The 72,089-nt window shown below is 41.3% G+C and overlaps 1 protein-coding gene across 1 annotated transcript; it reads left to right on the top strand.

Annotated features, from left to right (window-relative positions):
• Positions 1-27,927: 27,927 nt before the first annotated feature.
• Positions 27,928-54,007, top strand: LOC130041836 (olfactory receptor 9I1-like). The gene is made up of 3 exons (XM_056134109.1): positions 27,928-28,859; positions 37,115-37,148; positions 53,915-54,007. The coding sequence occupies exons 1-3, from the start codon at positions 27,928-27,930 to the stop codon at positions 54,005-54,007; spliced, it is 1,059 nt and encodes a 352-aa protein (XP_055990084.1).
• The last annotated feature ends 18,082 nt before the right edge of the window (positions 54,008-72,089 follow it).

The following is a 72,089-nucleotide window of genomic DNA, read 5'->3' as shown; positions in this document are numbered from 1 at the left end:
TTTTAGACTTTCAAATTAGTTCTGGTTTATATTTGGAAATTTCTGTGGAGAAAAGAGACACAGAATGTGGGTTGGTAAAAATCTAGGGAGCAATTTTTCTAATCTCCATTGGATACTGAATGGTCTACTATGTCTCCTCCACCTGGTTATTCAGGTTCTATGGATCCTCCATCTGTGTGTAGTTCTACCTGATATCCTTCTTTCAGACTTTCATTCTTTTTCTTTTACACATTGACTTTAAGTTTTTGCCTTTTGGACACTCACAGCAATTTGAATCTCTTATTTTCATGAAAATCTTTTGAAGTTGAAAGAATCTGAAAATGATCTAAATGTTTTCTTTCAGTATTCCCTTATTTTTGCACATTGTCTACTTAGATATTCAATCATGTTTTTATAATCATTCAGTATATTATGTATAAAACAACTGTTAGATTTATGCTATTAATATATTTTCCTTAATGCTATGTATTTGCAATTCTAGATATAAGTCCTGAAGATACTATGTATATCACTGTGATAAAACCAATACTTCTGCATTATTAAGGCCATTGTTGCTAAAAGTAGTTATAAATTGTTCTTACTACAAATAAAACATGACAATGATTAAAGTATAAATGTTAGCTAATGCTAATGTGGTAATCATATTGTTGTATATAAATAGATCAAGCCAATACATGGTACATCAGAAAATCATGGGGAGTTGTGTGTTAATTATATTCAAATATATTACTAAAATTATATTTAAAAGCCATTCTTTGGGTTTTAGTCATTACACATAATCTTTGGTTGATGTCTTCTCTGTTCTAATAAAGGGACACTATTAGAAAGAGATATAACCATTTTATGTAAAACAAATCTATTCTTTTATATAACCCATCTCAGAGATTCTGGATAAGTTACTTTGTTTTCAAGACTCTCTTCTGGTTGATATCTCTAGGGCAGACATTAATCAGCTGAACAACATTCAAAAATTCACTTTCTCTCTGTGGGCTTTACCTACTTAGTGAAAGATGGTGGGGGTAATTTAGAAGATCATCAAAGAGACTTTGTATCTTACAATTCACGGTTTAATGTGATGATCTAGGATCAACATGAGGCTCTTGCAAGGATTTGCCTTGTGATGATTTCCCGACATTGAATTTTCTAGGTCAGCATGCTAATGGAAAATCAGGGTAATGAGTGCAAATAGTTTTATGGAAAAATTCTGTGTTTTCTGATATGAACATGATTTGATGCCTCCCCATACTTATGCATCTTTAAGATTTATGAAATCAAAGAAATCTCCCTGCAGCTTGTTAAATCATCAGTTTTTTCCTCTTTTTAAATCATAGAAAATTTCTGAAATTGTTGCAGTCTGTTTTCTGTCCATCTTACTGAGAAGTGAGCTTCTCTGATTTAAGGGAAAATGTTGTTCGTGCATGCATCCACACGTTAGGTGACAGATCATTGAAGTATGGAGGCAGCAGCATCATGTGCCCGAAGCAAAAGCCAGATAGACCTCATACATGAACTCTACTCTCCTTAGCAGCCCCACAATTAGGCCGTAAGATTTCATTGTAGCATAAACTTCTTGAAAACCAGAGAAATAAAGGAAGATGTCCCATGTTGATGCTAACATAAAAGAATAGAATAAAAATTGAATAAGAGACGATAGCACAGCGGGTAGGGCATCTGCCTTGCACGCAGCCAACATGGCCGACCTGAGTTCGATTTCTCCGCCCCTCTCGGAGAGCCCGGCAAGCTACTGAGAGTATTCGATATGCCAGACACAGTAACAACAAAGTCTCCAATGGAGACGTTACTGGGCCCGCTCGAGCAAATCGACGATCAACGGGAGGGCCTTTACTTTTTACTTTTAAGAGACTTTCAAACTCATTTTCTTTGCCTTTTCCCACTGCCTGATGTTGATTAGGGGAAGAGAATTGCCTTTTCTAGACAAACCCAAGTCAGAACTCTAATAATCATGGCACAGCTTAGAATTATTAGGAAAGTACTCCATTCACATAGAAAAAGAGGATTAATTTCATTTTAAAAATAATTATTAAATTTTTAAAAAATTAAAACAATTTATTATGGGCCCGCTCGAGCAAATCGACGATCAACGGGAGGGCCTTTACCTTTACCTTTACCTATTATTGAATCACTGTGAGATACAGTTACAAGCTTTCATTTTTAAGTTTCACGTTTGAGTTTCAATCATTCCATAAATGATCACCCATCCATCCACCAGTGCACATTCTCCACCATTAATTTCATTTTGGAAGTTTTGGTGCTCCAGACCTAGTTTTGCTTTTGTTTGTTTGTTTTACATAAGGACAAACTAAACTTGGTGATATTCCTCTTTTGGTAGATGTTCCTGGGAAAGTTACTTCCTCAATTAGAATCTCAAATTTCTTAACAAAATGGAAATAATAATTATTTTTGAAAACTTTAGAGATTTGCCTGTTATAAAAGTGAGAGTATGCTTATTTTCCAGAAAACAGTTCCCAGAAAGCTTCTCAAATGGAAAAATATTAGGACAAGGTTGGTGGCATCTGTTTTGTGGGATCTTGTTTCAGAAGGGGCTTAAGGGAACCAGTGCCATTACTTGGACCCAAAGAAGGCAACACAGACTTGCTGAATTCAGCAAATTTTCCAAGAAGGAAAGGTCTAGGACCAGTAGACTTTTAGGAGGACTACAGGGCCCTTTAAAAGTTTACAATCAAACATTTTAGAAGGGCTATGGAGTATTTTGGGGTGATAGAAATTTTTCTTTACTTATTATAGGCTCTGATCATAATACATCATATATGAAATCCTGGGGGAGTTGGGGAAAGCGAAATCGTCTTGTCAGGAGAAACTCTGCAGGTAAATACTGTCCTTAAGTAGTTTTAAGAAAACATGTAAAAAATTGTTATATTTGGACCACATCTGGCAATGCTTAGGTGTCACTCTTCACTCTATGCTTGAGGAATTTCTGGAGGTTTGGGCGGGGGGCTACAATTGTGGTGATGCTTGGGGAATCATGGTGATGTAGGCAGACAGGTAGATAGGAAAGGATCTCCAACCATTTTCTCCTTAAACTTATAAGGTGGTGAATCTCTATGGGAAGAATATGATGCAGGCAGACAGGTGGATGGGAATGCCATCCCTGTGGCAATGGAAAGCCTGGGAAATAATAAAACTAATAGCCCCTGAGGTTGCAAAAATGCCCAGTTTGCAGAAGCAGGAATACCTGATAAGGCTTCACCTAGCACCAACAGACCCAGGAAGGCTGGACGCCTGCTCCAAGAAGCTCCAGCAGGCACAAAGGCCAGGAAAGGAATTTCAAAGAGGATTATTGATCACTTCCAACTCTACCCCCTTGGCAACCCACCTTGCAACAGACTCTTACCTAGCTAGGAGCCCCGCAGCGGGTGGCTTGGGAAAAACCCTAAAAAAGCCATCTTGAACAAAGGAAGCAAGCATAGATGCCTCCCAGCCCATGTACTGCTTCTGCCCACTTGAGCAAGATGTGTACCGGGGGTCTCTCCATCTCTGGAGAAGTCCGTATTCTCTCTTGAATGAGTTACTAGTACTCTCACTTTCCCTCTCTCCTTCCCCATCCTGAAAGCCTCCAAAACAAATCTGTTTTTACTTCATTGTTTGTTTCCTCCTGAAATTCCTTTCTGTAAGTAACATAAGGACATGAAAACCTTGGGTAAGCCTAGGACTGACTCTCCTGCAAAGAGCAATTTCTTGCTCCAGCTTGAGTCCATGGCTCTTTGAGAGTTGGGATCAACTCCTGTGTTGAGAAGACCAAGCAGACATCAGTTGTGGACACACAGCTACCTCGTGTGGTTGGCGGACTTGAGGTTCACCGTGCAGGGACTCATTGCAGACTGTATCAGTCCTAGCCTTCCCAGCAGGTCTCGGGGTAACAGAGACACATTGGGAGAAACAAACGCACATCCTCTCTGCCTCACATAAGCCACCCATGGGGACCCACCGACTTCACGATCACGATCATGACCATCCTGTTATTCGTTGATTGCCTCAAACAGGCCCCAGTAACGTCTCCTTCATCCTAGCCTGAGATTTTTAAGAAAGTGCCATATTCAAGGCTCTTTAGGAGAATGAGACCCATCATTGTTACTGGTATTTGGCATATTGGGTATGCCACGGGGAGTTTGCCAGATTCTGCCGTGTGGGCAGGTTACATTCAGTAGCCTGCCAGTTTGTCCAAAGTAGGAATGAGATAATAAGATGTCACATGGCTGCAAATGCGGCCGCGTGCTTCTGGGAGCTGGGTTTTATAGTCTTTTTACCGACTTCATTGGAGTTGAAATCTCCCCAAATTGTCCTTTTATTGTTCCAGTGGTTGAGTCTAGTGGGGTGAAGGAAGGTGCTAAGCAAAGTTAACTCCCCTTAACTTATTGGAATTGGTTTCAAAATATTCTTGTCAATATTTACTGAAACATTGCCTGAATCACCTGGCATGCTAAGCATTACAATGGTTTCTTTCAAACTGCCTTTATGAGAGACGACAATGACTTTACAGTCAAAGGAATCAAGGATTAGGAACACTAAATTTTTCCTGATGTTTTATAGCTTGAAAGAGATATTTAGATATTAACTCATATCTCCATGATATCATAATTGGGAGGTCTGAATCATTATAATTTCTGCTCTTCCTATTACATTCTTGAGCAAATACTCTGTGATAATCAATGTATTACACATTCTACACATACTGTTTCATATAATCCTTACTACTACTCTATGACCTTGAAATGATTTTGTCCAAGAGGAAGTTAAGACTCTGAATAGTTTAGTAACATCCATAAGGTCACAGTCTAGCTAGTAAAAGAACTTAGAACTCACATTTGTCTTATTCTAAAGATAAAGTAATATTACAGGGACTTAGTTCAACTTTTATCAAAATTATTAGAAACACAATAAGTTACAATGATGTCTAGGTTCTATGGTCTACTTTACCATTGCTGCATGAAAATTATTATATTAAGAACAAATCTACCTACTGACACATTAACTAAAAAATATTACAGCTATAAGTTTAATAAAATGACTCAGTCTTACTTGTTTGTCTCATGTAATAGTTGAAATCCAAGTTTCCAGTAGATAAAAGCTTCCCATTACAGCGACCAGATTCTTTGAACAGTTTCTCCTGCCCTTTTCTGGACCATACATCAGCACAGATACACTCTCAAGGTTACAGTGAGGTATAACTTATCTGGTGAAATAATCCAGCAGATTCATCTTAGATTTTTGAATGCAACACAAAGGTCAGTTAAGCATATTGTAGACATCAACAAAGCTAAGAATTAAACTAGATGAATGTAGCTGACACCGTAGTATTTTTTTAAAAAAATTATTTCTGGCCTATCAGTAGGATATTTTAAATGCTTATGGGGATGGTTTTGTGAAGGGATACATTAAGCTCAGAGGTTGTCCCTGGATTGTGGATGAGCACATGGGACAGACCCTAGGGCTCCAGGGAAAAGTCAGCCTTATTGGGAAGAATACATTTCAGTAGGGTCTCATTATCTCATCTCCTCATATCTGAGGAGACAAAAACCAGTCTTGTGGGATTTCAAGGCAACTCCTAAATCTTACTAGTCTCAAAGCTCATTTGCAGTTACTGTAGGGAATGAAGTTGCTTCTCTCTGTCCTGAATGTCCTGCTCTAGTGTTTGTCAGTGAGAGTGCTAGCACTGGAATCCAGAGCTTAGAACTCCTTGGAGAATCCATCTCTACCCTTAGACTGGACATTAAGTCTCATCTTACTCCTAAAATATACCTGCATTGTGTGCTTAAAACTTTTTTAAGGAAGATTGGTTGCTGGTTCTGGAGGGAATGAAGCAGATGTTTTAACCATGCTTCCTTTGAATCTCCCCTGAGTAGCTTGTTTGTTTAATTTGTTTAAGTATCTATTTCTTGGGTTTCTATGGGTAGTTTTCTATGGCATTTCATGACCATTCTCTTCCCTGATATTGGGAACCCATGAAATCCTTTCTTAGAACTACAAAATTTGGCATTTGATTCCACTTGTCACAGATAGTTCAGCACTGATCTGTGGTGTTAGTGTTATCTCCCCAGTTAGATTGTAGAATCCTGGAGAATCCATTTCTTGTTCTTACTAATAGCTGTGTTCTTCTCCAGAAGAAGCATCTGTCTGACCTATTTATTCTCATTTACATTAATGTAATATCAAACTCTTTCAGCCTGAGGGACCCCGGAGTGCGTATCTGCCCCCATTCAATATAATATAATGAAACATCTGTAATTAGCAAACATGCAACTGCAAATATCAGATGACACAAGAATCTTTTTTTTTTTTTACTCAAACACCATAAAGTACAGTTCTAGACTTACAAACTTTCATGCTTGGGTTTCAGTTATACAGCGATCAAGCATGATACCCATCCCTCCACCCACCAGTGCCCATTCTCTACCACCAATGAATAAAGTAGCCTTCCCACCCTCTATCCCCCCCCCCCCACTCCAGATCTGTGGCAAGGCATTCCCTTTTGTTCTCTCTTTCCTTTAGGGTGTTGTGGTTTGCAATAGAGGTATTGAGTGGCCATTGTTTTCCGTCTATAGTCTACTTTTAGCATGCATCTCACATCCCAATCAAGTTCTCCAAACACCCTTTACTTGGCGTTTCCTTCTCTATCTGAGCTGTGTTTTCCCCCAGCATGTGCTGCCAGCTTCCAAGCCATGGAGCAGACCTCCTGTTACTTATCTCAGCTGGGTGTTCGTCTCCCATTATGTTACTTTATATTCCCTAGATGAGTGCAGTCTTTCTATGTCTGTCCCTCTCTTTCTGACTCATTTAACTTAGCATGACACTTTCCATGTAGAACCACTTGTTTGCAAATTTCATGACTTCATCATTTCTAACAGCTGCATAGTATTCCATTGTGTAGATGTGCCAAAGTTTCTTTAACCAGTCACCTGTTCTCGGGCACTCGGATATTTTCCAGATTTTTGTTATTGTGAACAGTGCAGCAATGAACATACAAGTGCAGATGTCATTTTGACTGTACATTTTTGCCTCTCTGGGATATATTCCTAGAAGGGGTATTGCTAGGTCAAATGGGCGCTCAATTTGTAATTTTTTTGAGGATCGTCCATACTGTTTTCCAAAAGGGCTGAACCATTCGGCATTCCCCCCAGCAAGGAAGGAGAGTCCTTTTCTCCCCACATCCGTGCCAACCCCGGTTGCTTTTGTTCTTTTGGATGTGGGCCAGTCTCTGTGGTGTGAAATGATATCTCATTGTTGTTTTGATCTGCATCTCCCTGATGATTAGTGATGTAGAGCTTTTTCTCATGTGCCTTTTAGCCATTCAGATTTCTTCTTTGACAAAGTTTCTGTTCATTTCATCACTCCATTTTTTTGATGGGGTTGGATATTTTCTTCTTGTGGAGTTCAACCAGTGCTTTGTGTATCCTTGATGTACCCTTATCAGATGGGTATTGGGTGAATATCCTTTCCCATTTTGTAGATTGTCTTTGTATTTTGGTCACTGTATCTTTTGACAGAGAATTTTTTTTTTATAAAAAAGGGTGGTAGTTACAGATCAGGACTTTTGTCAGCACAAGGAAGTCTATATTCTAGTCTATTTTTGGACATTCTTTATGATCATTTCATATATTAAATACTTTTTGAAATTGTGTGTGGTAGGCAGTCTTTGAACTGTAAAGTATTTCCTAGGATGGTATAAAGGGTAGAGTGACTTGAGTCAAGGTAAGATGAAAGGTAGAGAAACATGTAAATATTCCACTAAATATCTCTTAGTGAATGTGAATAATTGCACAGCGTTTATTACTTTCCCCCTTTTCATCAGTTTGTGAAGTGTTTGGATCTATTGTATGGTTATTAGTGTTTCTGTTATTATAAATGTTAAGCTTTTTGTCTAAACTTTACTTTTTTTGAAGTTTGACTTTTGAGAGGATCAGGCAGAATGATTACATTTATTTGTGGGATATAAAAAACATAACATGAGGACTTGTTCACAGTTGGAAGCTGATCATAAATGTGTGTGGGGCGGAGGTCAATTAGGATAGGATGGGACCAACTATGACAATATCAACTATGACAATAATAGTTGAAAATGGTCATGCTGGACTAGAACTGAGTGCTGAAAGGAGGTAAAGAGATATATGTGACAACTATTCAGTACCTGTATTATAGCCATAATGCCCCCAAAGAGAAAGAGTGATAGAAAGAAGAGGAAGAAGAGGAAGAGAAAGAAGAAGAGGAAGAGGAAGAAGATGAAGAAGACGAAGATGACGAAGACAACAAAGACGACGACAACGAAGACAAAGATAATGAAGACAATGAAGACAACGACAAAAGAAAGAAAAAGATGAAGAAGACAATGAAGAAGACAAAGAAGAAGATGACGACGAAGAAGACAACGAAGATGATGAAGAAGAAAGAAGACGAAGATGATGAAGAAAGAAGCCGAAGATGATGAAGAAAAGAAGAAAGAAGACAAAGATGAAGAAGAAGAAGAAGAAGAAGAAGAAGAAGAAGAAGAAGAAGAAGAAGAAGAAGAAGAAGAAAGAAGAGGAATAAGAAGAAACAAGAAGAAGATGATGAATAAAGAAGACGAAGATGAAGAAGAAAAGAAGAAGAAAGAAGATGACGAAGAAGAAGACAAAGAAGAAGCAGAAGCAGCAGCCATTTCTGCCAGATGTGGATCCCTGACTGAGAGCAAACTCCAGAGAGATGTAGCTATGAGGTTTTGTCAGGGAACACTTAGAGAAGTTTCTGCTGGTTACATTCACAGGATCACTAGGACACTCTATAGTCTATGCAAACCATATGCTGGACAATGAGTTAATGTCAAGATATGGGAAGAAATTCATACAACTCCATAACAAAATCAATATTTTTTAATTTCACTATTTGCATATAGAATTAAAGGATATTTTACATCAGTGGAGAATGAAATTATTCAACTAACAAAAGTGGAATAATTGGTTAACTTGTGGGAGGAGAAATTCAAAGTTTCCCACAGCTTATATTAATACATCAATTTCAAACACAGCAAATATTTAAAAAAATATGAAAAAATACAGGTAAACCTTTGTCAATTCAGAGTGAAAACTTTTCCTTTAAAAAACCCCAAATACTGAAAGAGCCATTAAAATGTGTTTCGTAGACAAAAAAATTTCACATGCCATGCCATCATGTTACAAATATCGCCTGAGTGATAGTACAGTGGGTAGGGCATTTGTTTTGAATGTGATCCTCCAGGGTTCAATCTTCAGCATCCTATATGGTTCCCTGAGCACTGCCAGGAGTAATTACCAAGTAATAATCTCTGAGCATCCCTGAGAGTGACCTCCAAAAGAAAAAATATATAAAGAAAATAAAATATGGAAAGGCTATCTCCAATATCCATGGAAGGCATGTCCTATTGGATTTACTTTCTTTGGTTTCTCTTTTTTTGGCTACACCCAGCAGTACTCTGGGCTTATTCCTGGCTCTACAATCCAGGGATCACTCCTGGAGGTGCTTGAGGGACCATAGGGGATGTCTGGGATTGAACCCAGGTTGACCACATGCAAGACAAACACCCTACCCACTACACTATCGCTCAGGACCCTGGATTTACTTTTAAGCCACCCAAGTTAAATTTATTAACTTTAACTTTGTTGCATTCCCCACCACCAATTGGTTGGGATCATCTAGGTCAAGCTGAAGAGATAAATAGCATAAAAATAGAGTATGTGCTGATTTGCCATGTGCACTACAATGAATTACATGCTGCAACCCCCTTCATCTTTCTCATTCTCTCTCTCTCTCTCTCTCTCTCTCTCTCTCTCTCTTTCTCTCCCTCCCTTTTGTCTGTCTAGATGGATAGTTGGATTTACTTCTCCTCACTTATCATGTCTGGCCTTTTAGATAGTTAAGAAGTTTAATTTTTTTCTTGCCTGTATTTAATCAATGTTCCATACAGAATCTGGATAAATTGTTTTAAATCAACCTAATATGTATATTTTTTTACTTCCCTTTAAAATCTCTCCATTGTATAGTGGTACTGCAAGTATAAGACAATATTTGCAAAAGAAATAAAACATCCTCCAAATGCCTCTCCATTAGCTGTCAATTGCACTTGAATAAAAAAAAAATCCTGTTAGATTAAAAAAAAAAAGACCAGATTAAAAACTGATCTTTGTGATCCTATGTGACTTGCTCACTGCCTCCCCCCCACCCCTTCTTCATTTCCCGCTGTTCTCTGCTCCATGAAAGTGCAGATTATTCCTGCTTCAGCCCCTTTGCACTTGCCCAGTCTGGAAAGCTCATATAAGATGCTTTCCTGTCTTGTTTTTTCACCAAGTCCCAATGTAAATGAAATCAAAGAGAATTTATCTACTTCGAGAGGTATCCTTCCTTGGCTACTACTCCAAAGTTTTCATCACATACCCATCTCTATTTCTATTTTCTGTTGTTTTCTAAGATATAAGTTCCAAGGTCAGTAATTTCACCTGCCTTATACATTGCTATATCTCCAGTGCCAATAATGGTTCCTGACACATAGGGACCCTAAATAAATACTTGTCAAACAAATTACAGGAAATATTCTTACTGTTTTCTGTAATTCAGTCAGAAAGTCAAAATCTCAATAAAAAACAAGCAAAGGATATAAATGTTAAATTTACCAAATAAGAAATTTATATGGCAGATAAAACATGTACAATTATTATTACAAGAAATAAGCAGAACAATTAATTTAGTTCTGAGATACTTTTTGCTTTCATAATCACCAAATAGCTAAGAGAGACAGCACAGCATCTATACTATCAGAAGCTAATATTGAAACAACTTCTTTCACTGTGGTGTGAAAGAATACATTTTGAATTCAGGGTTGTTAACTTTTTTGAAGGCACTTAAATGTGAAGATGCCCTTTTAAAGATTCCCATAGTTATGCTTTTGAAAACTTACTCCAAGAAAATAATTGCAGTGCCCAACAAGCAATTATGATCAAAGCAATGTTATTTCCTGGTCATTGTACTGAAAATACCCTAATGACCAAAGTAATTTAAGTCTAGTAGAATATTTTGGTGGTTCACATGTAAGACTTACCCCTATATGTACATCTGCTTTTAGTTCTTGGCTTCTGTATGGCTGAAGTTGATGAAGTACATGAAATTCTACAGGAAGCTAGAGAATTCTCCTGAGGAATATTTAAACAGATCTCCAAAAAGGTTCAGGTATATAAAATATCCCCATCAAGAACACATTATGATAAGCCTGCCACCATAAAGAAAGAAGGACTCTTCCTGAAGGATAGGTGGTGGATGATGATATTATGCACACGGTAGCTGATACGAAAGACCATTTCCATCTAGCTGCATTGGTGGGTAATGATGGATGTGGGAGTAGGTTGGAAGATGAGGAATTTGGCACAGAAGCAGATATCCTATGGAGAGCTCTCAGTGGCAACGGAGTACAATTGTACTGGGAGTACAAAATGGTGACTCAACACTAGAGCACCTGTGAGGAATAGCAGGCGTTTCTGGGAAATAATGAGATGGAGTGGAATTTAAATCAAATATGTCCCCATATCTCACTAGGGTGGAAAAGGCTCAGATACTAATTGGAGAGAACTATTTGGGATATAATTTTTATCCATTACATGTGGAGATAAGAAATAGCACTTTTAGTCTATTCACTCTAGCCAAAATCTGGAAATAATGCAAGTGCCCAAGAAAAGATGAATGGATAAAGAAACTACAATTTATATACAGAGTATGTTATTTGGCTACAAGAAAAAATGAAATCAGGCAATTTTATGCTACATAGATAGATTTAGAGAATTTCACACTGAATAAAGTCAGAAAAAAGAAAGAGAATGGCAGATGCAGAATGATCTCTCTCATATATGGGATTTAAAGATACATAGTAAGGTAATAGCAAATGACCAAAGACAACAGAAACTGAGAACTGGTCTACAGAACAGAATTTACTAAATTGGGAATGATGGAAGTTGTTTGGGCTACATTCTGGTGGGGGTATGATCTTGGAACATAATCGTTAGAATGTTCATCATTAGTAGTATTGTACATCAGGGTGCCTAAAATAAGAAAATAAAAAAAAATTAATGACCTAAAAATACTTAACAAAAAAAAATTTTGGGGGGGGGGTTCAGAGAGATCGCACAATGGGCAAGGTGCCTGTCTTGCTTGTGGCCTTCCCCAATATGTTTTCCGGTACCTCGTAGGGTCCTTCAAGCACCATCAGGAGTAATTCCTGAGCTCAGAACCTAGAGTAAGTCCTGAGCAGAGTCAGGTAGAACCTAAAAGGGAAAAAAAACCCCTAAAATTTCTTTTTAATTTTTGGGCACTTCTCAGTTGTGCTCTGTACTAGTTTTGACTGGCTGGAGCTCGGGGTGATACCTGGCAGTTCCTGGTGGACCATGTGGCTCCCCCTTATAAAACAAACCCTTTGATAAATCTCTCTGACCCCAAGCTATATAGCACATATAGTTTTTTTCCCCTTTTTTTTCACCCAGCAATGCTCAGGGGTTATTTCTGGCTCTGCACTCAGGAATTACTCCTGGCAGTGATTGGGGGACCATATGGGATGCTGGGGATCGAACTCGGGTGGGCCACGTGCAAGGCAAATGCCCTACCCACAATTCCTCCACTCCTCTCGGAGAGCCTGGCAAGCTACCGAGAGTATCTCACTTGCACGACAAAACCTGGCAAGCTCCCCGTGACGTATTCGATATGCTAAAAACAGTAACAAGTCTCACAATTTGTTGTGAGATGTTACTGGTGCTCGCTAGAGCAAATTGATGAACAATGGGAGGACAGTGACAGTGACAGTGACAGTGGTGAAAAAGGAACTCTTTTGCATTGCTGGTGATGATGTTGTCTGAATCAACTCCTAAACTACAACACCCTAAAGGAAAGAGAGAGCAAAAGGGAATGCCCTGCCACAGAGGTGGGGTCGGGTGGAGGGATGGGGTGGGGGGGGTGGGAGGGTTACTGGGATCATTGGTGGTGGAGAATGGGTACTCGATCATTGTATAAGTGAAACCCAAGCATGAAAGTTTGTAAGTCTACAACTGTACCTCATGGTGTTTCACTAATAAAAAAAAAAAAGAAAGAAAAAAATTTTCAGCTTCACCCATCAAAAAAAAAAAAGAAGAAGGTTTCTCAGAAAAGTAAGAATAGAGCTGTCATATGATCCAACAATTCCACTTCTTAGTATCATCACCAGGATACAAAAAAAAAAAGAAAACCATTCCCTTAAAAGGACTTATGCACACCATTATTCATTGCCATACTTAGTACTTGCTAGTATGAGGAATAAACCCAGATGTCCCATGACAGATGAGTGGATAATAAAGGGTGTGGTATATATACACAATGGAATACTATGCAGATGTAAAGATGTAAGGAAAGATGAGATCATGAATATTGCAACAACTCGATGCAACTGGAGGATGTCGTGTTAAGTGAAGTGAGTGAGAAGAAAGGCAAATACTGGATGATCTCACTTATATGTGGCATGTAGAAAAACAGGAAATACCTAGATTGCCTATGACGTTAGATTAAAGAAATGAGAAACAGGGAAGGAAAGAAATACAGGGGGAAAGTAAGAAGAAGTGAAATGAAGGTAACAGGGACAAGGTTAGGGACCTTGGCACTTCAGCACTATAGAGGTGTGGTGTATGTATAAATATACATACATACAGAGCCAATAACACAGACAAAAATCAAACTTAACTTAAAAATGTACCTGCCATGAGGACAGGCTGGGAGTGGGAAGTAATCTGGGGATATGATTGGAGGGAAGTGAACACTGGTGATGGGATTGATGTTGGAACACTGTATTTTTGAAACTCTACCATGAATAAATTTATACATTACAGTAGTCATGCACTGTAGCACTGTGCTCCCCTTGTTCATCAATTTGCTTGAGCGGGCACCAATAACGTCTCCATTGTGAGAGTTGGTACTGTTTTTGGCATATCCAATACATCACGGGTAGCTTGCCAGGCTTTGCCGTGTGGGTGCTATACTCTTGGTAGCTTGCCGGGCTCTCCCAGAGGGGTGGAGGAATTGAACCGGGGTCAGCCTGGATCGGCTGTGTGTAAGGCAAGCACCCTACCCACTGTGCTATCGCTCCAGCCCATATATTACAGTACCTTAATAAAAACATCCAGTTTAGAGGCAAAAATCTCAGGTATTTTCTTTTCTTTAATAAAATAAAATATGGAGCCAAAAAAGGAGAGAAGATACATATATAAAACATTTTATCTATATTGAAAACTTGAAATAATGAGTCAATGCTTATTAGATGTTGATTTATCAGGATTTCCAGGCAAAAGGGCATACATAGATATCAACAATTTTCCTCTACATGAGCAGTAATCAGTAAAACAATGAGAGGAAACCAAAGCCCTGATTAAGGGACTGAGTGAACAGAAGGGACTTCCCAGGGAATCATAAAGGCTCAGAGTTATATAACACGGTCCTGGGTATGGCAGTGAGAAATGTCACCTCTTTAGTGATACTTTTTTCTAAATTAATCTGTTTCAATTCCCTTTGTCAAGATGAGAAAGATGTCTCATTCATATATGACTCAGGTACATATATATATATATATATATATATATATATTCAACTGTCAACTGCCCTCCCGTTGTTCATCGATTTGCTCAAGAGGGCCCAGTAACATCTCCATTTTGAGACTTGTTGTTACTGTGTTTGGCATATTGAATATGTCACGGGTAGCTTGCCAGCTTTGCCGCGCAGGCAAGATACTCTCGGTAGTTTGCCAGGCTCTCCGAGAGGGGCAGATATATATATATATATATATATATATATATATATATATATATATAGCACTGTAGCACTGTCCTCCCGTTGTTCATCTATTTGCTCTAGCAGGCACCAGTAACGTCTCCATAGTGAGACTTGTTACTGTTTTTGGCATATCGAATATGCCATGGGGATCTTGCCAGGCTCTGCCCTGTGGGCAGGATACTTTCGCAGCTTGCCAGGCCCTCCAAGAGGGATGGAGGACTTGAATCTGGGTCGGCCGCAGGCAAGGCAAAATGCCCTACCCGCTGTGCTATCGTTCCAGCCCATATATGTGTATATATACATATATATGTATATATACATATATATATATGTTTTAATCTTTTACCCAAGAGTTCTGAGAATATCCATTCCAGAAAATTTAGGTTCTCTTTTGCCTCCAGGTTGTCATGACTACTCTTGAGATTGTTGAAGGGCATGTGGTCTATTAGAAGTGGGGCTATCTTGTCAGTTCTGTGGTAACTTTGGGAGTGTGTTTTTATTTTCCTGTGGTTGCCCAGATTATTAGGGTCCATGGTTAAGGAGATAGTTTTCAAACTCTGAAATGTGACAAGTTTCCCAAGAGGTATCACCAGTTCCCAGAGTTACTTGAGTAATTTTATAACAGTTAAGTACATTTTTGGATAATTCATCCCAATAGAAGAGTATAAAACAATTTATGATCTTTGATACTAAGTGTTACAAGTCTGTCAAAGTTCTTAGGAAAAAATCCTGAAAGGATAGTGACAAGCCCTGTTCTAGATGTTTAGAGGCAAATCTTTATGTCCCATGTCCAAATGAAGGGGCAGGCACGGAGAAGAGATAAATATCACTCACTGGAATTCACAGGGCCAAAAGAGAATTGGAAGCCAAGCCATCTACTGCCAGACCTTGTACGCTAAATAATCGCACTCTGGTGACTTTTCTCCAAGGACTGCTTATCAGAGTGCTGTGACAGCAGTGACTTAAATGTCTCATATTTTGTGTCATTGTCCACATTTCAAAATTTATTTGAAAATTAGTTAAGTTTGTCACCTAACTGACATCACATAGATCAGGAGGGTGTCTGGGAAGACAGTCTCCCCCACTCCCAATCTTTGCTTTCCCCATTATTACCTTGCAGGCTTTCGAGTCTCCCTTTGCCCACTGGCAGAGAGAACTATAATCACATCTACCTCCTAAAACAGCACTGAGGACTTAATAGATCAAACATAGATCGAATTCATATAACACACCAGGCATTGTTGTAGACATTTTAATAGAGAGCAGGAGTGAGCAGGCAGGGGGCTTCCTAGAGGGGCCTGTTTCATTTGTACTCCAGAAAGGAGTAAGTAAAGTAAAGGTCCTCCCGTTGATCATCGATTTGCTCGAGCGGGCCCAGTAACGTCTCCATTGGAGACTTTGTTGTTACTGTGTCTGGCATATCGAATACTCTCGGTAGCTTGCCGGGCTCTCCGAGAGGGGCGGAGGAATCGAACTCGGGTCGGCCATGTTGGCTGCGTGCAAGGCAAACGCCCTACCCGCTGTGCTATCGCTCCAGCCCCCAGAGATTGGGCAGAAAGTGTGCGTGACATTTTCCCAGAGAGCAGAATGCCGAGGTCTCTCTGCCTGGATCCCCAGTGAGTTGGAAGGATGCTGGGGGCTGCCACACAGGACAGAGGTTGAGTGGGGAGGAAGTGAGGATAGTAACTTTCTGAGGGGGGGAGGGGGGGCTCTTTTCTGAAGGCATCCTCCCGCTGGGAGTCTGAGCAGCCTAATTAGAAGCTTAGGGCCTGATTAGAGGAGCCAACATAGTGGCAAATCCCTTTGCCCCTGGACTTCTAATTGCCTGGAGTGCCCAGGAAAGTGAATTTCCAGACCCTTTTAATGGGGGCTCTGGTGACTGCTGTGACTTTGGAACAGCAGGTGCTGAAGATGCCTGTTCCTCGGGTCCCCCCAAACCCTACCTTGAACCACCCGGCTCAGTCTTCTGAATTGGGGAAGGACCTGTGAGTCCTATCAAAGGTAAGAAAGGCCATAGCAGGTGATAGGGAAAAGGAATCACAGTTGGTTTTGACAGCTTGATTTTTCTCTCTCCAGAAGAGGGATTTTCATTTTTGTTCTTGAAAGAGTAGGGGTAAAGCTAGTGTGGGTTTCTCCAGAGTCAGATGCTCTGGGGCTTGTTTCACTTTGCCTTTGCCAGTGATGCAGGACGCTTGATATTTTTTTTTGGGTGGGGGGTGTCACATCTGGTGATATACAGGGGTTACTCCTGGCTCTGCACTCAGGAGTTACTCCTGGCGGTGCTCAGGGGACCATATGGGATGCTGGGAATTGAACCCAGGTTGGCCACGTGCAAGGCAAATGCCCTACTCGCTGTGCTATCACTCCAGCCTCGCCTCCCACTTGATATTTTTGAGTCCTGTTTTCTCCTCTATAATCTGGGGATGGGTGCAGTGCATCTCATACATGTTTGGTGGTGCTGGTTTTTGGCAGAAGAGACAAAGTGGCGATTTAAACATCAGGGGTTCTCTCTTGGGAAAGGAAAAAAGCCCGCAGCGAATCCTGGTTCTTCTGTAAGAATCAGTACAACTCTGGCAAGTATTTGGAATGGGTTATCACAGAGGGGGCTGCAAACAGGAGGCAGATGCTAACCCAGAAGAGCTCCTCTTGGGAGAATAACTTCCATAACTGAAATTGTTCAGGTTCCATAAAAGTGACTGTTCTGGAAGGATCTCTCTGAGCTCAAAGAGAAGCCAGCAGCAATATTCCAGGGGGGATTTCTTGGTGTCTGGGAGACAAATTCTTAGAAGCCTATAGTTTAGAGTCCAGTAACTAATTTCTGAGAGTGCTTGACTGAGGCTTGCCTGAGGCAGAGAGAGTTGAGGTCTCTTCTTTAGGACATTTATTTTAGCCGGAACGGGCATTTATTTTAGGGGAAAGTCATTTATTTATTTATTTATTTATTTATTTAATTTTTATTAGTGAAACACCATGAGGTATAGTTGCAGACTTACAAACTTTCTTGCTTGGGTTTCAGTTATACAATGATTGAGTATGCATCCCTCCACCAGTGCCCATTCTCTACTACCAATGATCCCAGTAGTCCTCCACCCCACAACCTCATCACCCCTCACCCCTCCTGCCTTTGTGGCAGGGCATTCCCTTTTTTTTTTCTCAGAAAGTCATTATTTTAGAGCACATATTTTAGGGAAGGGCTGGAGTGATAGCAGAGCGGGTAGGGCGTTTGCCTTGCATGCGGCCGACCCGGGTTCGATTCCTCTGCCCCTCTCGGAGAGCCTGGCAGGCTACCGAGAGTATCCCACTCACATGGGAGAGTCTGGCAAGCTCTCCAGGGTGTATTTGGTATACCAACAACAGTAAAAACAAGTCTCATAATAGATAAGTTACTGGTGCCTGCTCCAGCAAATCAATGATCAGTGGGAGGACAGTGCTACAGTGCTATTTTAGGGAAAGTGTTTTGAGGTGATAGGTGGCAGATTCCCTTCCAGAGCTCAGGAGCTGGGGGCTCATGCTTATGTCTGGAAGGTAGCTCTGACTGGTCCCATCACCCCCTGGCCCCTCTCCTCTTAGTCCCTCTTTAAAGGAATCCTATACATCAGTGTTAATTGCTCTCTGGTAAGTGAAAAGTTTGAATAGTTTCAGGCATGAGGAAAGTGATGCTTAGTCTCTGAAAAGGAGGGGCAGCCTAAGAGGTTGTCCAGTGGCAGGATATCTGAGGTCTGCCCACTCCCTACCTTTTTCCTTGCTGTTTTCTTTGGTGTGATCTCCTCCTTATAAATACCCCGTTTTTCATCTCTGTGTCATCAGTTGGGATGCAGAAGGTCTGAGCTGTGACTATTATGTTCTGAGATGCTACATGCATTGTCCAGGCACTTGGATGCGTTGGAACAAGTGAGTGCTGGTGCAGAAGTATAAGAAATTTGAGGTTAGCATCTGCACAGATCTTTTAGATAGACAGCGTCTTATTTCTTTGTTTGTGTTGGGTCAAAGTGGGCAGGAGGGTGGAGTGGGGTATACCCAGTGTTGCTCAAGGGCTATTCCCAGTTCAGTATTCAGGTGTTTAGGGGACTATAGGCAGTGTTGGATATTGAATTCAGACTTCCTGCGTGAAAAGCTTGTGTTCTAGATCATTGAGTTCTCTCTCGGACCCTATAAAGCATTTTGAGAGTTCACTTCAGAATCTTAAAGTAACACCTTCAACCCTGTTCAGATCTTTTCCCACCCACCTCCCATCTTCAGGGGTGGGGCATCTGTCACTATGAACACCATGAGGGGTTGGCTGATGGGGTAAATGGGGTATAGTTCCTGGTTCTAGTTGTTTTTCTTCCTGGCTACATCACTTGGCCTCTCTAGTACAACTTTCCTTTGATGAAAATGGGTTGTGTGAGGACCAAATGAAATCAGGGGACTAGGTATATGACTTAACGGCAAAGCATTTGCCTTGCACATGGGAAGCCCAGAGTTCAATTCCCAGCATGGCAAAATCCCCGGAGCACCACCAGGAGCAAACTACCTCCCCTTTCACCACCCCCATCATCCCCCTCAGTACCAAGCTAGGAGTAGTCCACATTGCAGCCAGGCATGGCTCCTCAAACAAAAAACAATGAAAGAAAATAATTCACCAGGATCAAATAAAATAAACTACCCCCGCTCAGAAAAGAGATCACAGGAGTTAGTTTGATCAAAGTCAGAGATTATGAAAATAATTTATGATGGGAGGGCGGGATTCATTTCTTGTGTTGATGTCACCTTAGTATGATGCTGTGAGTTACATAATATTCATCTCCATCTTATAGATTAAGGAGTTGAAATTCAGAGAGATTTAGTGACTGGCTGGAATTGGACCCCACTGGGATCCAATTTCAGAACATTCTAGTTTCCTGATGCTATGTTGGTTCTTCCTTCCTGCCGTTTTCATGGATGGCTGAGGCAAATACATTCTATATCCTTATGAGTTTTAATTTAACAAGATTTTTAAAAAAAAGTTTCTGAGAAAAGAACTCTTAAATTGACAGTCTATTTTTGTGTCTTTATTCTGCCACTTTTTTTTTTAAGCCTACATGTAGTCAGTTTGTAGATGGAAGGAGCTACAGAATTCCCAGGTTATTCAAATTCACAGCATTCCTATTTGTTATGATTTTTTTTGTTTTTTGCTTTTTGGGTCACACCCGGCAATACACAGGGGTTACTCCTGGTTCATGCACTCAGGAATTACTCCTTGAGGTACTCGAGGGGCCATATGGGATGCTGGGAATCGAACCCGGGTCAGCCACGTGCAAGGCAAACACCCTACCCACTGTGCTATTGCTCCAGCCCCCTTGCTATGATTTTTTTAGGTGACTTTTTTTGTGGCATATATGTCTGGGAATTTGATTACCATCAATTAAGTACATTAATTAATTATGGTGCCGCAGAGAATCAAACCCACACATACAGAGTCTCATACCTGCAAGCCAAATGTTCTGCCACTGAGCTATATGCCATCGCTATTAAGTTGTATGGAAAAAATTTGAGCATTACCAGACCTCCCCATGTGCCAAATCATACCAAATAAGAGTGTCCTACTTTCAGATAGCAGGAAAATCTCTTCCCCAATCCCTAATCCTTTTCCCCACTCCCCAATTTAAATGTTTGAGAACTTAAGTAGACCCTGAAACTTGGAGTGATAGTCAAAGCACCTGGTATTTCTTTACTTTATCCCATTTCCTCTCCAAGGCTGTACAAGCAGATAATGCCAGTTCTTTTTACACGGCAGAAAGAGAATCACTGTCCTTTGTGTCCACTTAATTCTGTAGATACACCATTACACACTCAGTGTCCAGAATATGGTCTGGCACAGAATATAGAGGCTGATCCTTTAAAAATCTTTGTTGCATACTTCCAGCTGAGAGCAATGGCTACATAACTTTAGGCACATCAGAGAGTCTTTATCCTTCCCCATTTTTAAATAACTTGAAACTGACTTGAAGGATCTAAGTGGATTTGTTTTGCTGAGTGATATAAATACTCTTCAGATCCATGGCTATATATTTCCCCCAGTATGTGCTATTATAAAGTTGGTATCTGCACACGTATAACAATTCCTTCCAAGTGCAAACTTTTTGCTTTTAGAATCATCTTCTCATACATTTCCCTTGCTGGATTCAAAGTAGTTTCTTGGCTTCAAGTTCAGTGCTTTCTCTGCTTTAAGGTGACATGCAGAGACTATTAAAGACTAAAGCCTGCTGAACTTTCTCTATTCTGAATTTTCTTTTCATTTTCTGAGGTTTACTAGGAACTTGGGGAAGCATTAAGAATCTTGGAGAGTGGGGGACTTTAAGGTTGCTCTTTTGTTTTGAAATAGGAGATAATTATGTAACCTAGGTGTGTTTACTATTGGTTGATAGGAAAACTAGGATTAGGATGTGGGTATTGAGCATTCATGCCTGATGTGGTGAAAGGATAACTCAGCATTACAGACAGGCCTGCCCAGAAGGAAATATTTCTGTACCTGGTCAACAATTAGATAACAGGTCACTTCGGACTTAAAAATGTGGCTCTTGCTCAGAATGATGGAGCGTTATGGGTCATGATGGCATTTAGGACTCACTTTTATCCTGTGTGTCCTTAAGAGCCAGTAATTTTAACTATTTTGTGAGCTTCAAAAACAGGAAGCTGCTGCTTCAGTGTTCCCAATTTTTCCCAGCAATTTAGCTTATCTAAATGGCTTGGGACAAACAATTTTCCTCTGAGAATACTCTGGTTCCTGGTTCTTCTTCATGTCTGAAGCTGTTCCCTCCTCCCCCTCCCACTGCTGCTCCTGTATTGATCATTAGGAAATAGATTGGCTATTCTGTGTGGAATTATCAAATATTTATTGATTTAACCCACTTTATTTACACACTGTGGTTTACAAAGTTGTTCGTGATGTTTTTGTTACAGGCATTCAATATTCCAACCCCAATCCCACCACCACTATCACCTTCCCTCCATCGTTTTCCCCATTTTCCTAAACACCCCTCAAGTTTTCCCCTGCCATAGGTGCAGATATTTTATTCTACATTGCTTGTTCACACTAAATGACTAATGGAATTATAAAAAAAATACTTCAGTAAAAGAAATATGTGAAAATTGTTGTGTCTCACCATGGGAGCATTAAATCCTTGTCTGAGGATTTACTAAGCTGTTGTGGCTGGCTTAGTCTTCTGTGTTAATGTTTTTGTTGATTGAACTCAGTTGGCGTCTACATTACATTCCTATCCAATCTGTTGTGCCCCTACTGAAATGTAAGTATTGTTGAGTTTGGAGATCCAGAAGTTCCATAATTTTTTAGCTGTGCAGTGAGCTTAAATGGCAGTAGTGGTGGTACATGGGTGTGACTGCCGGGGTTTCTGGAAATAGTGAGGTATGGGGAGGTCACTCACCCCAACTCCAAGAAGGTTTGGAATTTTCAACCCAAAAAATCTTGTGTTCCTGAAATTTTCATCAGTTTGGTATCTCTGTGGAGCTCAATTGTGAGGCAGTAGAATCTGGTCTTAGGCATGATGGCAGCTATTGGGGGTGTTAGGGTGGCTGCTGAGGCTTCTGGAGGGCAGGAACTTGGCCCACCCAGCTCTCAAGATCACCCAAGAGGTCTCAGCCAGGGACCTGGAATGACCAATAATACATGAACGATTAAGGAATTTAGGTAGTCACTCGGAAGGCAAGGTAGAACTGCTCTTGTTGAGAACTCAACATTTTAGTTCCTTGGAAGCTCAGCTAACACTGAATATTTTCGATTTTCTTTAGCCCTTTCTTAGGTCAATTGCAGAAGGGTCAAGCTAGAGCCTCAAAAGCATCTCTGTTTGGTATGATGTTAGCAGATGTGCCAAGCTGTTCACTGTCTCACAACAGAGTTCTGGTCACTGTGTTCACTATCTTTGGGTTTACAAAGATTCAGGAACTGGTTGCAGTAGTGCAGTCATAGATATCTCGCTGAGCTTTGCACGGTCTCCCCTGAGTATGTGTCTTTCATCAGAATCCATAGATCAGTCCAATTTAGGTTGAGCCACTGTACACTGTCTTTTCAGAATCCATTTGGCAAGTCCTCTGGCGGCTCTGTTATTGGCCTAATGCTGAAAGGGCTGCTTATTCTGATTACCCTGGCATCTGACAAACAGGCAATTTTACTTTGTATTTATTTATTCATCAATACCTCTTTCCAGAGGAGATTGAAAGTAGCTTATAAAAATGCATGACATGCAGCAAGATGAAATAAATTAAATATGAGGACTGAGAATTGAGCAGAGGGAAAGTATAGGTAGACTGATGATAATGAGCAGCCAAGAGCAAGGTTGGCTTACGTGACTTTTGTCTTTCCATTTAAAACTGTGCTTGAGGTGATGGTTCCTTGGTAGCTGGATGTTTCTCCTTATTAGGATCTGATTCTGATGGTAGGTCTGAGCTTCTCTTCTACCTTCCCACCCCTGCAGACAAAACATAAAGGTGATGCTACATTAAAAAAAGAACAACAGTGTTCCCATCTCAGAATTGGTATTGATTTTCAAAATCTTTATTTAACTTAGGCTACTCTTCTCCTTGCCTAAAGGCCTCTGAGCAGTTCCGGGCATAAAAAGGAAGGTGCTTTTGATATGATAGCTTCTTAATGTCATTCTTGTGAGCAATGAGATATCAGCGAGGAACACAGCAGTCAATTTCATCAAGTGTGGTGCAAATTCTACCTAGGGGTTTAATCTGAACCAAATTACTTCATTATTACAAGTCAGTTTCCCATTCAATAACTATGGATAATAATAGTACCTCCTTATGCTGGGGTGCTGTGAAGACAATGGAGCATTTTATGTAAAGTATTTACATACCAACAAAAGGATTGAATGCACCTGAAATAGTATCTAAAATGCATAAGGGCTATCAGATGGTCATTCTTCATTATTATTAATGTATGCTTTTAAGAGGAGATGAGAGACCCTCATGTGTGTAGCAAGATGTAGCATTTGAATCTTTCCTTCAGACGTCTCTTGTAAGGCACAAACCTTACAAGATGGGTCTGGAAAGAGCATTGTTTGCATTTGCACAGAACATCAATGGTAGAGATTGGTTGTGAATTCTGGTCTCCAGATACCATTTTGTCTTATCACCATCAACCTGCTCCTCATAAGCACCTGCCCCTCCTCCATATGAGACTCCCCTGTAAAGGGAAGTATATCACGGCACCCTTAAGAGATCTGAAAGTGTTTCTTAGGGAAAGGACAGAACTGAGTGAGTCTTCTGACTGTGTCTTCCCAGCAGGGGCTGCTTGAAGCTTGGCTACAGAGTTGGGTCAAACAAAGATGCTGAGATACCATGTGGTTATTGAGAAAATTTAGTCATTTTGAAGCCAGATTGGGGTGCCATTTCTTCCCTGCATGGTTTTGAGTCTTGTTTGACTAAGCCATATGATGGAATATAAATTACATTTCTGCACAAATGGCAGGACAACCTAACACCTGAAAACAAAATAAAACAAACCTTTTTAGGTAGAAACTTAATCCCATGCATTATATATTTCCTGTCTATGAGACCCAGGGCCTGTTTTATGGTGAATTATCTCTTTTACCAGCATAGCAGAGCTCTCATTCTTACTATGCCGATGTGTAGATTGAGATTCTAGACCTTACTTGCCCAAGGTCACATGTTGGAACAGGTTCTATTTACTTTTAGGGTCTATATATCTGGTCACATAGCTGGGATTTCAGCCTTACCTTTACCCAGAGTGATCATGTTAAACTGGGCCAAGATCTCCCCAGAGGAATCACTCGAAGACAAGTAGAAATGCAACAAGCATAGGGTCTTTATTGGCTAGCTCGGCTAGCTCGATCTAGGCCCTCGTCCAGCTCACCAACACAGTGGCAGGCTTCTTGGAATGAGTGGCTCCGAGTTTCAAAAGTGAGGGGCTTTTATACCATGGCATTGTATAACAGAGACTTTTCTCAGACCACCCTTTTGGCAATAGTCTGAGGAACTTTTTACTACTTGTATTTAGCTGATTCGTTATATGTTGGAGTTAAATAAGGGTTGCATAATAGTTACATAAGGTTTATAAGAAGGTGGGGCTTCCCTACCTGCACCTGATTGGTGACCCTTAGTTAACCTCACCATGGCTATCTTACTTTGGGGAAATCATGACTCAATTCCAGGTATCTGTGCTCAATTCCAGGAATTCTGCAACTGAAAACTAGGTCCAGCTTCTTCTGGCTTCTTTATGAACCTGTCATGGTGCTGCCTTTGCTTCTCTATCTCTCAATCGTAGGCAGAACTGTGACTCTCTAGTCTCACTGGCTTCTCTCTGGAGAGTAGATTGACAATACTGAGCAAAGTTGCCTTGTTAAGTGAGTGTCTCCTAAGGATTTGAAAACTGTATAAGTTGCTATGGGGCAAGGCTGTTCATGGGGGGATAGTTTGTGTCTTCCTTTTTATATTGTCTGTCAAGAAATATGTTTAAATATGTAGAATAGTTATCTATTTTCTAGAATTTCTCTTAAAATCTCTCCTTTCCAATGAACTGTCCCTATCAGTCATTCATAATATTCCTCTCTTTACGTTGCCTATTCCAATTCCCCACACCCTGCTGTGTCTTCTTTTTATAGCATTTATCCTCTTCTACTGTAGTAGAAAAATACATATCTTTAATATAAATAAAATTATAAACAAATTTTTCTTTTAAATAAATATGTGATGTAGTTTATGCCATGCTCTCTGCTGGAATGACCACTACAAAGGCAAAAGATCTTTGTTTTATTCCAAGCAAACGAATGAATATCCCGTAGATTGCTAGTTCTCAGCCTACTCGTACTAAATAAATCTCTCTCCCACACTGCCTTGTCTCTCTTCCTCTTTGGTCAGGATGAATTGTGTGAATTCCTTTCAGAACACAGCAAGTCATTGTTTTGGTCAGAGGTCAGGATAAGAATGGCCCTTTTGGGGAAATAAAGTCCCAAATATTTATATTATCAAGAATTCAGTACCTGTTTCAGGGACAACACCAAATGCTGAACTTATGTTTGTCGTAAATCAGCTCTTACCAAATATTGATCAAAGTTTCATTTCCTTATTTATCTGAAGTCCTATGAGATTGTTATTTTTTAAAAAAGTTATTCACAATAATTTATTCCATTCAATATTTCAACACCAATCCCACCACCATTATACGTTCCACCACCACACATCAAATTTTTCCACCACGACCCCCAAAGCCTGCTCTCAAAGCAGGACCTAAATAATTTATTTTGAATTGCTTGTTATAAATAATCTGCTAAAAGTGGAGATTGTTCTTCAATTTAGTTTTTCTTTTCTTTTTCTTTTTGGGTCATATCCGGTGATGCACAGGGGTTACTCTTGGCTCATGCACTCAGGAATTACTCCTGGCAGTACTCAGAGGACCATATGGGATGCTGGGAATAGAACCCGGGTCGGCCTCGTGCAAGGCAAATGTCCTACCCACTGTGCTATCACTCCAGCCCCAAATTTAGTTATTCAAGGATAGAAGGGGGACAAGAAGAATCTCATTTGAGGCCCATATTTGGTATTTTTATTTTCTCAAATTATCTTTGTATAAATGTACAAAGACAAGACTGTTCAGGAACTTTACCTTTGGCAAGAATACTTGGCAAGAATTTCATCTGTGGTCCAGAGTGACAGTGTGGGGTTAAGGTCCATGCTTTTCATGTGGCTGATCATGATTTGATCTCCAGAATTACATTACATGGTCCTCTGACCATTGCCAGGTATAGCCCTGGAGGGTCCAGTACATGGCTGAGTTGGCTCAAGCAATTCTCAGTATCACAGAATCGAAGAGACAGCACATTCATAGGCCCTTGCATTGAATGGCAGGCAAGCCTGTTTGACCAAGAGCTGATGGATGGGCACCAGAAGGTTTTAAATAATTATTTTTCTCTGCTTTGGGCCACATATACTGTGCCCAGAGCTTATTCCTGGCTCTGAGCTTGACCATATGTGGTTCTGAGGACTGAATCCAGGTTGGTTGCATCTAAGTGCCTTACCAGCTGTATGCTCTCTTTGGATCCCTGAACACTGCTAACCACCAACCCTTCCCCCACCCCAAACACTCACACACACACACACACACACACACACACACACACACACACACTTCATCTTTGTTAGAATCTGTGCTAAGTATTATGGCTTTTCCCAACAATGAACTGGGCAGGTTAATTCTGAAGCACCTTGATTTTTGTGTCAGATTGACAGATAATGATCTACCACTTGAAAATAAAAGGGGGTATAGGTTCTTTGCAGTAAGAGAGAATTTGGAAATTAGGCCCCAATTATTGGCAAGAATAGGAAGGAAGAAGCATCTTTCCAGGCAACCAGTTGTAGAAACTCTAAAAGTACTTGTTCCTCATGGCTCACTGTCTTGCATCCAACTCTGTTGTATTTATATACACATCAAAAACAACTGCAAAGAAAGATAGAACTGATACTGGGACTCCAGGAGACTGTGGACTAGGAGATAAGATTCCAGAAGGTACATGAACCAAGGAGCATGTTATTCACATAATTGCAGAATTTAGAAAAAAATAATTCGAAGTATGTAAGTCAGTAAGTGTGTGTTTACCCCACATTAAGTTAGCCAAATTTCATGTTGCCTTTACAATAATACTTTGAGCCAGAAACTCCCATTAAACCAAGGAGATCAAGATTCAGTAAAATAAACTAAGTTGACTGGGTCTTTAAGACTTTGAATTTACAATTGATTCCTAAGACTGTGTTCTTAATACTAGGTCACTAGGATTTTTCCAACTAAGTATGTCTTCTGTCTCAGCAATGAGGCTGACAAAACTTTCCAGTTTGGGATCTGATAAAGTGTATACATGCCTAAGAAACTGAGTTCATGCTCTGCCTTTACTTTTTGATTAACTCTGAAATCTCAAACTAGTCACTTTTTCTTCACTCTTATATTTTCTCTGAAATGAGATGAAAATTTGCCCTTCCAAGGATTTTTGAAAGAGTGAATAGATAAGGTTTATAAAAAAGAAAAGTAATTTGCCCATCTGAAATCAAGTCCTATTCACCTTCATTTATCTTCAGTGACTTATTTATTTATTTTTAATTTCCAGCAGCATCCTAAGATTCATGGCAGGTAATGACTCAGTGGTGACCGATTTCATTCTGATAGGCTTCCAGCTTCAGACAGAGCTACAGACAAGTCTGTTCATTGTATTTCTGATTGTTTATCTCATCACCATGGGAGGCAACGTGGGCATGATCTTGCTGATTCAGAGCGACACTCGGCTCCAGACTCCCATGTACTTCTTCCTCAGCCACCTCTCCTTCTTGGACGTTTGCTACTCCTCTGTCATTGTCCCGCAGTTACTTGAATCCTTGAGGACAGTAAAGATGGTCATCAGTTATGAGCGCTGTGCCACCCAGTTCTTCTTTTTTACACTCTATGCAAGTACTGAGTGTTTTCTTTTGGCTGTCATGGCCTATGACCGTTATGTGGCGGTGTGTAACCCCCTCCTTTATGCCACCGCCATGACCCCACAGATGCGCCTGTGTCTTGTGGCTGGAGCATATGGGGGTGCCATGTTCAACTCCGTGATCCGCACTGGCTGTACCTTCACCATGTCCTTCTGTAAATCCAACCAGGTAGACTTTTTCTTTTGTGACCTCCCACCCCTGCTGAAGCTTGCCTGCAGTGAAACCAAGCCTCGGGAACGAGTGATTTACCTGTTGGCCTTCTCGGTGATCACAATCAGCATTTCCGTGATTCTTATATCCTATATGTTCATCATTCGAGCTATTCTGAAGATTCGTACGACAGGTGGCAAAGCCAAAACATTCTCCACCTGCGCTTCTCATATGACTGCAGTGGCTCTTTTCTTTGGGACACTCATCTTCATGTACTTGAAAGGTAACATGGGTTCATCTCTTCAGGAGGACAAGATTGTGTCAGTATTTTACACTGTGATCATCCCTATGCTGAACCCCATGATCTATAGTCTGAGAAACAAGGAGGTGAAGGAGGCTGTGAAGAAAGCTCTCAACAGGATGAGGGTCTCCCATGGAGAGTAAGGTTCAAAATTCATCAATTCAGAAATGCTGAAAATTATCCTTTGGGTTTGGGGCTTAACAGCTAATACCTTTTATATATCAATTAGATTGCACAATGGTCACAATAACAAAGATATATTCAGTCAGAAGAATATCTGGATATTCCTTTATATGCACTATCACCTTGAACCTGAAACACTTGCCTTAATTTTTCACATTGGTAAAAATTTCTGCCTTACCACAGTGAAAGCCAGAATCAAGAGGGAGGAAATGCCAAGGTGTTTAATCAATAAAGTCCTGTTCTCAAAGTCAAAGTAAACTTTACTTTTCTTACCTGTCCTGAATGTTGTTGAGTACTCTTTTCTCAACTTTTTGAATCTTCTTTTGTTAAGCTAATTTTTAAGCTTTAAAGAATGATGCAAAAAATTGCTTATTGTTTGCATGGTTTGGTTATTGTAGATAGTGATGTAAAAATAAAGCTTGATTGTGGCAAACTTTTCTCAAATATAGTATAGTCAACTTAGATATTTGTGATGGAAATAGCTAAATAGAAGAAGAAATAACCAGAAAAATAGGGAGATGGGAATTGGGAAGTGCTTAGCTACCATGTATTAAGTTTGTCTCAAGAGAACATTGAGGACCAAGATGCTATGGAATGAAAGAAAGAGGTAAAGATTTACATTAATTATTGGAAACCATTTGATCTTGATGCAGAAGGAGCTGAGTTAAGTTCCAGCTATAATTTTTGAAATACTTCTTGATCTCCAAAGGTCAGACGCTCTATTTTATTTCTGCAACACGTTCATGGGCCATCTGCCTCAGCTACCTCCAGCTATTTTCTTTTCTCTGGTAATGAAAACCACTATCTACTTCCATCTCCTGTAGGACATTCACTTTATTGTCTGAAGACAGATTATGATGAATCTGACTGCCACCTTTTAACGACCTCACATCTGCTAGGAATATGACTTGGCGAAGCATCTCCATGGAGATCTCACAATCTTTCTCATCACTTCAGCAAATATTTACTATCTATTATATATCAGACAAAATACTAGTTGGGGACGATAGTAATAAATAAGATAGGCATAACTCTTTCCTCACGAAGATTAGAACCCGAGGCATCGAGAGAAACGAAACCATTTCAGTTAATTGATATTTTTAATATGATTTTGGAAACTGGAACAAAATAGGCAGCACAAGGCATAGTCTGACTATTTATTAGCTTTCTGACTTAGTTTTGTGTGGTCAGAAAAGGCTTCCCTTAGGAAGCAACATTTCACTGGAGGCCCAGAAAAGAAATAAATACATTACAGTCATAGTTTGAGGAGATGATTCCAGTAGAAAGAGTTGCTGCAGAAGGCCAGTGAAATAGAATCCTTGAGGAATGGATAGAAGGAAGCTGAGGCGGCAGCAAAGTAATGAGTTGGGGCAGCTTCCACTGAGACGCCAACAAATTCAGAAGAAACTAGGTCATAGCAAGCCTTGCAGGCTCACTTGTGGACTTGTGGACTTAACTCCCGGAGCAAGGCCTGATATGATTAAATCTGAATTTTGAGAAGATCCCTTTGGCTGCAATGTGATGGGGAGAAAGGAGGGGGGCGTGGGTGGAGGTGGAGGGAAGCATATCCATTTTATCTAAGAAAACACAAATAGTACATTCCAGGGTGGGGGATTGGTTTCTGCACAATATTGCCTGTTTCAACCTGGAATATGTGTTAGGCCAGAGAAATCTAGAAAGTTCACGGCATGATCCTGGCTAGAGAAATGCTAGAAGGTTCATGAGCATGAAAAGGGTGAAATTGGGGAGATAATCTTTTGGGGACATCCACTTTTCATTGGGACACCTTCCTTCCCTGAACCTCAGCTTTCCTTGGATATATTCAGGTATACTCTCTGTCCCTTCTTCAAACTGGTCATCAATTACTCCCTCTGTTGTGTGTGTGTGTGTGTGTGTGTGTGTATGTGTGTGTATGTGTGTGTGTTGATAGGGGCCACACCTGGTGGTGCTCAGGGTTTATTCCTGTCTCCGTACTCAGGGATCACTCCTGGTGATGCTCAGAGGACCATATGGGAAGCAGGGGATCAAACCTGGGTTTTCCATGTTCAAGACAAAGAAACTACCTGCAGTACTATAGCTTCTGCTGCCAATTACTTCCTCTTAAGAGGCCAAAGTAAGTTCATGAATTGTTACTATAGATCAGTCTGTGATAATGGGTTGACGAAATTGCCCTCTGTAGCATTTCTTTCTCTAAAAAAAAAAAAAAGAATTTTTTGGGGGGGCGGGGGGAGGGAGCACACCTAGTGGTATTCAGGGATTACTCCTGGCTCTGTGCTCAGGGATCATTCCTTGTGGGACTCTGGGGACCATTTGAGGTGCCAGGGATCAAATTTGGATTGGCTGCATATAAGGCAAATCTGCTGTACTATCACTCTGGTCCCATTGTAGGTTTTTTTCTGTTTAAATGTTACAAAAACACTAAATTAAAAAACAGACAAACAACAAACAAACAAACAAAAAATAGCAAATGTCAAAATGTTAAACAGTTGGTGTGTAATTTTGATAGTGATGGGAGATATTGACTCATATTCCTTCTTCCTTCTACTTGTTAAGTGGCCACAAAGCCACTAATTCTGCATATGAATGAATGATGTTTACAGTATATGATGCATGTGCAATGGCTGGAGGGGTGCACAAAAGTGCATAAGAAGAAAACAAAGGTTTTTTTTTTGGAGGTGTCATACCCAGCAATCTCAGGGGTTATTTCTAATGGGCTTGGGGATTTTCTGGGTTCCAGGAATTGAACCTGGGTTGGCGGCATGCAAGGCAAATGCCCTACCTATCACTCTGGCCCAAAAAAACAGATTTTTTTTCTTTTTGACTCACAGAGGGCAATGCTCAGGGGTTACTCCTGGCTCTGCACTCAGGAATTACTTCTGGGGGTGCTTGGGTTGCCAGGAATCCAACCTGGGTCAGCTGCAAGACAAATGCCCTGTCTGTGTTGTATCATTCCAACCCCCCAAAACAAAGACTTATTTTTATGTTTTAGGGGCCACCTTCTGATTGAAGTGAGAAGAGACTTGGAGAAATAACATATGTATTGAATTTTCAATTACATATTGGAATAAAACATTCCTTTATGTAACAACAAATGAATGAAAACACTCCTCAGTTACTTAACACGTGTCAGGCTTAGTGCCAAGCATTTCCCTCTGTCATTAAAGGGTATAATTCTTAAAGTATACAGTATGCAAGATTTTAGAAAATAGAACCCTCAGCGTGGAGATACCGCACAGCAGTAGAAGATGCACCTGAGGTTCTGGGTTCCATCTTTAGCACTGCAAAAGCAAACATACAAACAACTTCAGAAGGTTGATTTTTCTATGTTCAGTTGACTGGGTCAGAGGGTGCTCAGAGAGTTGAGGGAACATTATTTTTCTGGGTGTACCTATGAGAACTTGTGGATCAGTAAAACTGGTTTTCCTGACTTCTGCACCTGCGTGGGCCTCATCCTGTCTGCTGAGGGCTTACATGGAACAAAAGGCAGGGAAAAGGAGAATTCTTCCTTCTCAGTTGGACAGCCTGGACTTGAGCATCGATCATCTCTATTTAGACAGGAAATGACATCACTAGCTCCCCAGGTTCTTGGGCCTTCAAACTGAACCAGCCACCACACTACTGCATCCTTCAGACTCAGGGGCTTCCATGCCTTCCTATAAGGAATTCTGTGACCCAAATTCCTTCTAACAAACCTCCTTCTATGCCACGAACAGGTCCCAAGGTTTCTTACCACTTATTTATTATGACGAACGTTTTTATAATTTTGGGATAAGAACACTTAATGCAAAATCTACCCTTTTAACATCTTTTAAAATACAATGCAGATTGTGGTGACTATTTTATGCATATACTTATCTCCAAATGTATCAAGCTGCATACATTAAACCGAGACCATTTCTAAATGTCAATTTTAAATGTCAATTATACCTCAATAAAGGGATTTAAGAAAATTCCCTCTAGAGGTTCTTCTGGTTCTTTATCTCTGGAGAATCCTAAGTAATACAATTCGGTTAGTGATCTTGGATTCCTTTCTTTTGTATCCCCTTCAACTTCCGAGTGCCTTTATCTCTTTTAGAAACAGGGGTTTGGAATGATACACTTTCAGGGATAATATTTTGATGTAAATCTACCTAAGGGATTCAGGGAAAATGAAGAGAATTTTGAACTGCCCCATTTAGCTTAATACATTAGAAGACTAATGTACTGTTTTTCTTACCATTTATTAGCCCCAAAGAGCGATGGCTGCATAGGAAATGTCAGCGTTTCTCTCTCCTAAAGAGCAACAATTAGGCAGACACCAGAATAAAAAGCTTATGGGAAGCACTGAAGCCCATTTAGAAGCTCCAGCAACAAGAAAAGCTCCTTCCCCACCCCAATCCTGGGAATAAGGGTTTTCACTACACAAAACAGTGAAGGAAGAACAATTTTATATTGCCTGTATCATCTCAGTGCCAAGAGGAAACTCCCCAGCTAGAAAGAGTTCTCTGGACTGAGAAAGGGACAGTGCAGTGAATGACCAACATCCTCAAGTTGGCGCACTTTACGCAGAGTCCACTTGGGTCTTGCAGTGACTGGCAGAGTTGAAACACAGACAGATGTTCCAGAACAAGGAAGAAGGACGAGGACTACCAGAATCAGTCACACATTGAGACTGATTCACTAAGCTTCCCAGGGACCTGCCTGGCAGAAGACCGAGAAGATTTTGTTATTGAAGAAATCAACGGGGGGGCTGGAGTGATAGTACAACGAGTTGGGCGTTTGCCTTGCATGCTGCCAACCCGGGTTCGATTTCCAGCATCCAATATGGTCCCCTGAGCACCGCCAGGAGTAATTCCTGAGTGCAAAACCAGGAGTAACCCTTGTGCATCGCCTGATGTGACCCAAAAAGGAAAAAAAAAAATCAATGGCCAGCACAGCAGCCGTGAACCTCCTGTAGATTTTACTGTTTTCACTTCAGAGGCTTTGTTGTTGCAGATCCCAGTCACTTCAGTCCTCCCTACCTCTTTACACCCTCAACCCCATCACCCTGCCTCAGGGATATATACCAGCAGTCAGCCCTACTACCTCTGCAGGTGCATGAGGGTGGGAGATGGGGGGTGTGGTGGGGGTGGCTATTAAAAAAATCCAGCCCCAGGGTCAGGATAATCCTCTGGGCAAAATAGTTTAGGTCTTTTAGAATATTATCTGGACAAGCAAAAATGCAGTGAGCCCAGGAAAGAATAGAGTCGATACCAGTGCAAGCAAAAATGTACTCAGGAGATAGATAGAATAAAATAGTTGGGATTTTTACAGGTAGAGGGAAACATAGGTAAAAATAGAATAGGAAGTTGCCGCTTAATACTTTAAGAGTGTCTGTTGTTTGGCTTGTCAAATACCCCAGCCCCTCCTCTTCACAGACCTATTGAAATTGAATGTGCTTGCTAACTGTCCTTAATGTCTCTGTCAACTTAAACAATGGCCCATGTGCTTGGACCTAGAGGGGGCGAGACTTATTGCATTGAATAAATGACCAGACTGTGAGCAGGACGACCCTAAAGTGGGGGGCAGTTCTTGAGTATTTGTCTCCTTATGTGTCAGTTTTTCTCATCCTCTGCAACTGAGCTCCGTGACTGCCCCCTGCTGGACGGAGGTCAGAGATGCCAATCTGCTTGGCTTTAGACACTTGAGTGTCAAAGTTCGTCATCAACCTCCACAGTCGTCACCCCCCTGTTCCCTGTGTCCCCAGAGTTAGCACCTCCAGTGTGTTCTTATACAGCTCCACTGCTGAACGCTGCCTGGGGCGAGACCGCTGTAGGCACAGGAGTCCTTGCTCACAATCAGGTCCCCCACAGCAGCACTGCTGTTCTGCTGCAGATCTGGCCCTGAGCCCTACCACTCACCTGCCCTGCTGGGATGACATTACCTCGTTTGCACATGCATGCCTCCGGCTTGACTCCTGTAACCAGTTTCCATTACCCTGCACATGCGCAGGGGAAGATTCCACAGCCACAGGAGTAGAGAGTGCGTGCCCACAGCCAGAACCTATTGACACTGAAAAGCAAAGGCAACCAAAGAAAACTATATCCATCTAAAATATATCTGCTCAGCCAAGGAAATAATAAAAGGAAAATGCAACCCATGGGATGGAAGAAATTATTTTCAAATCATAAATCTGATGTTGGCTGCGTGCAAGGCAAACAAACGCCCAGGTTGGTTGCACGCAGCCAACGTGGCCGACCCGAGTTCGATTCCTCCGCCCCTCTCGGAGAGCCCGGCAAGCTACCGAGAGTATCTCGCCCGTATGGCAGAGCCTGGCAAGCTCCCCGTGATGTATTCGATATGCCAAAAACAGTAACAACAAAGTCTTCAATGGAGACGTTACTGGGCCCGCTCGAGCAAATCGATGATCAATGGGAGGGCCAATTCTGTTCGGCCAATTCAAATCTGATAAGTGGCTAATATTAAAAAATATAACTCAAATAACTCAATTGCAATAACATGAGCAATACGATTAAAAATGCGCAGAACACCTAAATAGACATTTTACCAAAACCAACCAACCAACCAACCTAACATATAAAAGGACAGTTGGATGTTTAGCATCACTGACTATAAGAAACTTGCAAATCAAAACCACAATGAGCCACATCAAAGAACAACCAGTCTGGCATGGATACAGGGAGAAAGAGATTTTAATTTATTGTTGGTGGAAATGCCAATTGGTCCAGCCTTTTTGGAAAAAAAATATGGCCGTTCCTCAAAAAACTAGAAATTGAGGTACTATTTGACCCAGCCATAACACTTCTGGAAATATACCCATGGGGCACAAAAACACATAGCGGAGATACCATCTGCATTTCTTCTTCTTCTTCTTCTTCTTCTTCTTCTTCTTCTTCTTCTTCTTCTTCTTCTTCTTCTTCTTCTTCTTCTTCTTCTTCTTCCTTTTTGGGTAACATCTGGTGATGCTCAGTGGTTACTCCTGGGATGCTGGGGATGGAACCCGAGCTGGCTGCATGCAAGGCAAACTCCTGACCCATTGTACTATCGCTCTGGCCCCACCACCTTCACTTCTATGTTCATTGCAGCACTATTCACAACAACCAGAATCTGGAAACAACTTGAGCCTGAAAACAGATCACTGGTTAAAGAAACTATGATACAGCAACACAATGGAATACTATACAGTCACCAGGAAAAATGAGGTCGCAAAATTTACTTATAAATGGATGAACATAGAGAGTATCATACTTAGTGAAATGAGTCAGGGAGAAGAACAGACATAGAATGATTGCATTCATTTTGGGGATAGAAAAAACAGAGTATGAGGCTATTACCCAAAGACAATAGAAACAAGGGCCAGGAGGATTGGTGCACATTTGGAAACCTGCCTTAAGTGCTGGGGGAGAAGGTAGTTGGGATAGAGAAGGGACTACTCAGATAATAATAGTTGGAAATGATCATTTTGAATAAGAACTGAATACTGAAAGTAGGTAAAGAATTAATATGATAACCTCTCAGTACCTGTATTGCAAACCATAATTCCCAAAAGGAGAAAGAGAGAGAGAGAGAGAGAGAGAGAGAGAGAGAGAGAGAGAGAGAGAGAGAGAGAGAGAGAGAAGAAAAGTGCCCACCCTAGAGGCAGGCTGCTGGTGGTGGGGGTGGCGTGAAGGAAACTGGAGACATTGGTGGTGGAAATGTACTGGTGGAGGGATGTGTGTTGAAGCATTTTATGATTGAAACCAAACCATGAACAACTGTGCATCTCACAGTGACTCAATTTAAAAAAATGAGGGAGGAAAAAAAATCCTGAAAAAAAAATGGAAACCCCCCCCCAAACAAACCAAAGTGAGCTATTATTTCTCATCTGGTTAGAATAGCTGTCATTCAAAAGTCAAGAGATGAAATATTGGTGAGAAAAGGGATCCCTGTCCCATTGTTGGTGCAATGGTAAATTGGTACAGTGACTATGGAAAACTGTACAGAAGTTTCTGAATAATTAAATACAACTTACATATGATTCTAGTAATGCAACATCTGGATATAAATCCAAAGAAAAGGAAATCAGTGTCTTGTGGAGATAGTGAAAGTGTGTCATGCGTGTACACAAATATATATGCATAGGAATCAGTCATTAAAAAGGGAAGGAAATTCTGTCCTCAACAACATGGATGTTTCTTGATAGCACTGTAGTAGGTAAAATAAATCAGATAAAGAAAAATACTGTATAACATTGCATTCATGTATTAAAAAAAAGACAGGGGCTGGAGCAATAGCACAGTGGGTAGGGTGTTTGTCTTGCACATGGCCAACCGGGATTCGATTCCCAGCATCCCATATTGTCACCCACGCACTGCCAGGAGAAATTCCTGACTACAGTGCCAGAGCTAGAAGCAACCCCTGTGCATCGTGGATGTGACCCAAAAAGCAAAAATAAATAAATAAATAAATAAACCACTTAATCACTTAACTTCCCGTTAGTCGTCGATTTGCTCGAGCGGGCGCCAGTAACGTCTCCATTTGTCCCTGTCGCTAGTGTAGCCCAATGGCATCTGTTCGCTCTGGGAACATGAAGAGCCTCAAACCAATTGATCATGATCTTGATGAAGAAGTCTGACCATCTGGTAGGTGGGCGGCCACGTGGTCTTTTGACATCCCGTGGAATCCAGTCGGTAACAGCTCTAGTCCAGCGGTGGTCTTTAAATCTCATTACGTGACCAGCCCATCTGATTTTTGACACCTTGGTAAATGAGACAGCGTCCCTGATTCTTGATAAATAAAACAAACAACAAACAAACACTGTCCTCCCGTTGTTCATCGATTTGCTCGAGCGGGCCAGTAATGTCTCCATTTTGAGACTTGTTGTTACTGTGTTTGGCATATTGAATATGTCACGGGTAGCTTGCCAGGCTTTAAAGAAAAACTGATAGAAATTTGTGGCTGGGGCTGGGGTCTGTCATTATAAGGTGACTACTAATTCTGAGTAATGTACAGAATATGACTATATTTAATAACACTACACTATCTAATATTAATAGTTAATAACACTCTATGCTTATAATTTCTAATATTTATACTGCAGAATTGAAAATTACTATATGAGTAGGTCTCAAATGTGACCACCACTATCACTAAACTAATAACAGCAACGACAACAAAAAAGAGATATTTATTTGAGGTGAAGAGTTAGAAACTAACTTTATTGGGTAAACCATTTTGTTTCCCAAACAATCACATTCAATACCTTCAATCTAAACAACAGCATTGATCATTTCTCAATAAAACTGAGGAGCAAAGAAACAATACCAATATTTTAATTATGATTTCCATTTTTCACATATATTAATTTAAATATCGGGAGGACAGTGCTACAGTGCTATTAATTTAAATGGCTGGAGCAATAGCACAGTGGGTAGGGTGTTTGCCTTGTTTGTGACCGACCCAGTTTCGATTCCTCTGCCCCTCTCAGAGAGCCCAGCAAGCTACCGAGAGTATTCTGCCCACATGGCAAAGCCTGGCAAGCTCCCCGTGGCGTATGCGATATGCCAAAAACAGTAACAACAAGTCTCACAATGAAGACGTTACTGGTGCCCGCTCAAGCAAATCGATGAACAGCAGGATGACAGCGCTACAGTGCTATTAATTTAAATTAGTAAGTGTAGACTTGAGCTAGATTATAACATAAGGGCAAGGATTGGGGTGGTATACAGCCTTGTATGTATGTACAGAGGAATCGAACCCAGGTCGGCCACATGCAAGGCAAAGACTCTACCCACTGTGCTATTGCTCCAGTCATTTAAATTAATATATGTGAAAAATGGAAATCGTAATTAAAATATTGGTATTGTTTCTTTACTCCTCAGTTTTATTGAGAAATGATCAGTGCTGTTGTTGAGATTGGAGGTATTGAATGTGGTATGGGTTATACTACCTCTACCTATGTATGTACAGACATACATACAGCCTTGGGCCTGTATGGCATATTTAGTCTTGTGTGTGAGGGTGGTGATTATCTCAGAGTGTTGTAGCACTTCAGATGTCAAGCACAAAATCTCTTTCTTTCGCTCCTTGTTTCCATAAAGACCAATCCAGAATCTACTGAAGCAACAGATCTCAGATTTCCTGCCTGCTTATTCACATTCCATCGGTCTGAGCCATGCACATGGAAAATGCCGAGGGCAGGTGACCACAACAGAACTACTAAAGTCCCATTATCAACCTTTCTCCAAGGATCTCACATATCTTCTTGGCAACAAGAAGTCAAATGAAAGAATGAAGTATTTTGGTTAAAGGTTTTTGTGGTTATTGGGGCAGAAGCCGGGGCGGGGGTCGGGGGTGGCAGGGGGAACATCACCCAGTGGTCCAGGACTTCTGGCTCTGTGCACAGGGATCACTCTGGCAGGGCTCAGGGGAAACTTATGGGGGTCCAGGAACTTAATGTGGGTTGGCTGCACACAAGTCAAGTTCCTTGCTCACTATACTCTCTAGCTTGGCTAAAAGTTTTTTTTTCTTTAATTTTTTAATTTTTTAATTTTGAAGGTACTGGCAGAGGGACAAAGCCACGCGGGTTCTGGGGCCGAGACCTCCAGGCCTACTCGAATTGGAGTCGATCATCTTCCACCCAGATCCTCCAAATTCCAGTAGGCGGGGGTCACACCCACCACCTGGCCCCCTGGCGCCGTGTAATCCCATCAGCGGCCAAGACTCAGAGACTATAAAACCCAGATCCCGGAACCGCGCGGCCGCATTTGCGGCCGCGTGACATCTTATCAGAACTTTTTTTTTATGACATCTTATTGTCTCATTCCTACTTTGGACAAAGTTGCAGGCTATCGAATGTAGCCTGCCCACAGGGCAGAGTCTGGCAAACTCCCCGTGGCGTACCAAATATGCCAAATACCAGTAACAATGATGGGTCTCATTCTCCTAAATAGCCTTGAATATAATCTCAGGGCTAGGATGAAAGAGACGTTACTGGGGCCTGCTTGAGGCAATCGACGAATAACAAGATGATGAAATGAAATGAAATGAAAATTTTTAATTAAAAAAAAAACAGGTAGTGGTTGCTATGGGTTCCAAATTACCCCCCCCCCCCCACCTTTTTTTTAGTGGTGAATTCAAGCCACCAACAGTATTTTCTCTTGAATCTTGCTTAGAGGTAGAGTATGAGGAGGATAAATCACCCAAGCAACTGGGTAAAACTGACAAAAGTTGAAAGGGACGAAGGCTGTCTTTTCCTTGTGATGCATCTGCCACATTTCTCATGGACACCAAGATGTTTCATGGACATTATACAATTCATCCTTTTAATCCTATTGAGAAAGAAGGTCTCAGCTGTTTTCACTTATCTCTTCTTCAAAAACCGTGAACTCTTCAGAACACTGTTGAAAAGAACATTGTGTCTTTTTCTCCACCTATCTTTATTCTTATTTAAAGCATGGTAGTGAAAACATAAAACAGGACAGCAACTGCAGTTTTGAAAGTGTTTCTTTTTCTTCTTGTAATGGAATGAATATCTGAACTCCTTGCAATTCTGCCCTTGGTGAATTTGCTCCTCTGGGTTTTAAAAATCTAAAAGATTTATAGTAAAAATAGCTGAGCTATTTCTGTTGCTTTATATTTTCACCACAGACATGTTATAAAGTATTTTCCTTATCAATTCAATGGATTAACTATTGAGGGATCACTGTGTTCTTGGCATGATTCTAGTAGTTTAGAGTTACGGCAATGAAGAAAATACATAGAAAACCATCATTGTTGCTCTGGTGGATTGGAAAGCTAATGGAGGAGATAGACAATAGGCAATGAATATTAATAATAGAGTAACACAGTATGTTAAAATCTGGTAAGTGCTAAAGTACAAATTGGGGAAATGAAGCTCATAATACAGATGAGTAATTTCCCAGGTCAGGGGAACTGGATGAAGAACTAGAAGATAATTATTTTTCTTCCTGTGTGAATGTAATGTCAACTATACACATTGACTAACAACTTCCTATTTTTATTGATCCCAAACCCTGGAAATCACAATTGTATTTTCTGTTGCTATAAGTTTGACAGTTTTAGGTACCTCATATAGGTGGGATTGTACAGTACTATCTTTGTGACTAGCTTTCTTTTTGCAATAATATCCTCCTTCTCTTCCTTTTCCTCTTGCTCTTCCTCCTCCTCCTCTTTCTTTTCCTCCTTCTCCTTTTTTCTTTCTCCTCCTCCTCCTCTTCTTCATGACAAAAAAAAAAGAAATGTTGTAGTTTGTAACATCTGGATAAAACTGGAAAAGGTCATCTTAAATAGGTAAGTCTGAAGAAAGTCAGAGACTGAATTATCTCACCTTTATTATGGAGTACAAAGAAAGAAAGTAAGGGAATAGACAATGACTAATGAAAATGAAATCTGAGAATCTACAACAAAATTGTGGCTGCCAAGTGGAAGACGGACATGGTGGGGCAGAGGGGAGAGAAGAGACCTAGGGGCAGAGCTGGAGGGATATTGGTACTTTGGTGGTGGGTAGGGTACAGTGGCATTGTAAGCCTAAAACTTTGTAGGGTGTTTGCCTTTCACGAGGCCAACCCGGATCTGATTCCTCAGTCCCTCTTGGAGAGCCTGGCAAGCTACCAAGAGTATCCTGCCAGCACTGCAGAGCCTGGCAAGCTCCCTGTGGCATATTCGATATGCCAAAAACAGTAACAAGAAGTCTCACAATGGAGATGTTACTGGTGTCCGCTTGAGCAAATCGATGAACAACAGGAGGACAGTGCTACAGTGCTGCTTTTGTAAATTATGGTATTTCAGTTAAGAGAAAAGATGGATCTGATGAGATAAAAAATATTCAAATCCAATCCATTTCTTCTCAATAGACATTCATGATTAGAAATAGAAGTAGGGATGCTTTGGGATTAACAACTCCCATCCTGAAACCACGGGACTCCCCTGAGGGAAGGAGTTAAGATATTCTACCTTATCAAATGGGAGGAAAAAGGAAAACAGAGAAAAAAAGCACAAATGTCTCCAAAGCTGCTCCCAGAGTTTAAAATACTGTGAAGCTTTATTACTTTGATAACATTCCTGTCAAATAAGTCCTAATGCGACTCTAACTGTGGAAAAGCAATCAAACTCATGCCAATGGTGGCACAATCTACAAAATAATTGTCTGTTCAGTTTTAAAAATTTAGGCACCATGGTTTATAGCACTGTTAGTAACAGAGTTTCAGTCACACAATGTTCCAACTCCAAATCCACCACCGGAGTCAGCATTCCTCTACCAATGTCCCAAAGGGCTCTCCCATCTCGTCACCTTCTTATCAAGTTCACCTTTTGATCTAATGATTACAATTTGGAACAGTCACATGTTTATAGTAGTGCTGTATCTTATGGTATTGGTGTACACAGTTACGTTATATCTATACCACCAAAGCATTCCAAGGTCTCTGACCAGTGTAACTGAATTCATTGGTTACACCAGCTTACCAGCTTACCTCTTCCTTTTCTTCCCATCTCCCCTCTTCCTTAGCATTTGTGTGTTCCTTAAACACATATTTGTCATAACTAACATATTTGTCATAACTAAAAAAGACGCAGGATTGCCAGAACAAAGGAGATTCGATAGACTCATATCCCCATGCCATAATGGTGCCAGAAGCAGGAAAAAATACTAGAAAAAACAATTGAATTAATTTTTAGAATTTAAATATTTACCATATGTTATATAATGGTATCATATTGATATAAATTTTTCTTAATTTGTATATTGGGAAAAAAGCCAGCAAATGATTTCAATATAAAAAAAAACAGACAAAAAGCAACCAATAAACAACTCCTCACCCCTCTCCAAAACTCAAAAACCCGCCCACCCTTTCTTTTCATAAGTTGTTGACTTCCTCTTGGGCCTCCATTGGACAAATTAAACTTGGGATCTTGGGATGTTAAATGATCCCAGATACTGGGGCTAAACAGCAGTCGTGTTTTTAAATGGCTCTAGAAAAGGCAGTGGTGTACTGTTCAATTTCATTGCTTGGCTAAGGCAGGCAGCACTCTCCAAATGAGGCAAATCCAAACTTTCAGGAGAGGGAGAACTCGGGTTGGCCATGTGGGCCACTGGAGCGATAGCACAGCGGGTAGGGCGTTCGCCTTACAAGCGGCCAACATGGCCGACCCGAGTTCGATTCCTCCGCCCCTCTCGGAGAGCCCGGCAAGCTGCCGAGAGTATTCGATATGCCAGACACAGTAACAACAAAGTCTCCAGTGGAGACGTTACTGGGCCCACTCGAGCAAATCGACGATCAACGGGAGGGCCTTTACCTTTACCTTTACCAGGAGAGGGAAAGAACTTTTTAAAAATTTTTTTTATTTTCTAAGGTAGTTCACAATATTTGATTACATTTAATATTCAAACACCAATCCCACCACCATTACACCTTCCCACCACTATATTGGGGATGTTTCCATTCCAAACCCTAATCTCTGTTCCAAAGCACTACTGAAATAATATATTTTGTATTGTTTATGAAACACTGCTGAAAATCCTACAAAAAAGCATCCATGGAGGAAACAGTGTGATGATTGTTTTATTTTGGCAGGGGCCATTAAAACTTTCTTTAAGGGAGCACCAAATAAAGGGTGTTGGGAGGATCCTCCCAGGATGGGAGGTGCATGCTGTAAGTAGACTATAGACCGAACATGATTGTCACTCAATGCCTCTTTTGCAAACCACAACACCCAAAAGGAGAGAGAGAACAAAAGAGAATGCCCTGCCACAGAGGCAGGGTGGAATGGGGGGATGGGAGGTGGGAGGGATACTGGGACCAGTGGTGGTGGAAAGTGGGCACTGGTGAAGGGATGGGTACTTGAACATTGGATAATTGAAACCCAAGCACAAAAATTTGTAAGTCTACAACTTTACCTCATGGTGTTTCACCAATAATAATAATAAAAAAAAGATCAAACATCACTTAATCATAAAAAAAAATCAAACATAAAAAAAATAAAAGACCTTCTTTAGGCTATTGCTAAGATGTTGTTAAAGGTTGAGTGATGTGAACTTATATATATATATATATCTGAAAAAAATGCATCTATGTATATTTCCCTCTATGATTCGTTGTCTACTATTTGAACCCCATCAAATGTGGTGTGGTACTCTTGGAGAATGGGTGGGGATTGTCTTACGATTTGTTCAGGAATAGGTTCACTCATGCATGAGACTAGGCCTTGAATGTGGTGGTGGTTGCGTTGTGGAGGTTTTCAGCTGCTGGGGCTGGTTCTGGGTCCCTTAGGTTGGGGAGAGCTCTCACTTACCCTACTCTGGGGCACCCCGAGTGAAACAGCCCGCCATAGGGTCTGGTGGCATAGTGATGGCTGGTGTCATGTTGCCCCCTTCCAGGAGAGAAAGAGGGGCTGTCTGGATGGTAGCTGATGACGAGCTTATCTGGCACCGGCAGGAGGTGACTTGTGGGTGTGTGACCTCTGGGTTATCAAAGAGGGGGGCGGGGGGAAGGGGGGGAACAGGCAGAGGATCTCCGCTCCCAATCCCGTTGAACCCAGAGGAGAGGGAAAGGATGTGAGAAACTGTCTTCAGCAAGAGTATTGTTTTCTTGGTACAGATGACATAAAATTAAATTCTGTGTATGGTATGTGGGGCTAGACACTTATTGGAGTATAAGCACTGGAAGAAAGGTCTGAGTAAAATGCGTGAACTGCAGGAACATGTACTTGGTGGGTATTAGGGTTGGAGTGATAGCACAGCGGGTAGGGCATTTGCCTGCAAGCGGCCAACATGGCCAACCCGAGTTCGATTTCTCCGCCCCTCTCGGAGAGCCCAGCAAGCTACCGAGAGTATCTCGCCCACACAGCAAAGCCTGGCAAACTACCCATAACGTATTCAATATGCCAAACACAGTAACAACATGTCTCATAATGGAGATGTTACTGGGCCCGCTCGAGCAAATCGATGAACAATGGGATGACAGTGACAGTGATTATGTATAACCACCCTGCCATTGTTGAAAAGACCCTTCAAGGTGATGTGGTTAGTGAATCCATCTCTAGTTTCTCTGTCTTTATCTTGCATGAAGCTTCTCCAGGCAGCAACTCAATTATCTTGGTTCAGATATTACTTGGTTACTCAGAACTCCAAATAATGGCATTTCTTTCACAAATAGAACTATTTTCTATGCAGCTAAAGAAATTGATATAGAATCACGCTCCATACAGCTCACCTTTTCCCTTTATTAAGAGTAATTAGTGTATATATAAGTCTTGGCAAGAACGTTATGGATTCATCACATTTTTTGTTGCATATTTTAGGCAATTGAAGCAAATCAAGACAACCTGCTTGGAAATTTATGCCAGAACAGAATTCCCAAGTTCCAGAAATTGTAGATTGAGTAGCAGCAAGCCTGTTGGAATGGGGATCAGAGAACTGCAGGTGTGAGCTAGTTCTGAAAACTGTGGTGGGATGGGGTAGATGGGATGAGGAACAGAAGACAAAAATCATGACTATGGCATCATCAGAACATTTAAAACAAGCTAATTACTAATTCCTCCCTAAGGGCTGATTCAATGTGCAGTGACCATGGACATCAGCTTCTCCAGACATTGATGGCAGCAAGGGGTATCACTTTTATAACATCACGATCACGGTCAGGACCATCCTGTTATTCGTCGATTGCCTTGAGCAGGCCCCAGTAACGTATTCTTTGTCCTAGTCCTGAGATTCAAGGCTCTTTCAGAGTTAGGAGAATGAGAATGGAGCCGAAGACCTCCAGAACCAGCCGCCACCATGCTGAGACCATTCTCCGCAAGCATGAAGGTACCGGCAGAGGAACAAAGGCATGCGGGTCCCGGGGCTGAGATCTCCAAGCCTGCTCAGATCAGGCTGAGCATCCTCCACCCAGATCCTCCAAATTCCAGTAGGCAGGGGTCACACCCACCAACTGGCCCCCTGGTGCCGTGTAATCCCATCAACGGCCGAGACCCAGAGACTATAAAACCCAGCTCCCGGAAGCACGTTGCCGCGCCACATCTTATTATGACATCTTATTATCTCATTCCTACTTTGGACAAACTGGCAGGCTACCGAATGTAACCTGCCCACATGGCAGAGTCTGGCAAACTCCCTGTGGCGAACCCAATATGCCAAATACCAGTTTATAACATCATGGCCAATACTTACTTGGAAAATATCACTTTATTTTAATTTGTGTTCTCATTCATTATTAATGAGCCTCATTTCTTTGCCTCATTTATATTTCTTTTGTAAATTTTTTATGTGTTTTGTCGATTGATTTGTAAGAGTAATTAGTATATTAGGAAAATCAGCCCTTTGTCATCTGTGTGCAGTATCCCAAGTTTGCCTTCTGAGATTATTTATGGTACTTATAACCTCTCTAAAAATTCAACATAGTTACATTTATCTATTTTTTTCCCTTTGCAGATTCTAAGTTTCCTGTTGTGATTAGACAGGACTCTTTAAGATAATAAAATGATCCACCCATGTTTTCTTTTGCAATTATGACAACTTCACTTTCTTTTCATGTCTGAATTCTTGGCTTCAACTGGAATTTATTTTGCCTGCATCACAGTGGAACGTTGCATTTTGGGGAAAGTTTGCTGAGTGACACTGTCTCCCGACGGGAATAGGAGTGCTCAGCAGGCATTGAACGTTTGCTCCTTGCATGAGACTGGAACAGTGTCTGGAAACTGCTAAGTTTTGCAAACACTCCTTAATTAGTACTTGAATAAAATACTAGATGGGGAAGCATTGAGATGAATCCATCAGGAAATTTTATTTCTTGATTTTGTACATTAACTGGAATTACAGGGTGGACCATGTATTGAAAATTAATAAATGATGAAGGAACCAGGTTAGAACAAAACTGGGGATGCTTCTTTGAAGATAACTCAGCAGGGATTCCCTTTTTATTGTCTAGTGTTTGGGAGATGGAGTAGAGTCAATGGTGGGTGCTTCCTTCCTCAGAGTTTATGAAAGAGTTCTGGGATGAACTGCTTAAACAGGAAATGGGTTTTGTTTGCAGATGGGATCTCTTATTTCCTAGGGTTGCTCAGGGGAGCCTTTGGAATTCTGTACATTCTGCAATAGGGGGTTGAAGAACATTCAAACTTCAAGAGCACTTGAGCTATAGGAACTAAAGGAGGTTCAGCAGGAAGGGATGAGGAATAGTGAGTAGGGAAAAATTGCCTCTTAGATCCAGCCAAGTGCTACCATAGACTGCACTAAAACTGCTTTTGTTTTAAAAGAGAAGTTTGAATTTTTTTTTTTTTTTTTGCTTTTGGGGCCACTTCTGGCAATGCACAGGGGTTACTCCTGGATTTGCACTCAAGAATTACTCCTGGCGGTGCTCAGGGAACCAGATGGGATTCTGGGAATTGAACCCAGGTCAGCCTCGTGCAAGGCAAATGCCCTACCCATTGTGTTATCACTCCAGCCCCAGAAGTTTGAAATTTAAAAAATCTTGAATGTAAGGTTTATTGATTTAAAAATTATGGGTTCAATTCCTCTGCCCCTCTTGGAGATCCCGGCAAGCTACCAAGAGTGTCTCGCCCGCACGGCAAAGCCTGGCAAGCTACCCGTGACGTATTCGAGATGCCAAACACAATAACAAGTCTCACAAAGGAGATATTACTGGGCCCCCTCGAGCAAACAATGGGAGGACAGTGACAGTGACAGTTTATGTCTCAAACAAAACAGATCTGCCTAGTGGTTTCTCTGCTGGCCCACCGGTTTGTAATCCTGTTTCAGATAAAAAGGGACTTTGCAGCATTAGGCTACTAGCCCAGTTTATAGATAAAATGACCTTTCAAAACTTTTCTCCCCTTGACTCTGATTTCCTGAGCTATATAAATGTGAAGGGTTATTAATAGTGTCACTATATCATTATAATATGACTCAGCATATGAAAAGAGCAAATACGATTGAGAAAGAATTAGGATTTGATGGAAGGAAGAAGGTCTCTGGAATTAGTCTTTTATGTACAACCAACCATCATTTTATGGCAATAAATATTAATGGCTGGCAATAAGAGTATGAGGCAGTTATATAAGTAATTCTAACAGGAGAGAAAGAGTAAATTAAGATTGTCAATGACGAGGGAGAGAGAGAAGGGAAGAGAGAAAATGACTTTTTGGACTAAACTTTTTGTCTTCAAAAAGGGAAATTAAAGAGTTAGAAGTTTCTATTAGTCCACTGCATGGAGATATAGGGCCTTCTGCTTCTGACTGTCCCATTGACTGATGAGGTGGAGTGTTGGTTTAATAATAAAGATCATGAGATGGAAAGACAGTACTTGCCTTGAACAAGGCCAAGTGTGGTTCAATCCTGACACTGCATACTTTTCCCGATCACAGCCCAGAGTGATCCCTGAGGACAGAGCCAGAAGTAATCCCTGAGAACTGCTGCATGTGGCCCCCAAACAAAAAACAATCTAAAAAAATATCAACATGATGTTTTGTGTTGTTGTAGTTCTTTGAGAGCGTCTAAAAGGAAAGAAAATTAATTATTACTGCTTCTTTACCTACGTTGACTTGGTTACTTTTTTAATGCAAATTATTGAGATATTGGTTGAATACACAGTTAAGAAAAGATGACTTTTATTCATGTAGATTTCCTCCCTGAAACTTCTGAGCCTACTTTATGAGAATGTGAAGAAAGAATTCTTTTTTATTTTTTTCTTTTTTGGGTCACACCCGGCAATGCACAAGGGTTACTCCTGGCTCATACACTCAAGAATTACTCCTGGCAGTGCTCAGGAGACCATACGGGATGCTGGGAATTGAATCTGGGTTGGCCGCGTGCAAGGCAAATGCCCTACCCATTGTGCTATCACTCCAGCCCCAATAAGGAATTCAGAGAAGTCAGACTCTCTTCACAACAGCTCCTCCTAGTCTTCAGACCTGAGGTGTGCTCTATACATTTCATAGATGTCCCAGTGGTTTGGGGTCTTTAAAAATTTTTTATTTTAAATTGAATCAAGTGATATATACAATGACAAAGTTGTTCACGATTTGGTTTCAGTCATATAATGTTTCAATACCCCTCCCTTCAGGTTTGGGGTCTTATTAACAATATCAGAAAGTTGCTCATTGGGGTGGTATGTTCTGTTGTGTTCTGGTGTTCTTTTTTCCCCCTAGTTCTTGTTTCTGCCTGCACTTCCTGAAATCCCCTCCCAAGTAAACAACTTGCTGTCAAATGCCTATCTGGGGGGTGAATTCTAGAGAAACCCTTTCTACCACAGACAGCAGGAACTTGTTGCGAATTTGTTGTTTAGGTGGATCTAAGGACACTCTAATGCCTGTTTTACTGGCTGAAAGGCTCTCCCTGGCACCCTCTATCCCCTTCCCTCCCCCCCCCCCCATTGGTATGTTGAAGTCCCAGAATGTGCTTACTTGGAGATAAGGTCTTTACAGAGTTGATCAGGTTAGCGTGATTCTAACTTAAGAGCTGTTATCCTTATATCCTTATATACAAGGGATATTTGGACATAAAGACAGAAATATATAAAGGTTTTAAGAGTTTCAGAGAAAGCCCATCTATAATCCAAGGAGAGAGACCTGGAAAGAGATCATTCCTCAGAAAGCACCAACTCAACTGACCCTTGGAGTTTGCAATTCAGAGTCTTCAGAACTGTGGGAAGATAAACTTTTGCTCTCTTGGAAAATGAATACATCCCGTCAGCTATGGAGATTATTGCCCTAGGCACTGTTCTAAGCATTTTATATGAATTCTACTACAGAAGCTTCACAACAGCCCTTAGAGATAAATACTGATAGCCTATCCATTTATTGAGCAGGAAGTGGATGTTAAGAAAGTTGCCCACCAAAAAGGCACATGAGAAAATGCTCTACATCACTAATCATCAGAGAGATGCAGATCAAAACAACAATGAGATATCATTTCACACCACAGAGACTGGCCCACATCCACAAGAACAAAAGCAACAGGTGCTGGCGCGGATGTGGCGAGAAAGGGACCCTCCTTCACTGCTGGTGGGAATGCAGGCTGGTCCAACCCTTTTGGAAAACAGTATGGACGATTCTCAAAAAATTAGAATTCGATCTCCCATTTGACCCAGCTATAGCACTCCTGGGAATATATCCCAGAGAGGCAAAAATGTATAGTCGAAGTGACATCTGCAATTGTTTGTTCATTGCAGCACTCTTTACAATAGCCAAAATCTGGAAAAAACCTGAGTGCCCGAGAACAGATGACTGGTTAAAGGAGCTTTGGTACATTTACACAATGGAGTACTATGTAGCTGTTAGAAAAGATGAAGTTATGAAATTTACATACAAGTGGTACTACATGGAAAGTATCGTGTTAAGCGAAATGAGTCAGAAAGAGCGGGATAGACACAGAAAGATTGCATTCATCTGGGGAACATAAAGCAACAAAACGGGAGACTAACACCCAGGAAGGGCTCAGATTAGTACCAGGAATTTTGCTCCATGACTTGAAGGCCAGCCACATGTGCTAGGTGAGAAGGAAGCTCAGATAGAGAAGAGAGCACCAAATAAAGGGTGTTGTGAAGACCCTCCCAGGGTGGGAGAGACATGCTAAAAGTGGTCTATAGACCAAACATGACTGCCACTCAATGCCTCTCTGGCAAAACACAGTACCCAAAAGAAGAGAGAGAGAACAGGGAGGAATGCCCTGCCACAGCGGCAGGGTGGGACGGGGGGTGGGGGGGAGGATGGGGGGTGGGAGGGATGCTAGGACCCGTGGTGGGGGAGGATGGGCACTGGTGGAGGGATGGGTACTTGATCATTGTATAACTGAAACCCAAGCACAAAAATTTATAAGTCTATAAGTGTACTTCATGGTGTTTCACTAATAAAAAAAATGATAAAAAAAAAATAAAATAAAATTAAAAAAAAAAAAGAACTAAAGGGAAAAAGAAAAAAAAAAAAGAAAGTTGCCCACAGTCCTATAGATAACTACCAGCAGAGCTGAATGTTAATGGTCTGTTGACCTCAAAGCCTTACATTGATGAGATTTTGTAATCATTATTGTCGTAGGACTAGGCGGAGTGTGGGGCTCCCAGGCTTCAAGGCTACCAGGGCTACATCTAGTGGTGTAGTGGGGGACGGAAGAATATGCACTGCTGGGGATCAAACCCAGAGCCTCACACATACAAGGCATGTGCTCTATCACTTGAGCCTTATTCCGTAGCCCCAGAGACTCACTTTGATCCATAACGAGGTTCTCTTCCTACCATGCTGCTCTTTTCTGCTGTATAAACTGTAAGGTTCCTATATTTAATAGCCTAGTCAATGTTTCTCAAAGTGAGTGATACTTCCCTGCTAGTAGGGGGGGTTTGGAAATATTCTGCAGGGATAGTAATAGATTAGCATGCAGTTGATGGAGTAGGGAGACTTTCTGTTTGCTTAAAGAAAAGAGATGAAGTGATGGTGGGGAGAGGGATGCTGAGTGATTTCTTCTTAGATAAAGAGACAGTAGGTCAAATGAAGTTGGTTGACTTAGATGATGGTGATACTAAAGTCTTTTGTTAGGTTTCTTCAAAGAAAATCAGTACAATATCTCTCTTCCCCATAAACTATCTTTTATCTTCATCACCAAGGAATTAAAAAAATTATACCATAGATAGCATGGTTATAATAGTGTTCAATTTTGGAGTTTGATGTGATTTTTTTTGTTTTACTTAAACATTAATTAATGGTTTACATTATTTTGTTTCAGCAATGTTTTTTTCACACCTTTCCAAAACTGAATTATCATACCATATGATCACCAAAGTTCTGAAATCCTGCTGCCCCACTGTCCTTTTTGGTCTCCTCTACTCTTTCTGTCCCTTATAACCTCCCAACTCTGGCAACCTAAGTTGTGGTGGAAGCTAAAGCTTAGTTTTAGATTTAAAAAAATCACTGTATCACTGTCTTCCTATTTATTGTTCATCGATTTGCTGGAGCGTGCCCAGTAACATTGTGAGACTTGTTACTGTGTTTGGCATATCGAATACCCCATGGGGAGCTTGCCAGGCTTTGCTGTGAGGACAAGATACTCTCGGTAGCTTGCTGGGCTCTCCGAGAGGGGCGGAGGAATTGAATATTCATTTTAAACCATTTTTTATTGAGGTGCTATGATTTAGAATACTATGGTTATACTGTGGTTATAATTTATTATTCCAACACCATCAGCCTCTGCTTCCCTTCTCCTAGTGTAAAAAGTACACTCCCAGTTTGGGTCTTGTGATAGGCACCTTTGAAGTTTGGTTATTGAAATTTGGGTCTTGTGATTTCATTGTTCTTTTTGATTTATTTTACTTAGTTGTATACCGCCTTTTAACACTGCCAGATTGGGGGCTCTGCCTGTTGTCCATCATCTACAAGCTGTTCACTGAAGTCATCCATCCTGAATAGGATTGGCAGAACACTAGATGAAGGACAACCATGCGAGCAAGCCAGGTTCTGCAAAGGATTCAGCACTATTGACCATATCCACACGGTGACCAAGCTCTTTGAGGTTTCTCGGGAGTTCAAGATGCCGCTCTGCCTAATGTTCATTGATTTAAAGAAGGCCTTTGATTCAGTTGAGACTGAAGCGATCATTGAAGCCCTAGCCAAATAGGGCGTTCAAACTCAGTACATCAGGATCCTCTGTGAGCTGTATTATGGATTCACCACCAGGATCTCACCATTCTACAAAGAAGTGATCATTCATGTCAAGAGAGGGGTTTGGCAGGGCGATACTATTTCACTGAAGCTCTTCAGTGCCACCCTCGGAAACATCATGTGATGACTGGAATGGAAAAGAATGGGAGTGAAGGTAGATGGTCGGCAACTATACCACCTCCGTTTCGTTATTAGACATCATTCTAATAACACCAAACATTAGCCAAACGGCACAAATGCTGGCCGACTTTGACCGTGAGTGTGGAAAGATTGGACTGCAGCTGAATCTCATGAAGACAATGTTTATGAAAAAAGAACTAGTTCCTGATGTTCCATTTGCTCTCAACGGAATGAACTTCTCAGATGCAGCAGTTATGTGTACCTAGGTCAAGAACTCAATATGACGAATGAGCTGGCAACTGAGCTGCGCAGGAGGAAGAGAGCAGTGTGGAAGAAATAGCTAAGAGGACAAAGAACCTCTGGCTCCAGGCACATTTCTTCAACTCCACCAGTCTCCCTGCATAACATATGCCTCAAAGACCTGGGCCCTACAAAATAGGATGAGAATGCTATCTGGGTCACCCAAAAAGGAATCAAAAGAGCTATGCTTGGAGTATCACACTTCACTCAAGTGAGAGAAGAACTCTGGAGTTCTGACCTCCATTGACAATCGAGAATCAGGGATGCTGTCTCGTTTGCCAAGGAATCAAAAATCAGATGGACTGGACATGTAATGCGATTTGAAGACGACCACTGGGCTAGAGCTGTTACTGACTAGATTTCACATGACATCAAAAGAATGCGGGGCTGCCCACTTATGAGATGACCAGACTTCTTTGTCAAGACCCTGAACAAATGGTTTGAGGCTCTTCATGTTCCTGTAGCAAGCAGATGCCACTGGGCTACACTAGCACGTGACAGGGATGAATGGAGATGTTACTGGTGCCCACTTGAGCAAATTGATCAGTAATGGGATATCAAGTGATCAAGTTGTGTACCCCCAAACTCCATCTATATTGTTACAAATGGAAACATCCATCTTTTCGCATAGCTGAAGTGTATGCTATCATGTATGCATACCACATATTTATTTTATTTTGTTCTTTTTGAGGGTCATACCCAGTGATGCTCAGGAGTATTCTTGACTGTGAAGGCTTTGGGGTTACTCTTGCCGGTGCTCAGGAGACGATGAGGTACTGGGGATTGAGCCTGGTCCTTTAACATGAAAAACATGTGTTCCAGACAGTAAGCTCTCTCTTTAGTTTGTTTACTCATCTAATGGTGAACATTTGGATATTTTCTATATTTTGGTTATTATAAGAAAGCTGCCATAATATGGGTGTTCACATATCCTTTGGAACTAATGTTTTTGTGTTCTTTGAATAGATACCTAGAAATGGAATTGCTGGAAGCCTTACCATCTGGGAGACTATCAAAGACCTAAGGCCATTTGACATTCCCACCACCAGCAAAGTGTGAGGATTCCTCCCCACAACCAATTTATTACATTGATCACTTGATTACTTGACATCCTGTTACTCATCAATTTACTCGAGCGGGTGCCAGTAACGTCTCCATTCATCCCTGTCACATAGCCAAATGGCATCTGCTTGTTCTAGGAACACGAACAGCCTCAAACCGATCATTCAAAGTCTTGATGAAGAAGTCTGACCATCTCTTAGGTGGGTGGCCATGCGGTCTTTTGATGTCCTGTGGAATCCAGTTGGTAATGGCTCTGGTCCAGCGGTCATCTCCAAATCTCATTATGTGTCCAGCCCATCTGATTTCTGACACGTTGGCAAATGAGACAGCATCCCTGATTCTTGATGGTCGACGGAGGTCAGAACTCCAGATTCTTTCTCTCATTTGAGTGAAACGTGATACTCCAAGCATAGCTCTTTTGATGGCTCTTTGGGAGACCTGAATAGCATTCTCATCCTGTTTTTGTAGGGCCCAGGTCTCTGAGGTGTATGTTCATGCAGGAAGAACAGTGGAATCGAAGAGATGTGCCCGGAGCTGGAGGTTCTTCGTCCTCTTAGTTATTTCTTCAATGCTTTTGAAGGCATTCCAAGCCTCTCTCTTCCTCCTGCGCAATTCAGGTGCCAGGTCATTTTTCATGTTGACTTCTCGACCTATGTACACATAACTATTGCATTTGGAGATGTTCATTCCATTGAGAGTGAATGGAACGTCAGGAACTAGACTGTTTCTCATAAACATTGTCTTCGTGAGATTCAGCTGTAGTCTGACCTTTCCATACTCATGGTCAAAGTCGGCCAGCATTTGTGCCGCTTGGCTAATGTTTGATGTTATTAGAACAATGTCATCAGCAAAGTGGAGGTGGTGTAGTTGCCGACCATCTATCTTCACTCCCATTCCTTCCCATTCCAGTAGTTGCATGATGTTCTCGAGGGTGGCACTGAAGAGTTTTGGTGAAATGGTATCACCCTGCCGAACCCCTCTCTTGACATGGATGATCACTTCTTTGTAGAATGGTGAGATCCTGGTAGTGAATCCATAATACAGTTCATGGAGGATCCTGATGTATTGAGTTTGAATGCCATGATTGGCTAGGGCTTTGATGACCGCTTCAGTCTCAACAGAATCAAAGGCCTTCTTTAAATCAATGAACGTTAGACAGAGCTGCATCTTGAACTCCTGAGAAACCTCAATGAGCTTGGTTATCATGTGGATATGGCCGATCATGCTGAATCCTTTGCGGAACCTGGTTTGCTCGCATGGTTGTCTTTCATCTAGTGTTCTGCCAATCCTATTCAGGATGACTCAAGTGAACAACTTGTAGATGACAGATAGTAGGCAGATCAGGTGATAGTTGCCAATGCTGTGGATGTCTCCATTCTTGTACAGTAGTACAGTCCTGCTGGTTTTCCATTGCAATGGAACCTTGCATTCAGATAGGTAGCGTGTGAAGAGCCGTGCCAGTGTATTGATGAGTACTGACGGCAGGTTCTTCAGGTGTTCAGGTATGACCTTATCTGGGCCAGGTGCTGTTCGTTTCTTTACCAATGAAATGGTGTGTCGGATTTCTGAAGGGAGAATGTTGGGAACGACATATCCATCCTGCGGAATTTGGTATGTGGGCAGATGGACGTGGCTATCAAAGAGATCTGAGTAGAAGTCATGGATAATCTTCCCCATTGCCCTTCTGGAAGATGTGGTAGATCCATCAGGATGTCGGAGGGCAGCCATCTTGCTCTTGTAGTTGGCGAGGGACAGGCGGGCATAGCGAATGCTTTTCCTGGCTTCTTCTGTATCTATCACCACTGTTACTCTTCTCTCTTTGAGGTCTTCCTTTATCGCTTTTCTGCACTGCTTTGCAAGCTCAGATGTTCACTTGCCTGAGGCATGCGCCAAGCCACATTGGTGAATGAGCTCAAGAGTTTTTGAAGACAGGCTTTTTTTTTTTTTGTGGCTATCTCTCTCTTGGCATTCCTCGCATAATCATGGAGGCGCTGAACCAGTCCTTCGTATTCCTCATCAATGTTATCAATGATGGCATCTTCCCATGTTGCAGCAATAGTGCCAAAGAGCTCCCAGTTGGTGGTTGTTCTGGGAGTTCTCTTAAACTTTGCAGCCCTTTCTCCCCGTTCTGTGAAGTAGAATTTTGCATGAAAGAGATGGTGGTCTGATCCCATTTGGAATTTGGGGACAACAGCAATATGGGTCAGGCAAAAACCGTCTATTGAATATGATGTGGTCAATTTCATTGTGGAACCATCCACTGGGAGATTCCCATGTCCAACGGTTAGATTCAGCCTTCTGGAACTGTGAGTTACTATGGATGGTCTTGGTCGACATGATGAACTCAGACAATCTCTCACCCTGTTTGTTCCATTCTAGGCCATGGATCCCAATGTGAAGTTTTTTGGCTGACTTCTCGGTCCTATTTTGGCATTAAAATCACCGACGATGACCATGTAGAAGGTGTGGTCTCCTTTTTGTAGAACTTCTCCAGCTCCATGTAGAACTTTTCAATTTCTCCTTCATCATAATTGGATGTTGGTGCGTACACAATGAAGATAGAAACTGCCGGCTGGCAGTGAGCCACATCTATTCACGTGTAATCGTCTGATTCGGGATGTTAGGCATTCGAATGAATCAATGCTTATGGCCAAGTTCGTATTGACAAGGACCCCGACACCACCGACGCCATTTTTGTCACGTTTCGAGGAACAATTCTTCTCCAGTGTCGAAAACGGCATGATGTGATTGATGCTTTCTCGTCTCAATCAGACCAATGATGTTGTACTTGATCTTTCAAGCTTGTACCTCGATGGATGCATCTGATGCCAGCATACGTGCATTGAAAGTACAGACAGTCATTTTTGTCTTTTTTTGTTTTGGCAGCCTAGTTCGGCCTTGAGATTTTATCAGCCTCTCCTTCCACATCCTTCTCAATGCTGCCGTATTGGTGGCTCCTTCAGGGTCAGGGGAATGAGACCCACTGTATTTACTGGTTTTGGCATATAAAGTATGCCATGGATAGCTACCTCCACTACCTCCACTATCTAGTCACCGCCATGCTCAAGGATGCTTTCCGGATACTCGGGCTGAGTCTCATGCTTGAGTGAAGCCCCACAGAACAAGATAAGCAGAACTCTGAGACCTTGGATTTCAGGCTCAAAGGACCCGAGTACAGAGATCCTCTGCCTGCTCCCACCAACCACAGGTGACAAAGGGATTAAAAATAGGAGCCCCACCCTACCCTGGCCTGTCTGCTTCCACCAACCACCAGTGACCCAGGGATTGGATTACACAAAGAAGACCCACCCTACTGGTACCAGATAAATACCTCATGGCAGACCTCCACTACCTCTACTACCTCCACTACCCAGTGGCCGCCATGCTCCAGAATGCTTTTCGGACTGCGCGGCTGCAAAGCGCCCGTGCGACACATCACAAAACACTTAATACCCATCTTCCAGGATTGCCGCACCATATTTGATGGGTTCAAATATGGTTTGAACCATGGGAACACCTACAAGAGCAATTAGAAGCCGCCCCAAAAGCGTCTATCCCTCTCGGAGAGCCTGGCAAGCTATAATCTAGTACATTAAAAAAAATCGACTCATTGACTGTGTATGCTGTATCTGAAATTTGTCAAACAGGTAGGAAAGAACTAATGCTGTAGTGTTCAATTTGAAGGTTGAATTCCTTCTCTGGGAAAAATCTTAGTGCTTTTCTCTTATAGCTTTCAACATTGGGATGAAGACCTCCTGTTTCATGGAATATAATCTGATTTAAAGTCAACTGATTTAAGTAAGCATTTAAATCAATTCTAAAAAAACGCACTCTGCAGTATTTAGATGGATGTTTAATTAAACAACTGGGCACCATGACTCAATTGGTACTTAAAATTGACCACTACAGGTCTCTTGAAGGCTGAATGGTGTAGACAATGGCACTCTAGCAGATGCTAATTCTCAGGCTCATTCAACAACAGAGTCAGCACCTGAGAGACAGGACCTCCTCCCTCACCTTACGCTTGTCTTAGTTATGCTGTTTATGAAAAAGCCCAGACTGTATTTAGTCTGAGCCTCTTCATAAAAGCACAGTCAAGGTGTCAGACAGATTAGGATTTTAACATTGTCTTCATCATTCCCATGAAAGCACAAATACTACATCTTAGTTTCCTCAACTGTAGTTTGAGGATAATATTGTACTTATTTTCCAGGGATGTAGTGAAGTGACTACCAACTCAGACATATATGGAGTGTGAAGAGTAATAGAAAAATTATTTTTCTTTAGTAGAACTATTTTATCCACATAACAGTACTATAATTATAATTATTTAGCTTTTGTTGTTATTATTTAATTTGAGGGTATTGAATGGTGAAGTTTCTCTTATGGTAAAGATCAAAGTAGGGCATGTAAGACCTTAGTTAATCCTTCCCCAGTTAACTAACCCGTGCTCAAATTACACCATGCTCTCCTTAGTCCAACTTCAGTCACCTTGGCTTCATCCAGTGTCTCAAATACTTGATCTTGAGTAATTCTAGTTTAGGGTCTTCCCAGACCACTCACTCAGTCTCTATATAGAGTCTTACCAGGATTGCTCTTCCTAACAGTCACATCTCAGATCACTGCCTTAGGAAACCTCCTAGGAGCCTCATAGCTCCTTTCTTTCCTTCCTTCCTTCCTTCCTTCCTTCCTTCCTTCCTTCCTTCCTTCCTTCCTTTCTTTCTTTCTTTCTTTCTTTCTTTCTTTCTTCCTTCCTTTCTCCCTCCCTCCCTCCCTCCCTCCCTCCCTCCTTCCCTTCCTTCCTTCCTTCCTTCCTTCCTTCCTTCCTTCCTTCCTTCCTCCCTCCCTCCTTCCCTCCCTTCCTTCCTTCCTTCCTTCCTTCCTTCCTTCCTTCCTTCCTTCCTTCCTTTCTTTCTCTCTCTCTTTCTATCTTTCTCCTCTGAATGCTTGACACAACTGTACCTTTGTATTTTGGAGATATGATTTATGTTTTAATCAGTCCCAACTTTCCCAACTGATTGATGTATACTGATAGGGAAGGGACTCTATCTCTTTCTCTGCCCCCATCACTGAATTGTCGTACTCGAGAACCTAAAGCAGTGGTTGAGAGGAGGATAGAAAGGAAGATAAGAATGAAAGATGGAGGGGAGATGGTGGGATAGTTGGAGAATCATCTGCTTATTGTCACTGTCAGGTTTAAAATTTCTATTAGAAGATGACCTCTAAGGGCGTTAGAAGAGCTCATTCTTCCCAGGAAGAACTGGGAATGTCTAGAGCTGGTAAGAAAGCACAATGAGCAGGGCACCTGACTTGCACATAGCCAACCCAAGTTTGATCCCCAACACTCCAAAGAGTCCCACCAAGTGTGACCCCTCCAAAACTAACAAAAATTCTTTAAGGTCAAGTGATCTCCAACTGGCATACCCTGAAGAGGCTTATCTCCAGACTGGAGCTATTTCAAAGACTCCGCAAACTTCATTTCCTGAGAGCAGAAGTAGCAGATATAAATAGGGAGTGTGCGAGTTGATATTCTTCTAAGTTCTTCACCAAAATGGCAAATAAGATGTTCTTCCTCCTCTTCAGTCTTTATTTTCCATCTGATATGCTCCAGCCTCTCTCAGTCAGGTATTTTCCATCTGATACCCTCTTACATTCTTTTCGTCAGGGATTGTTAATTGTGGAAAATGGAAATCTACTTAAGCTATCTCAGTTTAAGTGGAAAGTGAATTGTAAAGATAAAGTAAGCAATTTCATGGTCACAATAGTGAGGCTGAATCTAAGCCTCATGGGCACAAGATTCCAGAAGCTACAGGGAACCGGATATTCATTCTCATGTCTCAGGGGTGCCAGCACTGATTCATTTAAGCCTCACTCTGATTCTTTCACCGTCTTTCAATACATTTTTGCTATTGGTAAGAACTTAGTATAGTCACGGACTCTCAAATATAATTATAAAACATTTTGAATTCTAAAAAAAATTAATTTGTGTTCATTTATTAATTTTCCCCCTCGCATGTGAATTTAGTTTTATCTATTTATTTATTTTTTCCAAGGGAGTGGATTTTTACTGATTGAGATTCTGTAATTTATAATATACTAATAGTGGCTTCTCCTGCACATAATTCCAATGGCACACCCACCACAAGTGTACCCCTCTTGGGTCTCTCCTCCAAAGACTCCCAACTATTTGTGTTTAGGAATAGAGACAGATAATTGCATATGTATAGGAATTAGAGTATATATCTTACATCAAGCTCCCCCTCTACCCTTCAAAATGCTTATTTTGTTTTATTTTTTTAGGAGGACCACATCTGGTAGTGCTCAAGGATAAGCAAGGTGCTTGCCTTGCATGCTGCTGACCCTGGTTTGATCCTGACAGACAGTCCCTCAAGCAAAGAATTATCTTTAAATACAGAGTATTTAGAATATGCCCTGAATATATCTGGGTGTAGCCCAGCCCCCTCAAGCCCGGAAATAAAGTTTTTTTTTTTAAATGACTGTTTATTTAGGACTGGACCGATAGTACAGCAGGTAGGGCATTTGCCTTGCATACTGCAGACCCAGCTTCTATCCCCAGCATCCCATATGATTCCCTGAGTACTGCCAGGAGTAATTCCTGAATAAAGAAATAGGAATAACCCCTGAGCATCACTGGGGTGTGACCCAAAAAGTAAAAAAAAAAGCAATTTGAAAATTTTAATTTTTTTTTGATTTTTGGGTCACACCCGGCGATGCTCAGGGGTTACTCCTGGCTCATGCACTCAGGAATCACTCCTGGCGGTGCTCAGGGGACCATATGGGATGCTGGGAATCGAACCTGTGTCGGCCATGTTGGCTGCGTGCAAGGCAAACGCCCTACCCACTGTGCTATCGCTCCAGCCCCTTAATTTTATTAAAGGCACAGTGATTTACAAAGTTGTTCATTATAATGTTTCAGGCATTTAGTGTTCATACCACCAGTGTGATCTTCCCTCCAGCAATGACCCCATTTTCCCTCCGATCCCCAATCTGCCCCATTAGGCACATAACAAATCTACTTTATATTACTTGTTCCAACAAAACTTTAAGAATGGCAAATGGAATGATCAGAAATAAGTAAGAGCCAATTTGTGATTGCTATATGATTTTAACCTATGTAAATAAGGACAGTGAAACCTTTTAATACAATATAATAAAATGTTTATTTTCATTTACATAAGTTTTCAACTCTGGAATCTAAGTCTATTACATTCAATTTTATTTTATATTTGGGTCTCATTATGGTAATAATCATGCCTTACCTGTCATTAATAAAACTTTTAAAGAAATTCTGTGTTAATATATTTTGAAGTTTACATGAAATAGTTAAGGTCTACTAATGTAAATATTTTCCCCTATTTACACTTTATATAAACACTGTAGTTTGCAAACTTGTTCATGATGATTTGTTATAGGCATTCAATATTTCAACACCAATCCCACCATCATTATCACCTTCTTCCACCCTTGTCTCCAATATTTCCAACCATCCTTTAAGTCTGCCTCACTAACAGGCACACAATAATTTATCTTTTATTGCTTGTTATCAATAAATTGCTAACAGAATGATAAAAAATACTTTCTTGAAGAAAATTAGTGTAAATTGTTGTGTTTCACTTCAGAGACATTAAATTCTTGTGTGAAGGACTACTAAGAAGCTGTTACAGGTTAAGCCTTCTTCTGTGTTACCGACTGGAGTTTGGAGTGGTTGTGCATTCCAGGAAGTCCAGAATTTTTAACTGGGTAGTACAGCTGGAGTTGAAGTTTTAATTGGATGGTGGTTTTTGGGGTATGGATGTGACTACTGGGGCTTCTGGAAGTACAGGGAGGTGGGGGAAAGTAGCTCATCCTGACTCTGAGAAAGCCAGAAGATTTCAGTCACAAAGACCTGCACACCAAAATTTTCAGCAAGTTAATTTCTGGGTGAGGCTTGTTTCCAAGACATAGGAGTCTGGCTGGAGGAACGGTGGTGATTTTGCAGTGTGGGAGCTAGCAGATGCCGGGGCTCTGTTCCTCTCTGGAGTTCCCCTGGATGTTTTAGTCATGAGTGGGTATTCAGAGGATTTGGGGCAGACAACTGATCTCTTCTGAGATTTATTTTTCAAAGCATACTATTTTTTAAATTATTATTTAGATAACATGATTACTGAAGTGTTAACATGTGTGTTTTGATAAACTAAGTAACTGCAGTACCCCACCACCAAAGTACCTAAGACTCCACCGAGACTACATCTCTGATCCACTTCTTCATTACCCCATGTCACCCCAATGTTTTTACCCAGATATCTTAACTAGTATAAAATCAGAAGTAATAGAACTAATGCGCAAAACCACACTTCAGAAGAAAAAGTGTGGTATCATTTAAGAAAATGAGGTGGCAGAGAGCTTCCTCAACTTAGGGTCAGAAACTGACATCCTTCAGTATGTGTTGGCAAAGTAATCTATTATCATCTGTCATCACCTGGACTCAGACCATGGACTCAGAGGAATGAAGAAATTAGGGTTTTTATTGGCTAAATATCGGGATATTTGAATATAGGTTGCTCTTTGTATTTTTTTGTTAGTTTTGTTTTGGGGCTACACTTGGCTGTGCTCAGGGCTTACTTCTGGGGATATGCTCAAAGATCATTCCTGATGGGCCGTGATTGGCCATATAGGATGCTGGGATCAAACCCAGGATGTTCAAGGCAAGTGCTTTACCCACTGGACTATCACTTTAGCTTCCTGATTTTTGTGGTCTTTGGTTGAGGGTAACACAATTGGAAAAAATTTGATTCAGATTAAAAATTTTACTAGATTGAGGGTAGCTTGGAGGAGCTAAGAAATCTTTAATAATTCCTATTTTTTTCACCTAAATCTACAACAAATTTTGGTAGGCAGCAGTAATCTATTCATGAAAAGTCTGATTGGTTATCAGACTGGTAAAAATCCAAGTATTTTAGCTTTTAATTATATAAAGACTATTGTTAATTAATATACACTATTGAAATAGTTTCAGGAGCAAGAAATAGGCGAGAATCTTGTATTATTGAAGTATATATGCTGCCCTAATGGTAGCTAGAAAAGGATCTTCCCGTGTCTTTATAAAAGCTAGGACACTAATGTGAAGAGTGATTTTATTTTCTGGCAGTACAAGGAAGCAGGAAAGGCGAAGGAGTCAGAAAAATATTTACAGTGCCAGCTGGTAATACCAAGAAGGTAATTTAATACATTTCCTCCAAAAAAAAAAACCATGAAACAAGAAAAATAAAATAACAATTTGTGTAGAATGACTGCTTCACATATTATGAAAAAATTCTAATGACATCTCTATAAGGTTGATGGGTATTAGATGAATGACCTTGGATAATCTTATGTCCTTGTCCTTTCTACCCTGAAGAATGGGGCGAGTCACTTAATCTGTTTTTCACAGAATCCCGAGGAAAATAAATAAATAAAATGAATGGAACATTGCTCTGAAAAAAAATCAAAGGTACTCTCAAAATATGAGCCTATCCAATTTCCTTTCTTTGTATTTTTCTTTCCTAGGAGGGAAGGGGGTAGAAAGAAAAGTCAGGAGCAACTCTGAGGAGAGTTAACGTAGGAGTGATGAGTCAGACAATAAATAGGACACATAAATTATACATTATTTTAGAAGGTAATTATTCCTATGGAGAAAAAAATAAGGAAGGTCAAGGAGATTTGGAAATTATAAGTGTCAAAAAATTCAAATGCCAATTCCTAGGAAATCAACTCCCTGGAATTTCTGTTCTAGTGTGAAAATATCTGATTACACAGTCCTCCTTTCATTGTAGTCTACAAAGTTCTTGAAGACAGCAAACGTGTGTATGTATATGTTATCTATCTCTCCAGCGTTGATGTGTGTCTTCCATTTATATGAACGTGTGTGGATGTATATTTGTATGCATCTTGGTGTGTGTATTGAAGGATGTTCACACAAATTATGCACATGTGTAAGTTTCATCTTTGGTCTCTAGAGTACCTTCTACTGTAAAAAATGTCAATGGACAGAATTTATTTGTCCATTATTTTTCTCTTGGACCCACGTTTATCAAAAGAGTTTCTTCTTGACCTTATTCTTTTCCTTTTCCTTGCCTGGACATTTTGAGATGCATAAAAAGGTTTGGGCATCAGATGCGAAGAATAATTACCACAATTTCTCAGCCTTCAGAGACTGGCAAACTCAGAGAATGCCAACCTGCAGACTGTGCCAATTGCTTCTCTGGGCAATGCATTTGTCCTACTTACTTTTCTTCTAAGGTTATTCTTGTGTTAAAGATGAAAGGGAGAAACTTGATCAAGCGCCTGACCCCAGGAGAGGAGGCTGGTTGCTACAATGGGTCTCATCTTTCTCTAGGTGAATAAATTCCCATTATATCATCTTCAGGTGGAAAGGCACGGGGAAGAGGGGTCCCTGTACTTTGAAAAATATATTTCTCCCAGATGAGGCTTGGAGTGGAGGATTCATGAATTTATTTACACTGAGAAAGACCAGTGACTGCTCCAGGGACAAGTCAGAAGTAGAATTCAAGCTCCTTCAGACACTGTTAGTGAAGACCAAATGCTTTAGAAAAGGGCATAGAAGAGAAACGTTTTCTATTGCTAAATGAAAGGTGCCATTTGAATACAGGATCTTTCAATATCAGCATTAGTCTCTTCCAGAGCTGCAGGTTAACCATGAATTGGATGCCACAGTGTTGGGGTCAGAGCATATTAGTAGAGCCTTGTGCTGGTTCCAGAGCCCATAGGCAGAGGAAAATGCCCAAATATACCTGGGTTATAATAACCACATGTAGGAATTTATGGAAAGGGCAAAAGGAAGAAAAAGGTAATTATGAAATTAGAATTTCACTGGGTTTCTACCTTTGGGTGACTAAGTCAACTTATTCTTAATCTTTTTTTCTAATTTATATCCAGAGGTGCTCAGGGCTTACTCCTGCCTCTGCATTTAGGGATCACTCCTGGTGGGTCTTGGGGGATCATATGGGATGGCAGGAATCGAACCTGGGTCAGTTGCTTAAGAGGCAAGAAACCTATGCACTGTACTATTACTCCAGCCCAATTCTTTAATTATATATATATATATATTTTGGGGGGGTATGAAAGCAAACAAAAACTTGGAAACTCAAAGATATTAAGAGACTGACCCCAGTTCACACATTTATTCCAGGGTACTGGTGGGACTGGGGCAATGAATGGGGACGGTGACCCAGTTTTCTAGTTGCCCCCTGCAATGCGTTTTTGTATTTTTTTTTCCAATCCACAGCCTGAGATTGCAGTCCTGGAAGAGTAGAAGGTCATGGGCAAAGAAAGAACAATGGACAAAGAGGGCAAGAGATTCGAGAAAGGTGAAGTTGGTTTCAGGTGAGGAAGTTGATCAAGTTTCCCTGGTCCACGCCCATCCCACTTCTGCCAAATCGTGTTTTTCCCTCCTGTCCACAATGAATCCCCTCTGACCTTGCTGCCTAGGTAAGCCTGGCAGTACTGCACTTTCTTCAGCCCAACATCAGGGCACTGTCACAGTGTCCCTTAATTAACTTGCGAAAAAGTCTCAGTATCATTGCCACATCTTGCTGAAGGAATAAATAGTTCTTTTGATTTTGGTTTATTTCTTCTGCTTGACCCGGAACTCCTTGCTCACCTTTATACACATTTTCCCCAGAAACTTTGCATTTGTTCCCATTATTACCTGCGTCCTCCATTCCTTCAAATCTTTGCTCATATGTGACCTTTCTGCTGAGGACTTCCCCAAGCCCATTATCGAACACCACATGCAATGTCGTGAATATCCTCTTTCTGTGGTGTTTTTTCTGCTTAGCGCTTCACACCACAGTCACGGTCACGGTCCTCCCGTTGTTCATCGATTTGCTCGAGCGGGCCCAGTAACGTCTCCATTGGAGACTTTGTTGTTACTGTGTTTGGCATATCGAATACGTCACGGGGAGCTTGCCAGGCTCTGCCGTGCGGGCGAGATACTCTCAGTAGCTTGCCGGGCTCTCCGAGAGGGGCGGAGGAATCGAACTCGGGTCGACCATGTTGGTCGCTTGTAAGGCAAACACCCTACCGCTGTGCTATCGCTCCAGCCCAGCGCTTCACACCATTTAGCGTAAATTATTATTTTCCTCCTGTGCTTTCCTTTCTGTTACCCCTCTATTAAGTAGACTCTGGAGGCAGGGTTCTTTGCCATGTCCTCAGTGACTGAAAGTGGTGTCTAGTTTTTCGTAGGTGTGCAGTAAGTTTGTGTGGAATCAGTGTGAATATACTCTTGCAGGTTGGACACATTTGTCACAATTCTTGGTTCCTCCACGTTTATGGAGTGAAGGAAGACAGGCTATTTCTTCCAAGAGTTTAAATGGCAATTTTGATGTTTACCCAGTTTATTCAGATCATCTGTGATGACTTCTTGTGGTTTCCTAACTCCTAATTTGTTTTGTGAAGGGGCTGTTTGTTTGGGTAATAAAGTCCCTTACACTCAAGGTCCGCAGATAAGTTTTGCAGACAATTTTAAACTTTTTTTTGGCGGGGGGAGGGGTCACACCCAGAGATGCACAGGGGTTACTCCTGGCTCTGCACTCAGGAAATACCCTTGACGGTGCTCAGGAGACGATATGGGATGCTGGGAATTGACCCCTGGTAGCCGTATGTTAGCCGTATTGCAAGGCAAACGCCCTTCTGGCTGTGTTATTGCTCCAGCCCTTTAAGTTTTTCTTTGATCCCATCCCCCCACAACTTCAGTCTCCCCCTCTGGCCCTTCCCTCACCCCCCACCAAGTAGGCTGTTTGTTTGGTTGTCAGTCACTTGATTCTCTTTTTTTAAAAGATATTTTATATTTTAAAAGAGAGCCAATAAGTGGTTTATATACAATTCTCTTTTAAAATATACAAATCACTTATTGTCTCTTGTTTAATAACCTTCTTCCAGTGAACCTTAACTGGCTCAATAGGGAAGGGCGTGACTCTGCTGTTTTCAGCTCTTCCGGCGCTCTGCCTGATACTTGGAGGACAGGTAAATGAGTGGTTGTTGACTGAAAGGGCCAGAAATGATCAACACTGCCAAGAAGAGATTAAAATATGTACTTTCACCCCAGGAATCCGAGAGAGAGAGAGAGAGAGAGAGAGAGAGAGAGAGAGAGAGAGAGAGAGAGAGAGAGCGCGACACTTACGGGAAATTCCCTCCTCTTAAGTGCTTCTGTGTAGACACAGCAGGAAAATTCCTCCATTAGAAGGTCTGCATGCACAAAACTATGCACCAGTCTGGGACTCTAAGGTTGAATGTGGCAATTTTTTCTTCTTCCTATACTTATTTATTGAATCACTGTGGAAAAAGTTACAAAGTTTTCAGGCTTAAGTCTCGGTCATACAAAGATCAAACACCTTTCCTTTCACCAGTACTCATTTTTCACCACCAAGAACCCCAATATACGCCCCCTCCCAACCCTCCCAATGACTGTGAGGCAGATGATTTCTACTTAACTTTTCTCTACATTGATTACATTCATTATTTTGACAAAAGATGCACCATTATTGTTTAGAATCCCCCTCCCCCCCCCCCCCCCCCCCGCAACAATCAGAATTGCTGAAAAGGCATTGTGAAATACTTTGTTTTCTATAGCTGGTCATGAGAATCATGTAATGATTTTGTATTTCTGCAAAGAGCCAGATAATTACGAGATTGGTTTCTGTGCATCTGGTGTTATGGCTGTGACGGAGAGCCACTCCTAGGGGGCAACTCGTGACCTCGGTAGGGAGTGAAGGATGAGCCGGTACCACCCGCCTTCCCACGAGACTGCAGTTGCCCCGTCACCGCCAGCTCATATCTGGCTTTCCAATAAGCTCTGAGGCAGCGGCCACTTTGCTGCTGTAGGGGAAAAAGGTGGAAGGGAGCAACACCCTCTCCCTCCCGAGGGGGCATGGTGCCGTAGTTTAAGGCACGGTCCATTCACTTTTCTGCCGCAAGCTGCTGGGCTCTGGATTAAGTCCTTTTGCCTCTGGAGCCATGGCCGTGCCAGAGAGCCTCTTGTAGGGGGCAACTCGTGACCTCGGTAGGGTGTGAAGGACGAGCTGGTACTGACCCCCTTCTCATGAGACTGCAGTTGCCCCGTCACTGCCGGCTCATACCTGGCTTTCCTATAAGCTCTGAGGTGGCAGCCACCTTGTATGCAGTCCAGATGCACTTCTGCCAAAAGCGGCTGGGTTTCGAGATTTGTTTCTGAGTCTCTGGGATCATGGCCGTTAATCAGCTTGATCAGGAGCCAGAGAGGCCATTTGTAGGCGGTGACTCGGGGTCTCGTTGCGATGGGGAGGAAGGACCGGTTCCACCGCCATCTGGTGAGACCCCACGTGTCACTGCAGGCCCAAACCTGACTATCCAGTGGCCTCTGGAGGATGGCGGTCACCGGGCCGCCAGGGGAAACAGGCCAAGGCACGAAACCTATTCCCACCTGGAGTGGCCCAGCGCCAGTAACCTACTGCAGGAACAGGACACATTTCTGCCAAAAGCCTTTGGGTTCTGAGTCTCTGGGATCATGGCTGTTAAGCAGTTCAATCAGGAACCAGTGAAGCCTTGCCTCCAATTGTACAGCTGAGCTGAAGGTGATTTTTTAGTGTGTCTCCCACATACCTAACTTTTGGCTGTTTACTTTCTTGGTAAACTTTGCCCCAAGTTTTTGGGGTCTGGCCAAAGGCACAGCAGCAATTTTGGGGTATCTGAAAGTCTGACGGTGCCATCAGGCTGCTGATGCACTCGCCTCACAGGTACAGATTAACCTGCTGGTGGCACCATACCCCCTGAATGTGGCAATTTTGATGTTTATCCAGTACAGGAAAGGGACAAAGGGCTACCCAAAGTTCTCTCTATTTTAAAACGATTTCTCTGAAGTCTTTCAAATTTCAGGAAAGAGACAGAGATGGCAATCCAATAATCAAAATGAAGAGAAAGAACGTTCTCTTCCAACTTGCTAGAAATTGAGATGTAGTAGATGAGAAATTTCTGAAAAAGTCAGACATTTTGCCGAGTCAGAGAAAAAAAGAAAAGAAAATTCTCAGAAAGAAATTAAGTTTTCTGCTAGAGGAGGGTTAAAATATATCTTCAGAAGAGAATCCCTGTGTGGGTGTAGTTCTAGATGACCACAGTCACATTGACTATGATTCCAGGAGCCCCTAGTGCTGGTAAACCTGAGCAGAATCACATCAGCAGGTTTTAGCATTGAATTGCTTGGGAACCCCTGGCCCCACAAGGAAAATAAAATTCATGAATTAATTCTTCACAGCATATTTTATTTAAATACACATTGATAATGCTATCATTTTTAGACAAAATTATAAGCATTACTAATGAAATATTCACATGATTTTTCCATATTAAATCTTTAAAATTCATGATTTATGGTAGACTATGTTTTAATTCTGACTAGCCACATATCACATGCTTAAGAGTCGCATGTGGCTAGGTGCCACCATCATAGATAACATAGTTTATTCAGTTATAGTTATTAATTTTTAAAATGTTTTTCTTGCATCTAGATATCATATGCTGAAAATTTTTATTGGACTGTGATCGTTTTTCACTTGGTGCTCTGGTTTTCTACACTGGCAATGCATAGATATACAATCTATAAATTAGAACATTTTCATTGTCCTTTAAATTTTTAATTTATTTTTTCATACATTGCATTGACCATGCCTTCCAGAAAATGTGAGATAATTACTGTGAGAACCAGCTGTTTTGCTTTACATATGGCTCTAATAGAAATGATTCTATTAGTCATCATTTGATATGATGTTTACTGCTGAATGCAGGAATACAATCTCTGACATAAAGAAGTCTGTGTCTATGCTTAATTTCAAACTTGTTACTTTTGTTGTCTTTTTCTAAAAATTTTTATTAGTGAAACACCATGAGGTACAGTTGTAGACTTACAAATTTTTGTGCTTGGGTTTCAGTTATACGATGATTGAGTACCCATCCCTCCACCAGTGCCCATTTTCCACCACCACGGATCCCAGTATCCCTCCCACCCCCCATTCCCCCATCCCCCCTGCCTCTGTAGTAGGGCATTCCCTTTTGTTCTCTCTCTCCTTTTGGGTGCTGTGGTTTACAAAAGAGACATTGAGTGGTAATCATGTTCGGTCTATAGCCGCACGCTAGGGGAAAAGGGAGCTCAGATGTTGTCTTTGTTTTTAAGTCACTTGATCACTTGATCACTTGACTTCCCGTTAATTGTTGATTTGCTTGAGCGGGTGCCAGTAACGTCTCCATTTGTCCCTGTTGCATGCTAGTGTAGCCCAATGGTGTCTGTTTGTTCTAGGAACACGAAGAGCCTCAAACTGATCGTTCATGATCTTGATGAAGAAGTCTGACCATCTGGTAGATGGGTGGCCATGCGGTCTTTTGACATCCCGTGGAATCCAGTCGGTAACAGCTCTAGTCCAGCGGTCGTCTCTAACTCTCATTACGTGACCAGCCCATCTGATTTTTGATGCCTTGGCAAAGAGACAGCGTCCCTGATTCTTGATTGTCGACGGAGGTCAGAACTCTGGATTCTTTCTCTGATTTGAGTGAAACGTGATATTCCAAGCATAGCTCTTTCAATTCCTCTTTGGAATTGAATAGTGTTCTCATACTGTTTGTGTAGGACCCAGATCTCTGAGGCATATGTTAATGCAGGAAGAACCGTGGAATCAAAGAGATGTGCCCGGAGCCGGAGGTTCTTCGTTCTCTTAGCTATTTCTTCGACACTCTTGAAGATGTTCCAAGCCGCTCTCTTTCTCCTGCGCAGCTTGGGTGCCAGGTCATTTTTCATGTTGACTTCTCGACCTAGGTACACATAACTGTTGCATTTGGAGATGGTCGTTCTGTGGAGAGTGAATGGAGCATCAGGAACAAGGCTGTTTCTCATAAACATTGTCTTCGTAAGATTCAGCTGTAGTCTGACCTTTCCATACTCACGGTCGAAGTCGGCCAGCATTTGTGCCGCTTGGCTAATGTTTGGTGTTATCAAAGCAATGTCATCAGCAAAGCGGAGGTGGTGTAGTTGCCGACCATCTATCTTTACTCCCATTCCTTCCCATTCCAGTCGTCGCATTGTTTTTAAGTAAAGACAAAATTTTGGGACTGGAAAGACTTAGCTCAAGGCACTGGAGTTCAATGCCTTGCTTAGGCAGTGCCCCAAGTTTGATTCCTGACAATGCATGGTCCTCTGACCACTTTTGGATGTAGCCCTGGATCCCTCTTCCCCCTCACCCCCTGCAGCATCTCAACCCTCCCTGCCTCAACAGCACCACTCTCAGCACTGCTCTACATGGCCCTGGTGGTCCCTGAGCACCACCATCAGATTGGTCCTGGTGGTCTCCTATAATTCTGGGTCTGATCAGCATCATATGACTGGGCTGAGCGTTTGATTGTCCAACACGGTTGACTGGGAATAGTTCCTGAGGCCCTTCAGCATCACTTGGAATGTCTCCCTTCTTGAGCAAACAATGTGCAAGTTTTGTCAAAATCCATTTTTTAGGGAACTTTTTTTGCATATATCATGACAACTGCATGATTTAAAAATTATAATAAAACTAAACCATTTTATGGGCATTCTAATGTTTTCTAATAATAAGAGACTTGTATCCTTGGAATAAATCCCAGTTTTTGTTTTTTATTTTATTTTATTTTTTTTGTTATATCCATAGACTAATTTGCAATGGGATAAAAAAGATTTTTAAATGCATTTCTTTTTGGTGTATATATGTGCTAGTTCATTCTGGTTCTGATGTTAGTGTTATATCCATTGTGTACTCAGGATGCTTAAATGTCACAGGAATTACCTGCTCCTTGCAGATTTTGAGAACATTAGCATAAAAACGTTCATATTCTGGTACAAGGCAGGGATTTGGCTTCTTTCCAACTCTGGTGGTGTACTTAGCATTCTATTTCTTCTGCAGTAATTTAATAATTAATCTTTTCCTGATAAATAAAGCATGGCATTTAGACTTTCAAATTTATTTTTATAAAATTATATAGGGCATTTTCTTATAATGTTTATTATGCAATATTTTAATAACCCTGTAAAACT

Source organism: Sorex fumeus, unplaced genomic scaffold (assembly GCF_029834395.1).
Source record: "Sorex fumeus unplaced genomic scaffold, SorFum_2.1 ptg000007l, whole genome shotgun sequence".
Taxonomy (NCBI): domain Eukaryota; kingdom Metazoa; phylum Chordata; class Mammalia; order Eulipotyphla; family Soricidae; genus Sorex; species Sorex fumeus.
Note: the sequence above shows the minus strand (reverse complement) of the source record. Positions and strands in the feature narration are given on the sequence as shown.

What these genes read in the sequence shown, in the direction of transcription:
- LOC130041836 (XM_056134109.1), top strand. Translation starts at nt 27,928, where the DNA reads ATGGCAGGTAATGACTCAGTGGTGACCGATTTCATTCTGATAGGCTTC. An exon ending in AACAGGATGAGGGTCTCCCA is followed by an intron (nt 28,860 to 37,114) that starts TGGAGAGTAAGG and finishes AAAATACTGTAT; the next exon opens with AACATTGCATTCATGTATTA. An exon ending in GTATTAAAAAAAAGACAGGG is followed by an intron (nt 37,149 to 53,914) that starts GCTGGAGCAATA and finishes TTCTTTGAATAG; the next exon opens with ATACCTAGAAATGGAATTGC.